General features: G+C 36.6%; 2 protein-coding genes and 1 long non-coding RNA gene across 3 annotated transcripts; 1 reads left to right on the top strand and 2 right to left on the bottom strand.

Moving 5' to 3' along the window:
- Positions 1-5,976: 5,976 nt before the first annotated feature.
- Positions 5,977-15,044, bottom strand: LOC141404977 (uncharacterized). The gene is made up of 3 exons (XM_073988855.1): positions 14,378-15,044; positions 7,830-9,953; positions 5,977-6,833 (listed from the first exon to the last, which is right to left on the bottom strand). Exons 1-2 carry the CDS (start codon positions 14,538-14,540, stop codon positions 8,521-8,523), a joined length of 1,596 nt encoding a protein of 531 aa, XP_073844956.1. The 5' UTR covers positions 14,541-15,044; the 3' UTR covers positions 5,977-6,833; positions 7,830-8,520.
- Positions 15,045-18,792: 3,748 nt separating this feature from the next.
- Positions 18,793-24,967, top strand: LOC141404931 (uncharacterized). Its single transcript, XR_012413111.1, has 3 exons — positions 18,793-19,561; positions 24,452-24,659; positions 24,725-24,967. It is a non-coding gene; the product is annotated as an uncharacterized lncRNA (long non-coding RNA).
- An 18,918-nt stretch (positions 24,968-43,885) lies between these two features.
- Positions 43,886-63,111, bottom strand: LOC141405074 (uncharacterized). Its single transcript, XM_073989061.1, has 7 exons — positions 62,756-63,111; positions 55,207-55,320; positions 53,357-53,727; positions 52,819-53,291; positions 50,712-51,383; positions 44,182-47,934; positions 43,886-44,109 (listed from the first exon to the last, which is right to left on the bottom strand). Exons 1-7 carry the CDS (start codon positions 63,005-63,007, stop codon positions 44,009-44,011), a joined length of 5,736 nt encoding a protein of 1,911 aa, XP_073845162.1. The 5' UTR covers positions 63,008-63,111; the 3' UTR covers positions 43,886-44,008.
- Positions 63,112-72,089: the final 8,978 nt, after the last annotated feature.

The following is a 72,089-nucleotide window of genomic DNA, read 5'->3' as shown; positions in this document are numbered from 1 at the left end:
AGTGATTTAACTGCTTCCGTGGATGCAAACTTTTTGCTGGGTATGACCTAAGTATCGAGCACAGAAAAGGTGGAAAACATGGTAATGCTGATGCCCTGTCTCGTCGGCCATGAAAATTGAATGTAGACATTGCTCGAAGGCTGAAGCCAAAGCAAGTATCGTCGATGTCCGGCTACTGCAGGTTGAGTCCGGCGAGGATTGGTCGGCGGAACAAAGAAAAGATCGCACCCTAGGCAAAATAATTTCTGCTATGGAAACGGACGAACGCCCTAGTCGCAAAGAAATAGCGCCCGAAAGCCCACTTTTGAAATCTTATTGGGCCCAGTGGAACAGTCTACTTCTAATAGATGGGTGCCTACATCGTAAGTGGGAGAGCGACGATGGAAAAACTCACCGCAACTTGATTGTCGTACCAGACTCCAAAATAAAAGATGTCTTGTCAGAGTTTCACGATGGGCCAAGTGGAGGACACCTTGGTGTGACAAAGACTGCTGAAAAGGTAAAGCACAGGTTCTACTGGGTCGGCTGTCAGAAATCCATCGCAGACTGGATTACCAACTGTGAGAGGTGTATAAGAGCTAAAGGTCCTACCCGGAAGAGTCGAGGCCACATGCAACAGTATAATTCAGGAGCTCCATTTGAAAGAATCGCAATGGATGTGGCTGGACCGTTTCCAATAAGCGACTCTGGAAACCGGTATGTCTTAGTGGTCATGGATTACTTCAGCAAATGGCCAGAGGTTTATGCCATCCCCAACCAGGAAGCCAAGACAATAGTGGATGTGTTCAGCAAGAATTGGATTTGTCGCTATGGTGTCCCATCCGAGGTTCATTCCGATCAAGGAAGAAATTTTGAGTCAGCGATCTTCAAAGAAATGTGTGACACCTACGGAATCAAGAAAACGAGGACAACGCCCCTGCATCCACAATCAGATGGCATGGTGGAAAGATTTAATCGCACCCTGGAAGAGCATCTACAAAGGGTGGTAGATAGCGGCCAAAGAGACTGGGATGAGCATATTCCAAAATTCCTACTAGCCTATAGGTCGGCCATTCATGACTCCACATCTCAAACCCCAGCCAAAATTTTGTTCGGGAATGAATTGAAGCTGCCTGGTGACCTGATCTTCGGTGCCACACCAAACCCCGAAATTGATAACGATGAAAACAGTCAAAACTCTTTCAGTGAAGTCCACGATGCAGTACGCCATCGGATAAAAATGGTCAGCAATCGCATGAAGGCGATGTACGATCGAGCGGCAAATACTGATGGGTTCCAAGAATGGCAACTGGTACTACTGTTCAACCCACAACGGAAAAAAGGACTATGCCCCAAATTACAAACGCACTGGGAAGGCCCCTACAAGGTAGTCACAAAAATAAATGACGTCGTGTATCGCATACAGAAGAGCGACAGCCCTAGATCAAAGATGAAGGTGGTACATCTAGAACGGTTGGCCCGCTATGGAACGAGAACTGTGCCAGGTCATGAGGAACAGGCTTAAGCGGGAGGCAGTGTGTTACCAATGCCCATACCACATAGAGGGAACTGTGCCTATTCGGGACGAACAGGCTTAAGCGGGAGGCAATGTTACGAATGTAACTGATAGCTTTAAGTTAATTTAGTTTAATTTCCGTTAATTTAAAAATTTGAATTGTAACGTAAAGTTTTATTACTTTATTTAAGCAACAACAACTACCATGTAGAAATCTCTTCATCATTCTAGTTCTTTACCTTTCATTAATGTGCTTTTATTTTGTTTTGCCATAGTCTTGTAATTATTGTTTAGTTTGTCACTTCTTAATTTCTTGCATCTGTTTGTTGTTGTAGTTACGTCATTACTTTGTCCACTGTATTGATCATCCCCCCTGTATGTGAGTCTTAGTGCGTCTGTGTGTTCGTTGTACATATTCGAGGAGTTGCCAGACATTTTCTAGAGGACTCTCGAACAGGGAGACTTTGGGATATAAATACAGGGGAACTGGCAATGACGAGTTAGTTGTGTTTTAAGCGTTGAACTGAACAGATCGGTTAAATAAGAGCTGCGTGCTAACTAGAGACTTGCTGTGTGCTTTGTAACTAAAGTCGGTTCTGAATAAGTGTAATAAAGTAAATAAAGCATTGTAGAAACGTAATCTAAAACGAACCCTGTTTTATTTGGTACAAATCGTATCGGGGAATAAAACGACGTCTACACGGAGATTAGTTAAATCTAATTCCGTAACAATACAAATAACAGTGAATTCTACAAAAACCAAAGACAAACCAAAGACAAATGTTTATGTATACATAATAGCTTCGTTCCAGTACTTTTTTAATGGTAAAATGTTCAAAAGAGAAAACTGTCAAAAATGAGTTCAACGCACACATTTTTCCAAAATGTACGGGAACGGAAAAATGGCAGAAACGTCAAAAAATCTGGAACAAATGTCAAAGTCGGCGTGTCAGCGAATCGGAAGCCGGCAAACATGTTGCACATTTTTGCTCGCTCAAATTTGTCGCGTAAAAAGTTTCTAAAGAGAAAGCCATTCAGCGCCATTTTTGTTCAAAGAGAAGTGAACGTTTTGCAACTTTCTTGGTGTACGGGAACGCATTTCGGGGAAAAATGTTTAAAATGTGTTAAATGTGTAAAAACTTTTTAGTTCTGGAACGAAGCTAATATGTATGTGTAGGTCTGTATACATTCGATCATGGTGGAATAAGGTGTTACATCAAATCATACCAAACGTCAAAATTGTTCACAATAACGAAATGTGGTCACAATAATTAATTTATTATTGTGAATTGCTTGTTTACATTTTGTATGTTTTTATTCACAATAATGAATTTTGACAACTAGTGTGATAACCAGCTGTAGCTGTATTAAGGCCTGAGTAAATAAGCTGCCTTGCTGATTCTGATAAAAGAATAAAAAAGAAAAGGGCAACCCAGTTCGAAATTTGCTCGGCCTTCTTTATTTAGTCCCAATTTATATTAGGCGAGTTTACTTGCGGCAATTGTCAGTTTGTAGGTGAGAGAGGTTGCTGAGAGGCAAAGGGTTACCATATGCCTCACCTCTCTCTCCTACAAAATGACAATTGCCGCAAGTAAACTCGCCCAATGTAAATTGGGACTTATTACTTTTATTATTGGTCTGTTCCTTTACTTTTGAAAGTGGTAAAACCGGCAAAAGTAGCAAAAGTTGTAAACTGCTCCCATATGAATTGTATGGTGTCTGAAGTAAAGGAACGCTTTTCGAGTAAAAAGTGGTAAAACTTGAAGATTCTTGCACGTAAAGGAACAGAGCTTATGTCAGAAATTAAGCAAATGAAATGAATTCAAATGAATTAGGTAGTACTTGGCCTTTAATCTTTTACATGAAACTGAGCGTGAAAAAAAGCGGCGTATTTCATTCTGTTCACACCTTTATTGTGCCATGCATTCGATCAACAACTACCATGGCACAATTACCAGGTAGATGCATCAGCCAACAACTACAACAGAAGCCAGTTCTGTAGTGCGACTCTCTAACTCATTTTTTGAGTTACCGACAAAAATCGGTAAAATTAAAACGCAAAATTATGAATGAAAAGTTCAAATAAAAGTTGACATCACTCTTGCTATCGGTACAACTTTACGACTACTTTTTATTCGTCGCTAACTTAGTCCCAATTTACATTAGGCGAGTTTACTTGCGGCAATTGTCAGTTTGTAGGTGAGAGAGGGTGCTGAGAGGCAAAGGGTTACCATATGCCTTACCTCTCTCTCCTAAAAAATGGCAATTGCCGCAAGTAAACTCGCCCAATGTAAATTGGGACTTACCCGAAATTATAAGCATTTTAAATTTACCGATATTTGTCGGTAACTCAAATAAATGAGTTAGAGAATCGCACAACAGTACTATGAAATGTCAAATATGTTTTCCAAAAATAAAGCGATTCACATAATTTTTCAACAAAATTTTATTAGGCAGATATTAAAAAAAAAAAATTATTATTAATCCACCAAAAATTCACAATTTTTCGTTTAAATTTTTGTTTTTTAATTTTGTGTTTTTAGCTGGACTGATGCGGGTACCAGTATGATTGTGCCTTGACAACTACATAAAGTCGAAGGTCACACTAGAGTGGTTTCATTGAAATTATGTGTTCTTAAATCGAGTTCCCCACTACAGCAACTTCGTCATATTACTCTAGTATGGAACTCGACCTAGGAACCCTTGGTTTCATGAAATTGTTTCAATGAAACACTCTAGTGTGACCAAGGACAAAGGTAGAAACACAATGACATACTCCGTTTTTTACCCTCAGTTTCTTGTAAAAGACTAAAGGCCAAGCACTACTAGGGATAGGTAATGGAAAGCAATAATCGATTTTTCGACTATTCGATTATGGTCTGAATCTAAAAATGCGATTTTTCGGTCTTGCGATTATTTCAGTTGTCTTAAAACTCGACTTTCGACTTTTTCATAACCGCAGAAAATCGATTATAATCGACTATTCGTCGATTTTCGAGTTTTCTTTTGAAACTGTAAAACCGCCAAAAGTGTAAAACCGCCAAGTCAACAATCTTTGGTCAAACTCGAAAATCGATCACAAGATAATCGATTATGCGATTTTCCTTCCAGACAAGAGTCGACTACGATTTTTAGATTTTTGACTGCAAAAAATCGATTAATCGATTAACCGAAAGTCGACTTACCTATCCCTAAGCACTACCTAATTCAAATGAATTAGGTAGTACTTGGCATTTAATCTTTTACATGGAACTGAGCGTGAAAAAGCGGAGTATTTCATTGTGTTTCTACCTTAAAGGTTAAAATACATTGAACTTTGTTGCTTGCTTCACGCTCAAGTACTACCTAATTCAAATGCTACCTAGTTAGTTTGAATTAGGTAGTACTTTGCCTTTAGTCTTTTACTTGAAACTGAGCGTGATAAAGCGGCGTATTTCATTGTGTTTCTACCTTAACTTCAACACGCTTTGAAGCGCATTATTTAATTACTACTATGAATCTTTCGTAATTCTCCTTAACTTAACTGTTTTAATTCACTAGTGGTTATCATACTTTCCTTTGTTAGTGTAGTTTTAATGACCAGCAAATTACGAAGCTTTGTCTTGTCCCTGTATTGTAAATTATAGCTGTGTTTCTTTACTTACCTGAGGTTACCATTTTTAACCTGCAAAGCGTTCCTTAACCCAGATAAAGCCACTCGAATATTTTTGTGTTTTTTTTTTGCATTTTGTAATAGTATTGTATGTTATCTGTCATTTCACGCTTATATCGCTTCATTTGATCTACGCATTTCCACGCAATTGGCCTAAAACCCAAGCTATTCAAAAAAATCGACTTTTTTGTAATTTTCGACTTTTGATGAAAAATTTAAATATGCGATAAAAATTTAATTATAAATGTTAGAATCATGTAAAGTCAGGGATTTGTTAGGAATATAGTAAGAGTATTTTCTTAATCAAAAACCAAGGGATTGGCATGTAAGGATACACCAATATTACCCTCCAAAGTTTTTGGCACTTTTAAAAGAAGGCACGATTGCAGGAAAACTATACGTTTTAGAGAAAAAAGTTATTTTTTAAAAAATGCTTAAAAGATCTAAAAAATACAATTTCCACAAAAAATGTTAAGTTTTCTCGCAAAAAAATTCTCGGCGCTAAGTGGGTTAACCCCAAAAAGTGGCAAAACTGGAAGCAATTTTTAAGAGAGTGAGAGAGGAGAGAGAGCGAAAATGGCTTTCTCTTCTACCAGAGGCTACCAGTCAAATTTCTGCATGTAAAAAATGGCAGTATTTCTTTTTGACATTGCTGCCAGATCTACCATTTTTCCATTCCTTTACTTTTCTGGTAAAAATGTTCAAGAGAGAGCAATTTTGACACTTTTCTCTTTTACCACCCTTACCATTAAAAAAGTAAAGGAAGAAAGCTTATATTATGGAGAAAAGAAGGGAAAATATAAAGTTAAGTTAAAAAACTCTTATCCGCTTTAGATTTTTACAGATCATTGTTTTATTTACTGAATTTTTCATTACTATTTTTTTAGATTGTAATTTTTGTGTATATATTGTATAACGTAAAACGTTAAAGCTTAGCTTACTGTAATGTAAATACACATTTAAGGAAAATTCTTGTTGACATATAATGTAAATATATATTTATGATGTATATATGCACGCGTACATAAAAATCAAAACAAAAAAATTATATAGAACATAAAAAGAGAGAAATTAAAAAATATACAAAAATACAACATTTACATACTGACTAGAAGTTAGGAAGTAGTAGTAGAGGTGGTGGCGATTGTAGAATCAATACAAACAAAATCAGTAGATTTTTTCTTGTACATATATAAAATTATAAAATATGCGTTTATATTTAAAAAATAGGTGGGATTTTTAAAATGTTGTCGTTTTAGAATTTAAAACATTCTGCTAATCGCAGTTATACTTCTTTGTGTTGTTTTTTTTTTGTTAAATTCTTGTTTGTAAGTGGAATGATTTTTTTCGAAACAAGTTTAAAGAAACAAATAAATAGTTGGGATAGTTTTTATCTATACTTTTCGAAACTTATTCACTAAAATAATCTTATTATTAATAGTTATGTGTATATGTTCTATGTTTATAAATATATATAGAGGGTTTTGTTTTAGAAGATAAATCTTGGGCGAGGATTTTGAGTAAATTATGGATATGTTAGGAGCTAGGTAGATGTATAAGTAAATAAAATTGTTATGAGTCTTTAGATATTTTGTATTTGAACCAAGTTGAAAACGATTATTTCGATAGTAATTATTTTTTTATACCTTACACCAATTGTCTAAAAATTCAGGCTAATTTGAAAATCTGAGTTAGTGAATTATGGGTAATACCATAGCTTAATTCAAGTTTAAAGTTGCCATCATTTGCCATATCTACATTTTGTGTTGCGGATTTCTATACTTGCCAAGATATGGGCCTTCAAAGTTCCGTAAGTACATACTCACTAAAACTTGTACTTTTTAAAAGGAAATGTATGGCGTAGCCGGTGTGGGACTCCGTCTCAGACTTAAAAGCCCGTCCGAAACCCGGTCACCAACGAAAATTTATACTTTTTGAAAGAAATTTGATCCCGTAGAGCCAGCCACAATCGAAAACTAATACTTGTTTACGAAATTTTTTCGCGTAGCCGGTTGGGACTCTGTATATGTAAAATCATGATTTTGTCCGTTGGCGAATGTCTTAAAATACCTGCCGAAGGCCCTCCACCCACGAAAGGTTATGATCTATGATCTGGTCTTCACAGGCTTTAACATTATACCAATACATATTGGCTTGGTTGGCTTTCAAAGCAAATCAAATTAGTGGTACTGGCGGAAATTTGAACACCATATATCTCGGTCCCTTGGTACTACTAACAAATGCTTTTAGCAAGTTTTCAATCGAATTAGAGGTGGTCGAAAAAGACGCACAAGATTTTAGGATCCTTGGTCGTCGGTTCGCAGATGTGAATGTCTAATTCTGGTACCTGTGGACTTTTTGCAGATAATAGTAGATTTCTATCTTCAACGAAGTCTTTAAAAATGGTGAGATAGCTTTTTTATTATTATAGTCATTGGCGTATGATGTTAGGAGCACCTTGTCAGGTGGATTGGGGCCTTCGATACATACAATTTTAAGAGTAGGGGTGATATTACGCCCCTGGAGGAGATATATGACCGCAGAATCCCACATAGGACTGTCTTCCGGCATGTGGTTCACAAACCATCTCTAGAGTTGGTTAGAGAGGGAGGTGTTCATAACGTCCCTCAGGAGAATGGTTTAGTTTACTGTGTCAAAGGCTTTCGACAAGTCCAGCGCCACTAATATGGTTCTTTTATGTGGTCTTTGCTGTTCAGTACTTCCGTAATCCTTCCCGTGACTTTACTGAGGGCTGTAATCGTGCCCCTTTCAGCTCTAAAGCCATGTTGATGATTAGCCAGGCGGAAGTGCTCAGTGAAGTACGGCAGAAGTATGGACTCGAGGACTTTTACGACTGGTGATAGTAGGGTAATGGGGCGATAGGAGCTACCCTGGAGGTTTTGGCACTGTGAATATTTTTCCGACCTTCCACATGTCGGGAACCTCGACGATGCTAAGACACAGGTTGAATTGGCATGCAGAGATATTTTACACCAATATTTAGAGCATTTTCGTTGCCAGACCAATTGCTGTGGTTTTTATGTTTGTAAGCACATTATTTGTCATTGCTGTATCCGATGGGTACGAGAAAAATAAAAAAATATATAAATAATATGTCCTTCAAATAACGGCAACCTTTGTATGCGAAGGATGCTTGAAGGGACGATTTCTTCCCACATATTGCCCGGCTTTCCAAACAGTTGTGGCTTCATACTCGCAAACTTTTAAACCGCAGATGAAATCTACTTATAATTTTGGGCAAATGAAAAAAAAATACAATTGGTGTAACATACATAAAAATTCGAATTTATTCAATTCGTATTTCAACTTGTTCCTTACTTTTCTCCTGCTGCTGCTGGTGGCTATGGTTTTTTTAATCATCAAAAAATAATATTTCCAAAATTCTTTTTTGTACAGTTTTACGCCTTTCCTTGGACATTTTCAACAGTTCGGTTGTGACCAATTCACCTAACAAATGCTCCGAACTTCGTTGTACCGCCGGTGTTGGAGGCGGCGTTTGTGGCACTTGGAATTTACTAAACTGCTGTTGATGCTGCTGTTGCTGTTGTTGTAGACTATTTTGATGTTGTGGCAATTGTTGATATAACTGGAAAAGAAAATCAGCATTTGTGGGAAACATTGTTTGCTGATTACTATTTGGCGTGTTGGTGTTTAAATGCGTTGCATTGGAACGTTGGAGAGCATTTGATGAGGAGGCATTGGAGGGTGCCGGTGATGCTGCTGGTATATTACTAAATGGATTTTCCGCATTGGTATCGTTAAGTATGCTTTGAGTTTGCATCATGGATTCATTGTTTTCATCTGAATCTTCATCGGATTCTTCACCGCCTCCTCCAGCACCACCACCACCATTGGTGCTGCCAAACTGTGAATTATTGGAATTATTTAAATGATGATTCTGATGATTACTGTTGCCTGCTGGCAAACCATTGTGATGTAAGCTGCCATTGAGGTGTAGTGCAGTTTCCGTGGAAGTATTGTTTAATTGTACCCTAGGTTTCTTCGTGTAGTTACTACTACTCGATGAATCCATATCCTCGTGATGTGAATCATTGAAATGTTGACCATTAAAATGATTGCCATTTCCCATGTCACTGGCGCCGCCAGCTGCCGTTGAGGAGGCTCCCGAATTATTGAGGTTATTTGAGGAGGAGGCATGATGATTAGGAGTAGATGTTGAGTGACCAGCACTATTTGAACCATTTTGTGTGGCTCCCAATGGCGAGGAAAGTGGCGATTTCATAGATGATGATGACGAGTGGAGACCACTATTACCATTCGATGTTGTATTGGCTACCACTGCCGACAGAGCATTGGTGGCAGCATCACGAAAGTGCTCATTATACGATTGTAGCATAGGGTTTAGTTGACCATGTTGTGAGGCCACAGCGGCAGCAAAGTCACGAAATACTTGATCGGCTTCGATTTTAACACGACTATCACCACCCTCTAAAGCGGCAGCAGCAGTACTTAAAGCGTTCATGGCATGTTGTTGATCCTGAAACGACGGATGATGTTGACCAAAGTGGCCAATACTTTTTAGGGAACTATTCGATTTAGAATCCATATTGTAGTCATTGAAACTCGAACCATTCGCCGAATGGGGTGACGTGAGGAAATTCGGTACATTGCGATATGATTTACGTGGCTGTATGTGCTGATCAAGAAATTTCATTTTTTCCAAGTAGGGCCTGGAGAGATGTTCATAGACTGGGGGATCGCCCTGTTTACGTTGGCTGACATAACGTTCGCGTAAATATTTCCAACGCTTTTTACAGGTTTCCACTGAAAAACAAATTAACGAGAAATTAATTAAAAAAAATAAAAAAAATTAATAAAAAATGACCTTCGCCTAATAGGCAAAATTTTCAAATAAAAGTAAATTAATTAATTTTAAGGTTTCCTTTTTTAATTTTAATAACTTTCTAATCTTACAATAAAACAATTCCAAGTAGGGTGTTTTGAATATAATATTGTCTTTAATTTGTTTATCAAGCATATTTTGCTTTTGTAACGAAAATTTACAATTCAAATTTCACTTTCATTTAGAGGTAGATTTGTTTCTTCACTTTTTTGGGAATGGGAAAAGGGTTGTAATTGGGTAACAGTTAATTCAATACTGTTGTTTTTGCCAATTTTTTCTACGTTTCCTTTTTTGCAAGTGCTGAAAGTCACCCACATTCACAGCAAATAAAAAAACTAAGTTTTTTTATTTTTTTTCTTTTCCTCCCCTGCAGATTTTTTTGGTGGTAAGAGCTAGCAAACTAAATCACAGAGTTATGGAAAACCTCTTTATTTCAAATATGTATATTTCGTTAAAGAAATATAACACAGGCTTCAGTTTACCCCCTCCCTCTTGACAATGTTACTGACTGCTGCCTGGGAGGGGAGGAAGCAGTAATTAAAGCATTTTTTATGTGAGTGGTTATTTGCAAAATCTCTGGGGTATTTATGAGGAGAAGAAATGAAATATAAAAAACGTTATAGGGTTGCATATTTTTTATGTAAAAGCAGGCAGGCGGCAGTGTGCCACACTGAGTTCTTTATTTTGGGATAACATGTGCCTGAGATTTCAAAAACCTGTGAATGGTGGTGGTTTCAGTTATGAATTCATTATATGGCACCCACATTTTTTGTTTAATTGAGTTCAATAACATTTCCTTTGTGGCGTAAAGTATGAGTGATTTTTTTAACAAAACAAACTCAAAAATATGAATGACTTTGGTTTTTTATGAATGAATTGAGTTTATTTGTTTTGTCATGAGGTAGGACTGGCGTTTTTTATGTACAAATATCCTATGGTGAAGAGGGTGTTTTTTTTGTAGACACTTTGTGGTAGAGGATATTGTCAGCGATTGCATATGTATGTTTGTAATATGCAAGGATGAACACCATATTTATGATTTCGATTTTAATTAAGCATGAAGAAGATCGAGGATGCAATTTAGAAAGTTTTTTTTTTTATATTTGATATTGATTAAAATTACTCATATGACATAAAGATTTTATATATAAAAAATTAACAATTATAGATCTTTATAAATTCGTTTATCCTTTTTGTATCAAATCAGGATATAAATCTATATGAATGCTATAAAAAACGTAAAACTATATTGCGAATTTTTTGGCAATGAAAAGAATATTCGTTGCAAGGATGAACAACATACATACATATTTATGATTTCGATTTTAATTCAGCATGAAGAAGATTGAGGATGCAATTTTGAAATGTTTCTTTTTTATATTCGATATCAAAATGACTCATATGACTAAAGAGATTTTACAAATAAAAAAATTATAAATTCGTTTAACTTTTTTGTATCAAATGAAGACATAAAGCTATATGAAAGCTATAACAAAACGTTAAACTATATATTGCGCATTTTTGGCATTGAAAAGAATATCCGTTGAAAAATCTCATATGAACCAAAGTCAAAAAGCTTTTGAATGGAACGTATGGAAAATATTAAATGTTTTTCTAAAAACTTGATGTAAGCAAAAATAATTAATACCAATCTCTTTGGATTAAAAATGTATTGATTATTTTTGATATAGGGGGTTATCATGAACGGCAATTCACCGTGAATTTTTTCACTTTCTCAATAAATGTTGCAACGGCGGAAAGACAAAACTCACGGGGAAATTTCATTCATGATAACCCCCATAAAATGAGTAGGAGTATGACAATAGCTTGGATTCGATTTTTTCTTTTGGATAATTCGAGGTTTCAAATAATAAAAAAACACGAACAAAAACCAGTCTACTTATCAAAGGAAACAAATCTCCAACTAAAGTCATTTTACAGATTTCAAAATTTTTAGTAGAGTCCGTTCTATCTAGATTTCATGACTTTGAGCTCTAAAGAAATATGTACTATGAAAAGTTTGAATAACAAGTAAAAAAGTATCAGTCTGCTTCGGACTATAGGCCAATTAGTCTTTCTTCCTTTCTCCTCGAAACATTGGAAAGGTTACTGCATCATTAAATTAGGTCTCAATTAATCTCTACAAAAATAAGTAAATCACGGCACGCCTACAACAAAGCCAAGTCAGTAGACATCGCCTTAAGTGTTGTGGTTGCGCATTTTTTGGGGATTATGGATAGCTCAGGCTTTACACTTGCAGCCTATCTCGACATAAATATTGAAGACCCAATAATGTAAAGCTTGAATCCATTCATAATGCAGTATATAACACTTGTTAGCCCCTACTGACTAAGAACCAAGGTGTTAGCTTATGCTGATGATGTGGTCATAATGATAAGGTTAATGTTAATGGACTTGGAGTTAACCTAGCGAAGAGGAACTTATACTTTACACTAAGAAGCGCAAACTTCCCGAATTTCAGCTACATGTCTTGGATGGAGTTACCTTGGAACTTTCTTTGAAGGATAGATACCTCGGTGCAATCAATCCTAGACCATTGTCTAAGTTGGAAAAGGAACATTGAGGTGCGGAAAAGCAAGGGTCTCATGGCACTCTATTCCTGCAAAAACTTCATTGGAAAAAGGAAGGGCCTTAGAACAAAGGTCATACACTGGCTGTACGTAACAGTGGTTAGTCCATCCTAATCTATGATTGTTGTTGTTGTAACAGCATATAAACCTACCTAGAAGCATAGGTGGACTTGTCTGGCGGCATGTTCACGGGAATAGTGCACTTCTGACCAAACTATCAACTGTACAAAGGATACACCCCTGCTCATATCTGGGACTGTCAGAAGCAACCCCCAGTTCGCTTTGAATGTGATCCTTGAGACAGGAAATTGCAAATTTCACTCCTTGGACATGCAAAGGTCTTAAACCCATCAGTTGGACTACCTGAGCTCGGTGAGCACAGTCACATCAGTGATTACTTACCCACTTCGCTCAACTTCAATATCATGAACTTGATTATTCCTAGTAGAGACACCGGGCTTAGTGGCAAACCTCCTCTTGACGGTGTGACCTTTTATACAGACGCGTCCAAGATAGAGGAAGGCACTTGAACCGTTGTATACTGCGATAAACCACTTATTTAAAAGTCCTATAAACTCACTAATAACTGCAGCGTTTTTAAGCGGAGATTCTTGTTATCAGGTTAGAAGCAGAGTTGGTCGAAAGACTTGAAGGTAGCCATAAGCGGCCTTTAATACTCTCAAGTCAAGGATTATAAACACCAAAGCGATCCTTGATTGCAAAAACGTTCTTATTGACATGTGTGATATCGTTGTTTTGTCGAGTTCCATGACACAGTGACATAATGGGTGACATTAGAACTTAATCTAAGATTCGCAGTTGGGGTATCTAACAACTTTCGAAGCATTTTCTCGAAAGTATGGACTTGCCCTTGAAAAAAAACTTTGTACAGTGATAATGGAGCCACGAGCACAAGATGTTGCAAAAGAATCAAAGCGATTCGAGAGCAGGTCTTAAACTGCACTTTTCCGAAATTTTGAGTGGGAGTGGTAGAAATATTATCAAAGGCCAAATTTTGGACAGAATCGGTTGATCCCTTCTAGTTTTAACGTGCGATCCAGCCAGCATACATACAGACGGACGAAACAGATTTCGAACAAACATAATTGGATCTAAATCTATTAAATTTTGCTCGTATGAAGGTATACAAAATGACAGCACTGCTGATATCGGTAGTGCTTAACGACGGCATATAATTCTTCTGAAAGGTAGGTCACATTCTGCTGAACAATACTGCTGAAGTCAATACTTCCCGAGATATAAGTCTTTGAAGTTCCAAAAAACTTCGTAGCCAGTCTTATAGGAAAATTAAGTTCGTGTAATCGACTTTTGTACCTGACTATTGGGGTAATAGTACGGTTACACTAGTTTTTTGCTGGGTTAACCCACTTCGAGAGGATTTATTTGACATTTGCGCTTTGGAATTGACATTTGAAATCCAAACCTACTGGGTTATTCCGGTTAAGTGTAACTGGGGTATAAGTCTTAAATCTCAGGCCGAAGGCAGACTATTTGGAAATATTATTATTTCTAAGAACATTTCGGGGTCAAGTAGGGTTAAGGAGCGATCCTGCTATTTCTTTGATAACGGACATTAATTTTATGCTATCGATTTATAAATCTTCCTCTTAAAAAGTACATCAATTGGAATTGTACGGTTTGGGTGAAAAATCGAAAACCTCCTTACCTGTATGTGGGGAGAAAACGTAAAAAATTATCGTACGTTTGCTTAATTTAATTAAGTATGCACTTACCATCACTTCTTAACTTCAATGCTATAGCCTGCCATGCTTCATCCTTTGTTTCGTATTTATTTCCATTGGGATTTTGACCATTGACACTGCCATTGAGGTAATATTTCTGACGATTGTAAATAACCGCATGTAAAGCTACTTCATCTATTAATTGTTCATCCATTGCTAAGGTTCATGCAAAGTTGACGAGGGAGACGAAACACACAAACGATACCAAAACAATACTAACTTTTTCTTCTGGGAGGGACTTCTTTTTAGAATGTTACTTTGGAATTATTAAAATCACTACTTTCCACATAGAATCGTGTTAAAAAAACTTCCATTAAAATCCCTTTTCTGTTTTAATTAAGGTTTAATTAATTTAATTAGCAAGTTATGTGACGACAAGAATACAAATATACGGGTTACAAAGGCGGCATTTTGATACATTACGGCTTCATATTCATTTCCACACACCACTTTATGTTGAACACTTGCAGAGATTGATTTTTTCTTTAATTGTAGTAAATGCTTTCAATTTCCACTTGTAGACTTTTCTTTTTCTAGGTGCTAATTGTTTTTTCGTCAATTCAGTTTCTACAAAAAAACCAAAACAAACCCGTTGTCCGAAGTTAGCTGCGTATTCTTGCGAGTTGCCGTGTTGCCGCGACTTGTCCAGAGTTGACTAATCGTGGTTGTTTAACATTTGTCCAGTGTTGGGAATGTTGATTTTGAGTGTATAAGTTGAGTGAAAATTGTAATTGAGTTTAAATTGTGGTATTGAGTGGTTTGCCGATGTTTGCAGTTTTTTTTTTTAAAATAAGGGATTATTTTTTAGCAATGGAGGAGTTTGTTTTTTTAGCATGATAATTTTATTTTCTCACAAAAATTGTTTGATGTTGTTTGGGAAGTTTTGCATAACCAAATGATGATGATTTCTTTTAATGAAATGCATAATACATACCCAGCGAAAAGTTTGCCTCCAAAGAGGCAGTTAAATGATATGTACAAGTGATTTGGAAGTGCATCAAATTATGCATTTTCACTCATGATTTTTACAAGGGAGTGACCCCGGAAAGAGGCACTCCATTGCACTACATTTTAACTGACCCTTTGGCATTGCATTTTAACTGAACCTTTGGCACTGCATTTTAACTGACCCTTTGGAGTAGAATAGGAGGCAGTCCAGAGCACGTGTTTTGAAAAATAAAATGCATGTATTATTTGTGTAAAACAAAAATATTAATAACTTTATTAAATTAACACAAATTATGAAAATTCCCTATTGAATTCAATCGCAAACATGTGCGTTTCCTCCGCTCTTCATTTAAACCAAGCTTAAGTGCTTTTGCTTCATCTGCTAAATGGGTTCCCATCACCAGTTAAGATTTCGACATGTACTCCAACAGCACTCCATTGGGAAATTTTCTTCTCGTGAGTTACCGGAAAAATGTTCACAAATTAAATATTATTTAGTTTGTATTAACAAATGTTTTGAAATGTTAACACGATTATCTCTTTTTGGAAATGTATTCCGCTGCCTGTAGAGATGTACAAACTGATTTATGTATGTACATGTAGGGATCTCTAATAACTGCTAATAAAATGTAGTGAACGGAGTGCCTTTTTCACGACTCCGTTTGCACTGCATCCGGATGCTGTTAAATCGTGAGGAATTGGAGTGCCTTTTTCACGACTCCGTTGAACTGCCTCCGGATGTTGTTAAAATGTGACAAATGGATGTGATTCTTTGGATTGCATCCAAATGCGGTGTAAATATGGGGAATGGAGTGCCTTTTTCACGACTCCGTTTGAACTGAATAAAAACATGCCGTGAAAGAACTAGTCAACATTGCACTACTTCCAATTTATTTTGCTGGGTATGTATCCCAGCAAAAAGTTTGCCTCCAAAGAGGCAGTTAAATGATATGTACAAGTGATCTGGAAGTGCATCAAATTATGCATTTTCACTCATGATTTTTACAAGAGCGTGACTACGGAAAGAGGCACTCCATTGCACTGCATTTTAACTGACCCTTTGGCACTGCATTTTAACTGACGCTCTGGCACTGCATTTTAACTGACCCTTTGGCATTGCATTTTAACTAACCCTTGTTACATGCGCTGTTGTAGGGGGATCAATTCCTTATTGGGCCCTGGCTAGCCTTGTCGCCTCTCTGGGTGTGGTCCCAACCCTTCACCCCTACCCCTGACATGTAGCAATTAAGACAAGGACACTATACAAACAATACTACACTAACACAACGATGCATCACCTCCTATACTCAACCCCTAACTGATGACCTATATTATGCCCACCCAACCATGATCACTACCTCCTCTTCTTCTGCTTAGTGACCCCACTAACCGCCCACATCCATCACTTACCTCGTCCTTTAGTCCTCTTTAATAAAATCTAACACAACATTATTATTTTTGTCTTACACATATCAAGAAATCATATTTATTTATAAAAAAACTAATACTAACAAAATTATTATTAAAATACTAAAAGTCGTTTATGATTTTTGAACTTAGAAACAAAAAAAAAATACAAATAAATATCAAAAATTATGAAATGTAATTAAAAAATGTTTGTTTTACTTTATCATATATCCTTGTTAGGAAAGTTTAAATTAAACGGCTATTTGCCGAATTAATTAAAAACGACAGGTCTTTTGACCACCAATTTTTAATACCCAAATGGGTTAATTTTCGTCCTTTTAAAAATGGACATTAACAAAAAACATAGACCTCAACATCCGCAAAGCGAAAACAATGAATCCTTTTAAAAAGGTATTTCTAAACAAAAATGCAAAAATCAGATCATGAAAATCACCCTACTGTCCTAAACAAAAGAGCTCTTTTATATAGTGACCTAAGGGGAAAACTAACGAAATTTTAAAAGCAATTCACGGCTTTGAGAATGCTGAAAAAAGAAATTAAAACATGTAATAAGCAAATACTTAAACACTAATAATAAAAAAAATCAATACAGATAACTAAGAATAATATTAAATTAGATAAAAAAAATAAAAATAATAAGTCAATAAAAATATTATAATAAAAAATATGATTTATGTGTAGTGACGTCTGGTTAATTTAAGAATTTTCGTCTTCTCATAACTCTGCACATCGTTTCCAAGCTCCTTTTTATATTAATCAATCGCTGTTTAGAATTTTTAATTATTATAGTTAAAAGGCTTCATTCTTCTAACTTGGAATCATCAATGTGCACTAGGTGCGTATTTCGGTCTGCCAGACACGGTAAAATTAGAACAGTTTCTTTCCTTTATGTGTGGATCGCGTTCTGTGTCTGGGATTATTATAACAGTTATTTTTGATGTGTGGGATTAGTGTTCACTGTCTTGGCTACTGGTATATTGTAGCAAAGTTTTATTTGGTGCTGAACCGAGATTACGTGGAATGCTGGTTTCAACACTGACCCGTAGATGGCGGTCGGCAAGAGATTCTTCTCTAGATACAATTGGGAAAATATCGTTTTCCTACCTTGACAAATTATAGGGTTACGGTCTTTTACCGGGTTGACTTTCCTATTCCCCAAGAGAGATCGCTGCTTGCCTTTTTGGTCGGTACATCAGTGTATACAAATTTGGCTTGCCTATGCAAAAAATATAAATTTTAATAATCTCCTTTGGAAGAGTTAGCCACTTTTATATATTACCTCTGTGTCTTTCGCCTAATGCTTATTTCTTTGTTAGAACACTGGGGTAAGAGCACAAAAAAAAAGAAAGAAACACTCCACTGCAAACCTAATTTTAAAGAATAATTTTAAATTAATTTTCTAATTTTCACTTGCTTTCAATTAATTATCACCTTTTATTTTATTTCTAGTTATTTTTTTAGTTTAATATCTTTATGGACATTCAAATTTTCCACTAAAACTTCACTGTTCTCGTCTAAAAAGGTTTTTTCCCGATCAGCACCAATTAATTAACTATTAACCTCTCTTTACAGATCACTCTCTTTTATAACCTTTTCAGTGCGCAAATGCAGCTTTCCACTGATCGACATTTTGCTAATCAGACACCATTTATCCTCTTCTAAATTAACATATATGGTCCCTTTCTAGTGAAATTTTCATATCTAGATTCACTCAAAAATAAGAGCTAGAATTTTTCTCCCAACTGCTATTTAAGAGTACACAACTCACTGTCGGTAGCACCGTGATCCTAGCCTATTTGGTTGGCAACCCATATCCACGTTATCTCATCCCCGTGAATGACATACATAGCCTATTGACATCTGACATTTGTCATTGTTTTTTCGTGAGTATACATTGTGTCGTTCTAATTTTATTTTTTTCCAAACAATAACCTATTTTACATTTATTAATCATCTTTTCCTTTTCATTTCAGGTATTCCACATATGATGGAGTGCAAGAGATTACCCAAATTCTCAGTGAAGGCGATTCCTGATAGAGTTTGGGCAGCTCATGCATTCCTTCACATGTGGTTCTTTTGCTGAAAATTAAGTCCTGGCCACCATACCCAGGCATGAAGGGTGTATTAAACCATAACCCCCGCAGACACCCCAACGATTTGCCACACCAAATATAGCAAATATGTGGCACAGAGGACAAAAAAAACTTGCCCTCCCACAAACAAGAGGCAACACAACAAAACTCGCCTCCTCCAACAACAACTAACCTTACTAATAAGGCATGGCTAACCAAAACAAACAAAAAAAACATACGGTTACCCGCAGCAAGTGCCTAAAAAAACCCATAGATACTAATTCCCTACTAACAATTAGCTCTTCCTAGCTTCCCCATCTTTATCGGCACATCGGGAGCTAGGAATACTTTTATTTGGCCGTGGATTTGAGACCGCCACGAAGGCAAAAATGGTCTCCCCTAAAAAACCCTCCACGCAAAATTTTTTTTGGGCATCCAGGCACGGACTTAGGCGTTTGAGGGCCTCGCAACAAAACTCCATCACTGGCAAAGTATGCCGGCAGTGATGGTGTGCGATGGGCCTACAGATTTGTGCTGAATAATGCGGATCAAACCCAACGTGGGGAATTCTCACGCCCTGAGATAAGCCGGGCAAATTATTAGGGAAGTATTATCATGAATTTGTATCAAATGTTCCGATACTTGGTGACTGGTTTGTTTCTTTCCAGGGCTGAACCACAGGAATAACTATGAAGGAGGTTGGGATTCATATCGGACCGTGAGTTCGGTAAGTTATTACTACGTAAAAATGAAAATAGGCTTTATAAATAAATAGGCTGTATAATAGGGATATAATTAGGCTAGATGTATAAATGAGAGAGGTGTATAATCAGGGGAAGGGGGTATAAATAGGAAAGGTGTATAAATAGGAAAGGTGTATAAATAGGAAAGGTGTATAAATAGGAGAGGTGTATAATTAGGCTAGGTGTAAAATAGGGACATTGACGAACATTAAAATCTCAGGTACTAGTTTATCACAGGTGTTATTAAATCTCTATATTGCACTATTAAATCGAACCTAAAGCTATTAGGACAACACAAACATACATGCTTAGTTCTAATAGTATCACAGGTTCGTTTCAATATTGTACATTAGGATTTAATATCCTTTACGTGATAAATGCCAATAGGCTGTCCTTGAAGATTCTCTAGCTCGTACATATTGCCTCCTACAGGTTTCACAATCCGACATTTCAGGAATTTCTTGCAAAATTTTGCATTTACATTCCTTGCAAAATCGGATTGGACAATATTCCGTCTATATACCTCCTGGCCTGGTCTAAATTTTACGACTCGGGCCCTCCTATTATATCGTTCGGAGCTTCTCTCATAGGCTTTATGAAGATTTTGTTTTACCTTTTCTCTAATCATTTCAAGTTTTTCGTGCCTCTGCAAATCTTTCAATTCGTGGTCTGACATAGACATCAATTTCCGGGCCAGGTTATAATCGTGACCACTGGAAAACATGTGGAACCCATATATCGCGAAGAATGGTGTTACTCCTGTAGCCGAATGTATCGAGTTCCGCAATGCGCATTCGATTTCATTCAGATACAGGTCCCAGTCTCTGTGATCTTCTTCTAAATAAGTCCTTATCGCAGTGATTACAGACTGGTTAACCCGCTCAGAAGCGTTCGACTGAGGGGAATAGTATGCAGTCTTTAAATGTTTAATTTTATAAGAATCTATCATTGTTTGGAAAGTTTTGGAGACAAATTGGGCCCCGTTGTCACTATGGATCAACTCGGGGACTCCAAATTTATGAAATATCTCTTCTGTCAGAAATTGCACAACATTAGCCGCAGCGGCTTCTTTCATAGCCTTTAGAAAGGTAAATTTCGAGAAGTGGTCGACAACAATAAACATGTATACATTCCCCTTTTTTGATCTGGGATACTTTCCCAGAAAATCAATGTATAATTTTTGAAAGGGTCTGTCGGTAACCACTTCTTTTCCTATATCCGGCATTAGATGCTGGTTGCTGGCCTTAGATTCTTGACATTTCTGGCAATTCTTTACATATTGTCTGACCTGAATTGACATATTTGGCCAATAGAAAAATCTTTTGATTTTTTCTAGGGTTTTGACTATCCCTCCATGACAAGCAGTGAGAGATGTATGAGCCTTCTCAATAATTTCATGGGTTATAGCTGTCGGTAGCCAAAGCTTCCATTGAAATTCATCCCCGATTACCTGGTCTGGGAGACATTTCTTATAGACCATCCCATTATCTACTTTCAGATCCGGCAATCGTTGGTTGTTTTCATTAATGGTTTTTATTAAATCAAGGTACTCCTCGCTCTCAAATTCTGTTGTTTCGAAGTCTAAGAATTCTTCCATACTTAATTCGTCGACATTATTATCTACAGGTGCTCGGGACAACATATCGGCCACGACGTTCTCCGATCCTTTTCTATGTTGGACCTCAAAATTGTATGCCTGTAGTTGGAGAGACCACCGTGCTAATCGACCACTCAAGTCCTTTAAGGACATTAGCCACTTTAAGGATGCGTGGTCGGTTATCACGGTGAAAGGCATCATTTCTACATAAGGCCTGAATTTTCGAATCGCCATCACCGCTGCCAAACACTCCTTCTCGGTCACGCTATAGTTTCTTTGACACGAGTTTAGCTTCTGTGAGTAGAAAGCTATAGGGTGTTCTTCCTTACTATCATTTAATTGGTATAAAACGGCCCCTATGCCATACTCTGAAGCGTCGCATTGTATGTAGAAGTGTTTGGTGAAGTCGGGATGGCGTAGTACGGGAGCTGAGGTGAGGGCCTTTTTTAGATTTTCAAACGCCTTAATACCTGCCTCACTAATTTCGAACTTTTTGGACTTTTTGAGACTATCGGTCAACGGGGCAGATATTGTAGCAAAGTCCTTAATGAACCTGCGGTACCAACCCGCGGTTCCGAGGAAGCTCCTAACTTCGCGTGGGTTCCTTGGTACTTTTATATTTCTAATCGCCTTAATCTTATCCGGATCTGTCTTTAATTTTCCTTGGCCAATAATGAAACCTAAATACTTCAGTTCCTGGAAACAAAATTGGGATTTTTTCATTCCTATTGTTAAATTTGCTTTTTTAAGGCACATTGCCACTTCGTTTAGCAGTCGAAGATGTTCTTCAAACTCACTCGAGATAACTAAGAGGTCGTCAAGATAGATGAAAACGTTCTCTTTTAGGCGCTGAGGAATAACTTTATCCATAAGTCGGCAAAGGCGCTGCGCTGCGTTACAGAGCCCGAAAGGCATTACCCTAAATTGGTATAATGGCCTCCCGGGGACTGTAAACGCAGTGCAGGCCTTGCTTTCCTCGTCAAGTTCGATTTGCCAAAAGGCATATTTTAAATCGACACTGCTTATGAAGTACGTTTCATCAATCCTGCTCAAAATCCCATCAATATTTTGGAGTGGGTATGCGTCTTTTACTGTCAATTTATTTAATTTTCGAGCGTCGAGACAGAACCTGTTTTTCCCCGGCTTCCGAACTACAGTGGTACGGTTACTCCATGGGCTCTCGCTCTCTTCTATCACATTGAGCCGGAGCATGTTGTCGATTTCCTCGTACACTATAGCTTGGACAGCTGGGGATAACGGGTAATGACGATCTTTAACCGGTTCTGCTCCTTCCACTAACTTTATACTATGTTTCTCTAGAGTGGTTTTACCTAAACCCTTATCTTCAAAGGTGTCAAAGTTCTTTATGACCTCATTTAGTTGTTGTTGTTGTTGGGGTGACAAATTGTGCGGATTCAGTTTGTAGGCTTCATCCTCCAAAATGTCCTTTTGAATTTTTGCAATATCTATTTCATTCGCCTCAAGAACTGTGGGTACTAAGTTATACAACTTCCAAAAATCTATTCCCAAATACAATTCTTGCTCCAGGTCGGGGCACAGATATAGCTCTAATTTTCTAATTATGTCATTATATTTTATTTCTAGTCTAACTTTTCCCATTATTCGGTGTTGTTGACCAGAGGCAGTCTTCACGTTGGTAAATATAGGGCTTATAAAGACGTCTAGAGGTTCCAAAAATTCTCGGCACCCTTTTCCAAGGATACTGACGGACGCCCCGGTGTCTAACAGACCCCTAATTTTGGCGCCTTGAACCTCTACCTCGGCAAATAATCTTGGGTCAAGTTTACCATCATATCTCTTAACAGATTCTATCACTAAGTTTATCTCCTTACGTTTATTTCTAAATTTTTTACGGACATTTCTAATTTTAGAATTATCGCCATTTTGGAAATCGCTATTACCCATAATTCTGGCTCTAACCTTCTCATAATTTTTTTCCCGAATCTCTAGCGGTGTATAATGCCTCATCTCAGGTTTAAAGGACGCTTCATTGGCTTTTGAGATATGGTCCAATATGGATTTGGCATGTGTAACTGGTCGATTTTGAAAACTTTGTAAAACTCTTAGGGGTTTGCAGTTGGACGTGGCCCCCCCGTAGTGTCCACGCCCCTGGTCCGGTTTCCCTGCTGGCAGACATCACACTGAGGTGTTTTAGTGCCAGGCTTTCCACACTTATAACAAAATAATGTCCTGATCGTGGCCTCACATTCTCTGAAGGTATGGCCCGGTTTCTGACAATTCCAACAACCGATATTTGGATTACGTTGCCTGATTGTTTGCAATGCATCAACTCCTTCAAATCCCTCTCTATTGTGATCAAAATCTTCTGGATAATATCTCCCCTCATATTCAACCTCATTGACCTGTCTTTGTGGACGAGATGGTGGTGGAACATAAGGCCTATTTTCTCTCCTGAGGAAGTTCTTTTCAGCCTCATTGCATTCTATGCGAAGTTGTTCCACTGAAGAGACTGGAATAGGATATACTATCCGGCCAACGTTTTCCCTAATATTCTTCTTTATAATTTTGATCATATCAAATTCTCTAATTGATTGAGGCAACTTCACCCTCATCTGACCCATGGCTTGGAAATACGCATCTATTGACTCATTGGGCTGTTGTCTTCTTTGGGCTAATTCGGCTATCAACTCTACATTGGTTTTCGTGGATTGGTATTGGCTCATTAGACTGTATTTGAGCTCATCCCAATCATGAAATTTGTTTGTCTTCTCAAACAACCAATACCACGACTCAGCCCTTCCTGTGAGTATAAGGGGAAAGTCGCGTATGATTTCAGCCCAAGGGATTTGGTATTGACGCTGGAAGTATTCTAGTCTATACACAAATTCTTCAACAGAGAGTCCAGATGAACTTCCATCGAAATGAAGACCTAATTTATTAATCCGAAATCCATATCGGAGGTCAAATGGTGTCGGATGGCGGTTCTGAGCTGAAGTTTGATTATTCTGCTGGTTCTGAGCGGAATCTACCGGTGGTATGGCATTATTCCTAGCAGACGGTATTTCTGTTGGGCCATTGGCGGCATCTAAAGGTACTATTTTATTGCTCGGGACGTTATCCTTTCTCGTAAAATTATCTAATGCTGTATTTTTTTGAGTGGAAGCTACATTTGCGGCACTATTTGTAGGAACTTCTGACCTTTCAGGCACCTGATTGCGATTTTCGCCTATTTTATTACCTTCTTGTATAACCTTGGTCAAATTTATTAACGTCTTTTTTATTTCATCCATTTCAGATTTAAGTGTATGGAGTTTATTCTCCAGAATCCTATTGGCTATCAAATTTCCCTGAGCAGCTGCTGCACTGGTCTGAGGGTCACCCCCTACACCTCCTTGCAGATAAACTGGACCTAAGGAATTTGTTATTGGAGAGCTGACGTTAATGGTTTGGGACATATCCCTAATTTGACCCTGGTCGCTCGGATTACTTTCTGCCATTTCAAGGTTATTATTTTCTCTCTTTTTCTTGTTCTCAATCGCTAAAGATCTATTTAAATCAAATATTTCAGGTCTATCTCTCTTTCGGTTCTTTTCTTTAGATCGAGTATTCATTCCCAACGAGACGGTTATACTTTAAAAATCTTGCAATTGTACTCCAGGAAACGGATATAACTTCTTAATATACACGGTATTTACTAACGTCACTTTTTTTCTTAACATATGAGGACTTCCGGACGAGATGTGATGTGTGCGGTTACTATTGGCCTTTCAAAAAGGTCTATCTAGGTGGTGATGCATAAGACAACATTAAACTAATATCTAACAAAAATATCAAATTTGTACTGTGACATGATGTCCCGTGTATACGGGTACATACCTACTGTTCAATATGGACAGATACAACAGATCCTAGCCATTTACTAGGACGGATACCTTACATTTAAACAGGCTCACAAAACAAATTAAACCTAACAATATAAACTAACATTTATCCCAGGAAATTATTTGCAAACTACCCTGTGCAAACTTATACACTGTAGGCCAAATCCTTCCCTGTTTTGTGTATGCCATTTCACCTCTCTTGCCACAGTATTCCACGATGTATCACTACATACAACACTCTGGCTCACGTCCAGACTGGCTATGCAGTGAAACACCTTGGAATACCGAAACTTGAGTGGGAAATGTTGGGCTATTTCAAACAAATTCTATTGGGCTATTGCCAAGTGTTTTGCTGTCATACACTTCACTAAGACATCCGGATTTATATCCGGATTACATTATTTTTGGGCGCCATACTGTTACATGCGCTGTTGTAGGGGGATCAATTCCTTATTGGGCCCTGGCTAGCCTTGTCGCCTCTCTGGGTGTGGTCCCAACCCTTCACCCCTACCCCTGACATGTAGCAATTAAGACAAGGACACTATACAAACAATACTACACTAACACAACGATGCATCACCTCCTATACTCAACCCCTAACTGATGACCTATATTATGCCCACCCAACCATGATCACTACCTCCTCTTCTTCTGCTTAGTGACCCCACTAACCGCCCACATCCATCACTTACCTCGTCCTTTAGTCCTCTTTAATAAAATCTAACACAACATTATTATTTTTGTCTTACACATATCAAGAAATCATATTTATTTATAAAAAAACTAATACTAACAAAATTATTATTAAAATACTAAAAGTCGTTTATGATTTTTGAACTTAGAAACAAAAAAAAAATACAAATAAATATCAAAAATTATGAAATGTAATTAAAAAATGTTTGTTTTACTTTATCATATATCCTTGTTAGGAAAGTTTAAATTAAACGGCTATTTGCCGAATTAATTAAAAACGACAGGTCTTTTGACCACCAATTTTTAATACCCAAATGGGTTAATTTTCGTCCTTTTAAAAATGGACATTAACAAAAAACATAGACCTCAACATCCGCAAAGCGAAAACAATGAATCCTTTTAAAAAGGTATTTCTAAACAAAAATGCAAAAATCAGATCATGAAAATCACCCTACTGTCCTAAACAAAAGAGCTCTTTTATATAGTGACCTAAGGGGAAAACTAACGAAATTTTAAAAGCAATTCACGGCTTTGAGAATGCTGAAAAAAGAAATTAAAACATGTAATAAGCAAATACTTAAACACTAATAATAAAAAAAATCAATACAGATAACTAAGAATAATATTAAATTAGATAAAAAAAATAAAAATAATAAGTCAATAAAAATATTATAATAAAAAATATGATTTATGTGTAGTGACGTCTGGTTAATTTAAGAATTTTCGTCTTCTCATAACTCTGCACATCGTTTCCAAGCTCCTTTTTATATTAATCAATCGCTGTTTAGAATTTTTAATTATTATAGTTAAAAGGCTTCATTCTTCTAACTTGGAATCATCAATGTGCACTAGGTGCGTATTTCGGTCTGCCAGACACGGTAAAATTAGAACAGTTTCTTTCCTTTATGTGTGGATCGCGTTCTGTGTCTGGGATTATTATAACAGTTATTTTTGATGTGTGGGATTAGTGTTCACTGTCTTGGCTACTGGTATATTGTAGCAAAGTTTTATTTGGTGCTGAACCGAGATTACGTGGAATGCTGGTTTCAACACTGACCCGTAGATGGCGGTCGGCAAGAGATTCTTCTCTAGATACAATTGGGAAAATATCGTTTTCCTACCTTGACAAATTATAGGGTTACGGTCTTTTACCGGGTTGACTTTCCTATTCCCCAAGAGAGATCGCTGCTTGCCTTTTTGGTCGGTACATCAGTGTATACAAATTTGGCTTGCCTATGCAAAAAATATAAATTTTAATAATCTCCTTTGGAAGAGTTAGCCACTTTTATATATTACCTCTGTGTCTTTCGCCTAATGCTTATTTCTTTGTTAGAACACTGGGGTAAGAGCACAAAAAAAAAAGAAAGAAACACTCCACTGCAAACCTAATTTTAAAGAATAATTTTAAATTAATTTTCTAATTTTCACTTGCTTTCAATTAATTATCACCTTTTATTTTATTTCTAGTTATTTTTTTAGTTTAATATCTTTATGGACATTCAAATTTTCCACTAAAACTTCACTGTTCTCGTCTAAAAAGGTTTTTTCCCGATCAGCACCAATTAATTAACTATTAACCTCTCTTTACAGATCACTCTCTTTTATAACCTTTTCAGTGCGCAAATGCAGCTTTCCACTGATCGACATTTTGCTAATCAGACACCATTTATCCTCTTCTAAATTAACATATATGGTCCCTTTCTAGTGAAATTTTCATATCTAGATTCACTCAAAAATAAGAGCTAGAATTTTTCTCCCAACTGCTATTTAAGAGTACACAACTCACTGTCGGTAGCACCGTGATCCTAGCCTATTTGGTTGGCAACCCATATCCACGTTATCTCATCCCCGTGAATGACATACATAGCCTATTGACATCTGACATTTGTCATTGTTTTTTCGTGAGTATACATTGTGTCGTTCTAATTTTATTTTTTTCCAAACAATAACCTATTTTACATTTATTAATCATCTTTTCCTTTTCATTTCAGGTATTCCACATATGATGGAGTGCAAGAGATTACCCAAATTCTCAGTGAAGGCGATTCCTGATAGAGTTTGGGCAGCTCATGCATTCCTTCACATGTGGTTCTTTTGCTGAAAATTAAGTCCTGGCCACCATACCCAGGCATGAAGGGTGTATTAAACCATAACCCCCGCAGACACCCCAACGATTTGCCACACCAAATATAGCAAATATGTGGCACAGAGGACAAAAAAAACTTGCCCTCCCACAAACAAGAGGCAACACAACAAAACTCGCCTCCTCCAACAACAACTAACCTTACTAATAAGGCATGGCTAACCAAAACAAACAAAAAAACATACGGTTACCCGCAGCAAGTGCCTAAAAAAAACCCATAGATACTAATTCCCTACTAACAATTAGCTCTTCCTAGCTTCCCCATCTTTATCGGCACATCGGGAGCTAGGAATACTTTTATTTGGCCGTGGATTTGAGACCGCCACGAAGGCAAAAATGGTCTCCCCTAAAAAACCCTCCACGCAAAATTTTTTTTGGGCATCCAGGCACGGACTTAGGCGTTTGAGGGCCTCGCAACACCCTTTGGGGTAGAATAGGAGGCAGTCCAAAGCACGTGTTTTGATATAGGCATTCTGCGGAAATTGTACAAGCCATTACAAAATATGCCAGAACAAATAAAATGCATTTATTATTTGTGTAAAACAAAAATATTAACAACTTTATTACATTAACACAAATTATGAAAATTTTCCATTGAATTCAATCGCAAGCATGCGTGTTTCCTCCGCTTGCATTTGTTCGAAGCTGAACTGTTTTTGCTTCATTTGCTAAATGGGTTGTCTTCCCATCACCAGTTAAGATTTCGACACGTACTCCAACAAAACTCCATTCGGAAATTTTCTTCTCGTGAGTTGCCGGAAAAATGTTCACAAATTAAATATTATTTAAATATTAAATATTATTTAGTTTGTATTAACAAATGTTTGGACATGTTAACACGCTTATCTCTTTTTGGAAAATGTAAACCGCTGCCTGTAGAGATGTACAATCTGATTTATGTACATGTAGGGATCTCTAACAACTGCTAATAAAATGTAGCGAACGGAGTGCCTTTTTCACGACTCCGTTTGGACTGCATCCGGATGCTGTTAAATTGTGAGGAGTTGGAGTGCCTTTTTCACGACTCCGTTGAACTGCATCCGGATGTTGTTAAAATGTGACAAGTGGATGTGATTCTTTGGATTGCATCCAAATGCGGTTAAAATGTGAGGACTGGAGTGCCTTTTTCACGACTCCAGTTGAACTGCATCAAAACATGCCGTGACAGAACTAGTCCACATTGCACTACTTCCAATTTATTTTGCTGGGTATGTCATGCAAATGTTTTGTTAATGGGTGTTTTACACGATATGTTATTTTACATATGTGTTGTCACTTTGCGTATACACTTTGTATATAAAAAGTGACAACTCATATGTAAAAAACATATCGTGTAAAGTACCCATAACATATTTTTGGACAGGAATCCACATTCCTGTTACTTTTTAACAACTTTAGGCCATGTTTATATTATAGCCTTATAGGGTTAACCTTCTTTATGAGGATTTGTTTGACGTATGTGTAATGGAATTGACATTTAAAACCCAGTGGGTTTGTTAAATCCGGTTATATATAAACGTACTATTACTCCTTGTTTAGTTTACAACAATAGGTGTGTTACTTTACTCAATAATTTGTATAAGTCCAGTAACTTCTTGTAAACGACGAAGTTCTTTTGTATTGTACTGTAGCGTAAACGAACAACATCCAGAAACAATTTGTACAAATTTTGAGTAAACGAACATACATAACGTGTATATATATATATATATATATATATATATATATATATATATACTAGCAAAATGCCCGCTACTTCGTTAGCAAAAAGTTGCCATTTATAGAAAAGAGAATGCAAACAGACACCCGTTTTATTTATTCCAGAATTAATAAAATAAAAATTGAAAAATTTATTCAAATTACAAAATTCCTAACCTTCCCAATGCCAATGGTTCAACATTACTACTTTCAGCACCCCTTTGGCCGGTTTCTGTAAGACGATTCGAATTCAAATTCGTTCGAATTCTCCAGATCTATTCCATTACCCAATACTAAATTTAGTGCCTTTATTCTTTTATTTTTGTTATGTCAGAAATGAAGAAGGAAAGCAAGGCAATCAGGCAGAGCAGCTTATGTACGCAGGCCTTTAGGGCCTGTTTATGTATGTCGATAAGAAAACGATTGCGGAAGAAAAACTACCAAATTTGAGTGTGTATTTCAAATTTGTTTTTTGTTTTGAAGCAAAAGCAACTGAAATAATATTTCAAAAACTAAAGTTTGGGTGTCTTTCATGCGCACACATTTTCGTTTCGAAATACATAAACTAGGGGTTATACTACGCATTTCCAAAACCACCTCCACATTTCAACCGTACACACCAACACTGCTCCTAATACCAAAATTCAGAATTCAAGCTCTATCATTTCTACTGGGAGTACCATTTACCAAGTTGTTGTATCATTCGTTTGCCTACGGAACATATGTCCAAAGCTCTTCCTACACAGCAACACTGAACTCAGTTCCAAACTTCTGAATTCGAAGTCTATGTCTAGACCCATGTCAATATTTAGTACATTTGTACGTACTAAAGTATTTAAAAAACCAACCTCACACAAAAGTTCCCATAATAACAAATTTCGCGATACCCCTACGCCGAATACTAAATTAAGTAGCATTCCAAAAACACATCCCCATCTTGTTTAATAATTTTAGTATACTTATGGTACGTATTTCTAAAATTCAATATCAAAAAACCCTGATACAAAAACTCAGAATTTTAACTCTATTTGGTACCTTACGTACACTTATAGAATGTATTACCAAAACCGACTCCATATCACAAACCTACACACAAACAGTGACCCTAATGCCAAAATTCAGAAAATCTCTTATATACCTAAACCCAATAACCAATTTAGTACCGTTTAGTACTTTTCGTAGAAACATATCTACATATCAACCCTACGCAAGCAATCTTCATTCCAAATATCAGAATTACAACTCTGTCCTAGTACTTTTCATGTATTTTCTGTACGTATCTCAAAAACCACCTCAATTTCTCTATCCTACGCAAAATGTAGTTCCTTGCCACCAATACCAAATTTAGTACCCTTTATTACTTTCCGTACACATAAGTACGAATTTCCAAAATTACCTCCGTATTTCAACCCCAAACTCCAACATTAATCTTAATTTCAAATTTCAGGATTTTGTTCTATTCAAATTTTACAAAATTTAGTACACATAAGAACTTCCAAAACTACCTCCATATCTTATACCTTCACTCCAGCAGTAATCTAAAACCCTAATTTCAGGATTTTAGCTCCATCTATTCATTCAAATTGTACTAAATTTGGTACCATTAAGTACGAATTTCCAAAACTACCTCCATCCCAAATTCTAACAGTAACCTTAATTCCAATTTTCAAAATTCCAGCTCCATTCAACCATCCAACTTCCTAAACCTACAATGCAACAGTAATCTTAATTCCAAATCTCAAGATTCCAGCTCCAGCCGCTCGCCCAAACCCAAACCCTTTTCGTATCCATAAGTACGAATTTACCAAAAATACCTCAAACTTACTATCCAATAGTACTCTTAACTCCAAAATTCAGAATTCCAGCTCTATCCGACGAGCTTAATCCATTTGGTACATTTTAGTACTTTTCGTACACATATGTACGAATTTTCAAAAATACCTCCATATCTCAACCTACACTCTAACAGTAATCTTAATTCCAAATCTCAGGATTCCAGCTCTTTCCATTCACCCAAAACCAAATAGTTCAAAATTTAGTACTGTTTAGTATCCATCAAAATGTTCGATGCCATTCAATCATGGGTGCAAGTGATCTGGCATGTCATCTTTTCAGCATCTTCATCGATGAATTTTATATGAGCGTGGACCCCAAAAGATACAGCTATACACCAATGCTTTGACATATCATTTTTACCAAAGCTTTGGCATGTCATTTCCACCAATGCTTTGGCATGTCATTTTCACCAAGCCTTTGCAATGACATTATCATTACGACGAGAGTTTTAAACGTTGGCTGTGATTTCGAGTCTCCGACAACATTAACAGCCTGTTCATGTATGTCGATAAGAAAATGAATGCGCAAGAAAGACTACCAAATTTGAGTGTGTTTTTCAAATTTGTTTTTTGTTTTGAAGTAAAAGCAAAGGCAATAATATTTCAAAAACTAAAGTTTGGGTGTGTTTCATGCGCACACATTTTCGTTTCGAAATACATAAACTGGGGGTAAACCTATTGTAAGTAATTAATTTTATATATTTAAAAAAAATGTGTATAAATAAAAACACAAAATTCATCTCTATTGGATCGATGGAATGGGTTGAAATGCTGATAAGGATCTTTCACGACTTCGTTTGAACCAATGCAAAAGATGACATGAAATCACGTCATCGCATGGAACCCCTTCCTTCAAATTTTGCTGGGCACTTTTCGAACCCATATGTACGAATTTTCAAAACTACCTCCATATCTCAACCTACACTCCAGCAGTAATCCAAATCTCAGGATTCCAGCCCTATCCGTTTACCCAATCCAAATTGTACCAAATTTAGTACTTTTCGTACCCAGTAGTATGTACTTTTCGTACCCATAAATAGGAATTTCCAAAACTATCTCAAACCTACAACCCAACTGTAATACTTATTCCAAATTTCAGGATTCAAGCTCAACAGTTCACCCAAATCCAATAGCAATCTTAATTCCAAATCTCAGGATTCCAACTCTACCCATTCACCCAAATCTAAATTGTACCAAATTTAGTACCATTTGGTACTTTTCGTACCTATAAGTTCGAATTTCCAAAACCACCACTCCAACTGTAATCTCAATTTCAGAATTCCAGCTCTATTCGTTCATCCAAATTCAAGTCGTACAAAATTTAGTACCATTTAGTACTTTTACACAATTACAAAATACAGAAAATCAAAGCGGTTTAACGATAAGACCCATTACAGAGGAAGAATTAAAAGCAACAATAAAAACCATGAAAGATAAAAAGGATCGGGCCCTAATGAAATACCCACCGAAGTACTGAAACTAATAGAAGGAAGAAATATACAACTAATATTGAGATTATTCAATCGAATTTACGCCACAGGGCATTATCCTCAAGACTGGCTGGAATCGACATTTGTAACAATACCTAAAAAACAATGCGAATTCGTGCGGTGATTTTAGACTAATTAGCCTTATGAACCATGCTCTACAAATCTTTTTAAAAATAATACACGGAAGAATATACCCATTATGCGTGATACATATGGGTAACACACAATTTGGATTCAGAGAAGGCATGGGTACCCGAGAAGCATTGCTTGGAGTTCACGTTCTAGTACAAAAATGTCGCGAAGTTCAAAAGGGCGTCTTTCTTTGCTTTGTGGACTACGAGAAGGCCTTTGATACCGTAAAACACGATAAGTTGATGGATGTTATAACCGATATTGGACTAGAAGAATGCGATAAAAGATGTATTCAAAATCTATACTGGAAAAAAGTATCAAAAATTAAAGTGGATGGTGAATTATCTGACAATATCCCAATTTCAAAGGGTGTAAGGCAAGGATGTATTTTGTCACCACTTCTGTTTAATCTATATTCGGAAAAAATATTTCAAGAATCAATAGCTTCCAAGAACATTGGTATTAGTATAAACAATACCCTCATCAATAACATTCGCTACGCTGCACAGAGGACGAAATCATTGATCTAGCGGCGCGAAAAAAAAATCAAAGTATAAAATTGCGAAATGTTTTCCATTATATTATATTGTTAAATAAATTCATAATAAAACTAAACAAAGTTTATATTTTATTGATAGGGGAGGGTTTAAGTTAAATTAAAATAAAATGTTTGGGGCCTGAAGTTACATAGTTATAAAGCAATAAATTTTCAAAAATTATTATTTTTTGTATGTTTTTAGTGCAATATACTTTTGTTGGATGGAGCGTAACTACAAAGGTCCACCGAAGTTCGGTCCAGTTATTTTTTTAATAATTAAATTGGACTCCCTAGATTCCGAATAACCAAAATTTAGCTGCAAATAGCTGCAAATCTTGCTGATAAATCTTCTTGAAAAATAGCTTAAATCCTCAAAATACCCAAAATCTGTCGGTACGGTTATATGGGGGCTATATCAAAATGTAGACCTATGTTCGCAATTTTTGGTGGAGAATTTTTGTGTCCACTGGGAACCCCAAATACCAAATTACACCTAATTTGGTCGGAAAATGTAGCTTTAAATCCCCAAACTACTGAAAGTCGGGAGGTACCTTAAAAGGAGCCTATACCCAAACATGGACCTATGTCCACAATTTTTGGTGGAAAGGTTTAGTGATCACTAGGAACCCTAGGTACCAAATTACAGCTAATTTGGAAGGAAAAGGTGGCTTAAATCCTCAAAATATCGATTATCAGGAGGTACCGTTATATGGGGGCTATACCAAAATATTTGCCTATGTTGTTCATATTTAGTCCATAATTACCCACAGACACAGATTGAGTTTGTGCAAAATTTCAGAAAGATATATTCATTCGTTTCCAAGTTATTAATATCGCGCCGCTAGATCAGTGGTTTCGACCACTGTGCGCTGATGACACCACATTACTGGCAAGCAGCTTAGCAGGATTACAACGACTAGTAGATGCACTTATGAAGACTAGTGAAAAATATAGTGTTACGGAATTAGGTTTAACTAATCTCCGTGTAGACGTTGTTTTATTCCCCGATACGATTTGTAACAAATAAAACAGGGTTCGTTTTAGATTACGTTTCTACAATGCTTTATTTACTTTATTACACTTATTCGGAACCGACTTTAATTACTAAGCACACAGCAAGTTTCTAGTTAGCACGCAGCTATTCTTTAACCGATCTGTTCAGTTCAAAGCTTAAAACACAACTCAACTCGTCATTGCCAGTTCCCCTGTATTTATACCCCAAAGTCTCCTTGGTCTAGAATTATCCAGAAAGTCTGGCAACACCTCGAATCTGTGCAACGAACACACAGACGCACAGTCGCACTAAGCGAACAACCATACTCACATACATACATGGGGGAATACAGGCGGACGACAAGCACAGTAATGACGTAATTACAACAACAAACAAATGCAAGAAAGAAGTAGCAACTAAACGATAATTACATGATTATGGCAAAACAGACAAAAGCACATTAATAAAAGGTAAAGTAACATCTAGAATAATGAAGAGAGTTCTACATGGTAGTTGTTGTTGCTTAAATAAAGTAACTGCGTAATAAAAACTTTACGTTACAATTCAAATTTTTAAATTAACGGAAATTAAACTAAATTAACCTAAACCTATCAGTTACATTCGTAACATTGCCTCCCGCTTAAGCCTGTTCGTCCCGAATAGGCACAGTTCCCTCTCGGTGGTATGGGCATTGGTAACACTGCCTCCCGCTTAGCCTGTTCCTCTGGACTAGACACAGTTCTTTTTCCGTAGTGGTAGCAACTGATTTAGATGTACCCTCTACGCCATTAGCTTTGGACTTTCGCTCTTTTCTCTCCAGGTATCGTGACGTTATATCTTCTTTCTCGGTCACCCTCCTAAGTGCCACCTGGTCGTCATCGGACTTGTCCTTCCTTGTTGTACGGCCGCTTTTCGATGGACCTTCCTCGACGTACATCTTCGCTTTCTCGTCCTCGTTGCTGGATTTTTCCGCTTTCCTACTGGCCAATTGTCGGCGGCTTCCACCTTCAGCGTACGGACATCGACAGCGATCTCGCCGGATTCTGGCTTTGGGCGATGTTTGCTTTTCTCGTTGTAGCCCACACTTATCGGTATTTCCACATTGGACCATGTCATCACACGGTGCTTTATGTCCAGATTGATATCGAGTTGTGGTTCTTCTGCTGGACTATGGCTATAGAAATTGTGGGACCATCGTTTTCATCCTCTGCCAGCGGCGCCTCGTGATTAGCAGAACTTGCTGTATTGATGTCTCTCTTTGCAGATTCTTGGCCACCGGTTGGTCGTTGCTTTTTGAAGGCGGTGAGGTGGATCTGGGCCTTGCTTGTCTCACTCTGCATTCTCGGGCCAAGTGTCCAGTTTTCCGACAGTTATAGCACGTCTTTTTCGTTCTGCCAGCACCTCGTTTCACACGCATTAGTGCATCTTTCAGCAGGTCGACAACGGTCTGGGAATTGTTGTCCTGGATTTCCAGCCTCCGCACGTTGTAAGCTTTAGGTTTCACCATCATCCTCGCGGTTTCTTGGGCCAGGGCAAATGACACGGTTTCTGCAAATGTTCCTATCGGTGCCGCATACGCCGCAAATTTTACCTCTGGATCACGAATACCACTAGCAAATGTCTCAATCTTTATGCGGTCCACCAATGGATGTGTCTCTCCTGGATATGCCAACTGCGCCAACCGCTCTATATCAGCCGCAAAGTCTTGTAAGGTCTCATTTGGCTTCTGAACTCTTCCCCTAAGTTCCATTCGGTAGATCTCTTGCTTGTGTTCACTACCGTACTTACGTTCGAGAGCAGCCATTATATCCCCATAGTTATTCCTAGAAGCGGCGGGAATACTCTGTAATACGTCAGCAGCATCACCCTTCAATGCCATAAGGAGTGATACCGCCTTGTCGTTGTCGTTCCAAGAATCTCTAGCAGCCAATGTCTCGAACTGTAATTTGAACACATTTAAAGAGGTAGAGCCATCGAACACTGGAGGCTTAATTTTTAACGCGTTATGGATAGCTCTCACTGGACCGCCTTTAATTTCCAGTTCCGACATTTTCTTTTCTATGCCCAGAATCTTCTCATCTTGAGCCAGAAATTTCTCGTCAACAGACAAAATCTTTTTATCCAACTCTTTCATTTGTACCTCCACGTTTTCTACTCTCTTTTCAATCACCATCGTGATGTTCTCGAGTTTCTCGTTAATTGTTCTAGAATTTACCTCTAGTTTCTCTTCCATGCCCTTAGAGATTTTTCTAGAGTTCTCTTCTAATTTTTCCTCTAATTTTCTGGAATTTTCTTCCATCATTCTACAATTTTCTGCCTTCATTTCCATCATAAGTCTGGAAGTTTCTTCGCTTTTCTTATTCATTTCCATGGAGCTTCCTTCTATTTTCCTAATTTCCACCATCATCATAGCCAGCATTGATTTCAAATCGTCTCCCCTGGCAGCTACCGACGAAACTTCCTCAACGCTGGATTCGTCTTTTGCCGATAACTCGACTTCCTCCTTACCGTCGAACTCATATTCATCGATGTTCATTCCACGGCGCTCGAACTCTTCCAACAAGCGTTTTTGTAGTTCGGCCTTGTTGCCAGTAGAACACAACTCCAACTTACTTAGCTCCTTCTTCAAGTCTTCCACTCGTAGATCCTTAAACTTCATTGTAGGATGATCGTAATCTCACTGCTGACACCAATTGTTACGGAATTAGGTTTAACTAATCTCCGTATAGACGTTGTTTTATTCCCCGATACGATTTGTAACAAATAAAACAGGGTTCGTTTTAGATTACGTTTCTACAATGCTTTATTTACATTATTACACTTATTCGGAACCGACTTTAATTACTAAGCACACAGCAAGTTTCTAGTTAGCACGCAGCTATTCTTTAACCGATCTGTTCAGTTCAACGCTTAAAACACAACTCAACTCGTCATTGCCAGTTCCCCTGTATTTATACCCCAAAGTCTCCTTGGTCTAGAATTATCCAGAAAGTCTGGCAATACCTCGAATCTGTGCAACGAACACACAGACGCACATTCGCACTAAGCGAACAACCATACTCACATACATACATGGGGGAATACAGGCGGACGACAAGCACAGTAATGACGTAATTACAACAACAAACAAATGCAAGAAAGAAGTAGCAACTAAACGATAATTACATGATTATGGCAAAACAGACAAAAGCACATTAATAAAAGGTAAAGTAACATCTAGAATAATGAAGAGAGTTCTACATGGTAGTTGTTGTTGCTTAAATAAAGTAACTGCGTAATAAAAACTTTACGTTACAATTCAAATTTTTAAATTAACGGAAATTAAACTAAATTAACCTAAACCTATCAGTTACATTCGTAACAATAGATTAACAATCAACATAAGAAAAAAATAGATGGATAGTAATGTACCAATGATAATAAATAACACACAAATAGAAAGAGTAAGGACATATGTATAAATATCTAGGAGTACAGACAAACGAACAGTGGGATATGTCAAGCGAAATCAAATGTCGAATTGAAACAGCGAGAAGAGTCTATCAACAAATATACGTTTTGTCAGATGCTACATATTTTCAGTATTATTATAGTCTGCCGAAACCTGGACGCTAAAACTAGCAGACGAAAAACGAATTAATTCTTTTGAAATGTGAATTTATCGCCATATCCTAAAAATTCGGTGGACAGGCCGCGTTTCAAATGAAGAAGTGCTACGACGGATGAATGTCGAACGAGAATTTATACGCAATATAAAAAACCGAAAAACATCCTACTTAGGACATGTAATGCTCCAGGCCATTATGCAAACAACTATAGAGGGAAGAAGACCGAGAGGCAGAAAAGAAACATCGTGGATAAGAAACATCCAAGAATGGACGGGTCTACAAGACGAAAGAAGCCACCTGAATGCCGCAATGAATAGAAACCTCTATAATATATATATAATAGGGCTATAACTTTTTAAACTTTTTTGCAAATATCAAAAATACCACCACATAGCCGTGTAGAGCATGGAAAACTATTATGAAATACCGCGTCAATTTTTCTCTATCGCGAAAAAAGTTTCCGCACCAAATGCATTGAAGTTCAGTAATGCATTTTTTAATTTTAGCTGTTATGACAACATATTTGCTTTTAATTAAAATTTTTATTTTTTTGTAATCTAATTTAAAACCATTACCAAAGCGTTCTGGACCAATTTGTTCTCAAATCGCGCCATTTCGGAGCATTTTAGGAATTTTTGACACTATTGCAATTTTTGTTTTTTCTTTATAAACTCGTGAATTTTATGTTCATATTTATTGTACCTATTGGACAAGACAATATGGTGTCATTTGCAACAACTTCGCGAAAGTTACAGACAGTTTTAATGACTTTGCCTCTGAGAATTGTATTTTTTTCTATGAATATTTATTCAAACAAAGCAAATTTAAAATTATAAGTAGAAAAAATATCAAAAGGGTTTTAGTAATTACAGTCGGCGCGGAAACTTTTTTCACCGAATCGATCTTAGAAACACGTTTTCATTATTAGGACAAAATTCCCCACGTGGTACTGGTGTTGTATTTTTGTAAAAAACATATACGATTTTCACAGGCAAAGTCAACAAAAACAGCCTGTAACTTTCGCGACTTCTTTGCAAATGACCCCATATTCTTTTGTCCGGTAGGTACAAAAAATATAAACATAAAATTCACGAGTTTATAAAGAAAAAGCAAAAATTGCAATAGTATCAAAAGTTCCTAATATGCTACGAAATGGCGCGATTTGCGAACAAATTGGTCCAGAACGCTTTGATAATGATTTTAAATTGGATTACAAAAAAATAAAAATTTTAATTAAAAGCAAATATGTTGTCATAACAGCTAAAATTAAAAAATGCATTACTGAACTTCAATGCATTTGGTGCGGAAACTTTTTTCGCGATAGAGAAAAATTTACGCCGTATTTCATAATAGTTTCCCATGCTGTACACGGCTATGCGGTGGTATTTTTTTGGTTATAGCCCTAATATATATATATATATATATATATATATATATATATATATATATATATATATCAGGAAAAATGTATAAAATTGTCTTTTCCATTTCAAAAAAATCAAAAAAAATTTGTGATACTACATCAATGATTTTTGGTACATAGATTAAGAAAAAAATCAGCATTCCAAATCTGTTTTCGTTACTAACATTGATCGTTGCGCGCAAAAGATATGACCGTTTTAATTATGATAATTAGAAAAAATTCTAAAAAAGTCACGGCTTAATATAGTTAGCTGTTATATGCTATTATCGTTAACTGAATTCATAATCTTTGCGATGATGCAAAAAATAATCGGAAAGTCTCAATGGATTCGCGAAAAATCAAATTTGTTAAATAATTTCACGTATTTACAAACATATTTTTGAAACAATAGCGCTCATACTTACAAAAAATATATAAAAAAATTATAACAGCATCCAGACATTTTGAGGAATAAAATGAAACCTAAGTTGTGAAGGTTGGAGCTATAGTATTCATGTTATTTGCAAAAATGCGAAGAAAATATTAGGAAAAAATTAAAATCATATTATTCTAATTTTATTTTTTTATGGTTTTATCGGAAAAGTTGGAGAAAAAATGTTTGAGTTCTTCGGCATTTTCGTCAAAATTTCGCGCAATAATGATGATATTCCGTTGTAACAAATTTTTCGCTAATATTTTTCCTATTGGATAATATTATTAGAACCTTATATTAAATCACAAGGAATTCCAATTGTTGCATAACGTTAAAATAATGTTATATTGAATATTATAACATTTGAGATGCATATAAACCGCGTAATTATGAAAATGACATGATGCGCATCCGATTTTCCAACACAGCGAATCAATCCCTCTTATTTGATGTACAGTTTGTCAAATTTTATTTGGCGGCCACGATGTAGCATCTGCTGCATACTAGGGTACAAAATACTGTAAAATGGTCATAATTTCCGCGAAGTTCATTTACATTTTATGCGCATCCGATTTCAATAATCACCATTAAAAAATACATCATTCTATGCCGTTTCAATGCGATCCATCAAGAACCGTGGATGTAGCATCGCACTCAATTTTTAGAAAAAATCTATTATATCTCTGGATTTACGAGAGTTTTTAAATATCTGTTTTCGCACAGTTTAAACACGCGTATCGATCTATTTATTTAAGTAGAACTGACACATCCAAAACGCGTTTTAATATGCGATATTTTCAAAATAATTTTTTGCAAATTTTCGAAATTTGAGGGGTATCATATCCGCCGATCTAGTGGGTATATTTTTACGCGTCGTGGCTTGTTAGATTCAGAACGTAAAAAAACTAAATTTACGCTGGTTTCCACGGATATCGAATGACGTTTGTAAATTTTAAACCAAAAAAATAGGTTTTTGAGAAAAATTTACGCACAAAAATTTCGTGTTTGTGCGCAGGTTACTGTGATCCTGTGCGGGCTACACCCTCATGTTATACATTAAAAAATGCAAAATCGTGTGTACTACAATAAAATCATAAGCTTTTAGGGAAATTTAGCTGCGCGTCCCGATTAGAGCAAAAATTCAAAAAACCCAATTTTTTAGGTTTCAAAATGTCAGCATCCGTTTGAGGTAGATACAGTGGATATATTAAAAAATCATACATTAGAAACTTCAACTCTGAAGTGTACTCTTTAACTTCTCCTTTGAGCATTAAGCTCTACATTGTGTTGTAAAACCACTAATTGGAAAATTACCTAATGAAACTCGTTTAATTCAACGATTTTTTTCCGATTTTTTACATTAGTACGACCACAGCTTCCGCTCAAATTATTATTTTAAGAAACCCCTCGGTGAATCGGGCTAAAACAGTTTATTTTACCGAAATGCGGTCAAAAGTTATGGTATAGTAAAACTGATCGCGAGTTACAATACCCCATACCTCAGTTTCAACATAAGTTAATTTTCTACAAAAAGCTTGATATATATGTATATATATTTATGTATATATATATATATATATATATATATATATATAATAAAAAATAAGGACATTAAATTCATTCTTCTGCCGATATATTATGTTAATATAGGATATGGCTTTATTTAAAATAGCCTGTTATTTTAGTTTTGGCTGTTTTGGAATTCATAAGTTTAAATTTAAAGCAGATCTGAGTTTTGAAAGGGTTTCCAAAACAACTTCTTTGTTGTAACATCTTCTGAGTAAATAAATTTTTAAAGAGTTTCTACTGCTAAGCATGCGTCTGACACTGGCGGTAATTGAAATTCTGGTTCTGTAGTATCCTCAATTTCTTCGTTAGAATTGCCTTAATTAAAAACGTCCAATATTATGTTGTCGTTATTTTACATGGCATCTATAACAACTAATTCATCAATTCTTCTACGTGTTGGGAGAAATGAGAATAGACACAAATGTCTTCAGAATCGTTCAAAGGACCAATAATCCCGCATAATGAAAACAATTAGCAATGACGGAAGACGCTAAATTTTCCAGGCTTCATCTAAAAATAACACTGCATCCAACGAATTTAATTTCGGACTTTCATCCTTTTCTATTCTTGCCAGGATAGTGGATATTTGTCGATCCCGGTAATGCGATTTTAATGATTTTATTACTCCTTGGTCTATTGCTTGTTAAACAGATGAGACATTGGGTGGCAAAATGTCAAGCTTAATTGACTTGAGACCGCCTACATGGCAGCCGTAATTCATTTGTTTAACCCCATCTTCGAACATGTTGTGCATATGTTTGGTGGTTTGTTGTTGTTTGATTTAAAAAAATACATACAACAAAATATTGAGAAAAATTGTTCTTCCTCGAATGGTTCGACGTTATAACCGATAGCAAAATTCAAATATTTCAAAAAATCCGACGTTACAACAGATTTTACGCTATAAGCGATGACATTATAAGCGATATTTTTTACTTGTGTGGAATATAAATGGGAGAAATTCGGGACATTTGGATTTCGTCGTTATAAGCGATATGACGTTATAAACGACGACGTTATAAGCGATTTCGACTGTACGTTTTTTAATTATGAATAAACAATATGACAGAACATTTTTATACCCTCCACCATATGGAGGGTATAATTAAATTTGTCATTCCGTTTGTAACACATCGAAATATTCGTCGGAGACCCTATAAAGTATATATATTATTGATCAGCATAAAATTCTATGTCGATTTAACCATGTCCGTCTGTCTGTTGAAATCAAGATACAGCTCGCAACTTTAAAGATAGAGAGTCAATATTTGGTACAGAAGCTTTTATTACTTGCAGGATGTTTGGTATTGAAAATGGGATATATCGGTCCACGCCTTTATATAGCCCCCATTGAACGGTACCTCCCGATATTCGGTATTTTGAAGGTTTTAGTTTCATTATCCCACCAAAATTGCTGAAATTTGTTGGTATAGGTTCACGCCTTCATATAGCCCCCATAGAACGGTACCTCCCGATATTCGGTATTTTGAAGGTTTTAGTTCAATTATACCACCAAAATGGTTGAAATTTGTTAATTAGTGTTGGTTGAGGATATAAAACGTTCCACCTGAAATTTGTTGGTATACGTCCACGCCTTTATTTAGCCCCATTTCCGACTGAAATTCGTCGGTATAGGTGCGCGTTTCGATATTGCCTCTTAGAACAATACCTTCTGGTATTCTGTCTTCTTCATAAACGAAAGGAAACTAATTGATCCATTTTAATTCAATACAACTCGTGGTGGAGGGTATAACAAGGTCGGCCAGGCCGAACTTAACGCCGTTCTTACTTGTTTACCTTGTAATTATTTTAATAACCAAATGTTTGTTTATGTTTTTGCCAAGAATTGCAAAGTCCGCCACAAAACATTCGAATTTATATCAGGCGATCAAACTTGCAAATTCTTACAAGGAAAATTTTGCTTGCAACAACTAGTAATTCTCATTCCCAATATTCTCACCAAATTCGCTCTCTTTTACTTTACAAGTTTGTTATCGAACAGCATTTTCTAAAATTTTTTACAAATTTGTACAAACTTTTGGGTTCTCGTACAGACCTAATTTTTAACTGACTAAAACCTTTTAGATGTAAATTGGATCTCTTTTCTTAATCCTAAAATAAATAAATATTCTATAGAATTGACAACTTAAATGACGCATTTTTTATAAAATCTGACAAATCTGTTTAAAATTGGAGGTTAACACGACAAAAAGCTTCGATGTAAATAAGTTTAAAAGCCGAAATACTCTCAAAAAAATCAACAAGATACCAAATGAAGAATAGCGCAAAAATTATTGCAGTAACGATATTTAGTTGTTTATTAGTTAAATTTCATTTTGTTTTTTTTTTTTTGCTTGTATAATTTCTTAAACTAAAAGGGGATTTTTTTATTTAATAACTAACATCACTATTAGAACATAAAACTAATTAAACAACTTAACCATCGATTTTTAATCGATTCGAAGTCTCAAGGGCCATGGTCTGGTTCGATCTATTGGGATACCATTTTAAGTGGACAGCACGATTGTTTTTATCACCTAAAAAAAGAAGGAAAAATAAGAATTAACAACACAAGACATTTTTTTGTATACACAGAGACTTCTACTTACCATAGTTATGCTTGTGGTCCTTTTTACAAGTCTTTGGGCATATGACAAAACGAACATCCATGGGCCGCTCAACGAAAATCTCCAAACGTGGCATGTTGGCTTTTTTCAGTTCACCTGGTGTTAGTTTGGCTGTATTTTGGTTAATATTAGTATTATTAGTACAATTATTCACTGGTTTGTTTGTATCATCTAAATTTAAAAGGCTTATATAAATATTTTTTTGTTCCGAAGGTTTCATTGCGGAATTTCCCAATTCCGAGGAACAACCATCCGGCCTAAAGTGCAGTGTAATTTCACTATGATTGTTATTTGATTGTGTTGTTTCTAAATATTTCGGAGTAGGTGTTGGTGTTGTTTGTACTTCAGTCGATCTGGAATGTGTTATTGGTGGTATAATTTCTGTCATAGGTGTTGTTTGGGCTTCAGTGGATCTGGAATCTGTTATTGGTGGTATAATTTCTGTCGTAGGTGTTGTTTGGACTTCAGTCGTAGGTGTTGTTTGAACTTCAGTGAATTTGGAAGGTGTAATTGGTGATATCATTTCCGTCATAGTTGTCGGTGGCATTGTAGATGGTAAAGGTGAATTTGTGTTGGAAGTATGTTCGGGTATTACAATTTCAAATGACAAAACCTTTGTTTCATCATCGTCTTCGGGATCGTGTGGTTTCGAGTCAGGCTTTTCACTAATACCAAGAACAGAAATTGGAACCTCTGTACCATTAGCTGGTTTATTTATATCGTCGGGTAGTATGGAAGAATAATTGTAATCCCAATTGTCATTCAAAAACTTTAAAGAAGGATCTTCTTCGTGGGCATCGGATACAGCGTCACTCTTAGTTGGTTCCTCTGGGATTGACAGAACAGAGGGACCATCGTCGTCTAAGCAATCATCATGGTCTGGATCAATTAATTTTACAGAATGAGGCTTTTTGTTAGCGGTTTGATCATGGAGCGTTTTCTCAGTGCCATCGTCAAGGTCGTGATAATCTGAAGGATATTCTGTTGTAGAACCTATTTCCGGTTCTTCTGTAACACAATCTGTAATAGTTATTTTGTCTGAAAGTCCAGAAGATTCGTCGTCATGGTCGGGATCTAACAATTTTACAGACGGAAGTTTTCGTTTGTTGGACGCTGTCGTAGTAGGCCTTACAGTTGCAGGAAGAGTTGCTGTCTCTGAACTGGGATATTCAGTGAAAGTCTCTGGTATTGTTATATCGCCTGAAAGAACAGACGGTTCATCGTCGTCATCATTAAGGAGGTCATAATGATCGAAATCAACCAATTTTGCAGAAGGTAGTTTTTCTTTAGCCGCCGTTGGAGAGGTTGTATAAGGAATATTTAAATCAATAAAGTCCGTGTGTTCTTCCAAACCAGATGGTTGAGGTCTTAAAGTTGTAACTTCTTCCGTAACACAATCTGTAATACTTATTTTGTCTGGAAATCCAGAAGATTCAACGTCATGGTCTGGATCAAATAACTGTACAGGCGGAATTTTTTGTACGTGAGATGCTGTCGTGGTAGAAATATCTGAATCATTGACAGGTGTAGGAGAAGTTTCTGTCTTTGAACTGGGATATTCAGTGAAAGCATGTGGGATTATTATTTCATCAGAAAGAACAGACGGTTCATCGTCGTCATCATCAAGGAGATCATAATGTTCGAAATCAACCAATTTAGCAGAAGGAAGCTTTTCTTTAGCCGCTGTTGGAGGGGTGGTAAAAGGAATATTCCAATCAATGAAGTCCGTGCTAGAATGTTCTTCCAAACCAGTCGGTTCGGGTCTTAAAGTTGTGAATTCACTATCATCGGACCAGGGCTTTTCTGTGGCATCAGAAAGTAAAGATGGTTCATCGTTATCACAGATATCATCATGATCTGGGTCTATCAACCTTATGTGATGATGTTTTACAGGAGTCACTGTTGTAGCGGGGGGTTGTTCATTTGTATCAGGCGATGTTTCGTCTGTACATGGCTCTTCTGTGCCAATATTCAGTATAGATGGTTCATGGTCATCATAAAGATCGTCATGTTCTGGATCAAGCAACTTTGCAGAGGGGAGTTTCTCTTCAACAATTTGTCCCGGTGCAATTGTCGTAACAGAACCATCATTAAAGTCGCCGGAAACAGAAATATTATCATTATGATCACTTGGGAGAATTGCATTGGGTGTCGTGCCATTAACTGGCATTACTATTTCATCTGACAGGACCGAAGGACCATCATCGTCATCATCATGATCTAGGTCTATCAATTTTACATGAGGATCTTTTACTGGAGCAACCGTTGTTGAAGAGACGTGTTGGTCTTCTGGAACTGACGAAGTTTCGTCTGTACATGGCTCTTCTGTGCCACTATTCTGTATAATAATTTCGTCGGATAGTTCAGATGATTCATCGTCATCATAAAGATCATCATGTTCTGGATCAAGAAACTTTGCAGAGGGGAGTTTCTCTTCAACAATTTGTCCTGGTGCAATTGTCGTAACAAAACCATCATTAAAATCGCCGGAGAGAACAGAAATATTATCATTGTGATCATGATCATTTGGGAGAATTGCCTTGGGTGTCGAATTTGTGGGAGGATTATCATTTATACCATTAACTGGTATTACTATTTCATCTGACAGAACAGAAGGACCATCATCGTCGTCGTCATCATCATCAGTTGTAGCTTCAGTTTCATAATAATCATTGAAATTGGTGGTTGCGTAAGATGGCGTTGAAGTTCCAAGTTCACTTTGGTCTTTTGGTAGCTTTGTGTGATCTTTTCCCAAAGGCAGAAATTCATCTTCAATAGATTTGGTGGTCTGTTCATTATTTTTAGAATCGAATTCAGATTCAAAATCTTCTAACCAATCCTTTGTGCTTTTGTGACCAAGAGGAGTGGATAATGTACTAGATTCATGACAGAAGAAAACATCATTGGTGGTTGGGTCACGCGTTGTTGTTGTTACGTTATTACTATGGGTAGAACTATCAATTGAATGAACTATTGGTTCATTTAACTTTGGATAGCAGTCAGTTTTGGTAGTCGTTGTGCTGGGGTTTTCTGTGGAACTATCGTTTGTATTCACTATTACATTATTTGTGGGAGGATTATCATTTATGCCATTAACTGGTATTACTATTTCATCTGACAGAACAGAAGCATCATCATCGTCGTCGTCATCATCATCAGTTGTAGCTTCAGTTTCATAATAATCATTGAAATCGGTGGTTGCGTAAGATGGCGTTGAAGTTCCAAATTCACCTTGGTCTTTTGGTAGCTTTGTGTGATCTTTTCCCAAAGGCAGAAATTCATCTTCAATAGATTTGGTGGTCTGTTCATTACTTTTAGAATCGAATTCCGATCCAAAATCTTCTAACCAGTCTTTTGTGCTTTTCGAATCAATAGGAGTGGATAATGTACTAGATTCATGACAGAAGAAAACATCATTGGTGGTTGGGTCACGCGTTGTTGTTGTTATGTTATTACTATGGGTAGAACTATCAATTGAATGAACTATTGGTTCATTTAACTTTGGATGGCAGTCTGTTTTGGTAGTCGTGCTGGGTTTTTCTGTGGAACTATTGCTTGTATTCACTGTTACATTGATTGTGGTTGTGTCAGAAGATACCACTGCTGTTGGGGTTGTGTTGGAAATATTTGTGGTGACATTACTGCTTAATGTTGTTTGTATTGTTCGTTGTGTTGTTACTTCAGAATGGTTTGCAGAAGAGCAGTGTGTTTGACAGTGTAATGTGGATTGTGTATCTGTGGATCATCAAATAAAATATATTAAATTTAATTTCATAATACTTTTGTAGAAGAAATGCAATATGGTCCCATAGTTTAAATCTGTATGCCTATTTGAAATTCAGGGCGAAAGAAATGCTATTAAAATTAAATTGAACACAAAGCGAAGGAAATATTATCGGCACAGATTGACAAACATGAAACTCACACTATGAGGCAAGCGATATTTTAGCAAAACTGTCGGAGTCAAAACTGATCTTGTCCCCATTATCGGGAATGCGTGCTCAATTTTCTTATATCTATAATACGTGATTCATGGTCATTCATATATTAGGCTATATAAGGTGCGTGATACGTAAACAAAATTCACAGACGTGAGAATATCTGTGGATCATCAAAGAATTTAAAATAAATAAATTTCAAATAGAGTTTTTTAACCAATGAAAATGTAGGTTAGTCCATATTTATATTAGGCAATTTTCCTTGCGGCAATTGTCAGTTTGAAGGAGAGAGAGGTGAGGCATATGGTAACCCTCTGCCTCCCAACATTCTCTCTCAACGACAAACTGACAATTGCCGCAAGGAAAATTGCCTAATGTAAATATGTATTTATCGATATTTGTCATTGAAAAAATCATTTGCAGGAGAAATGGAAGAACTCGAGTGTGAATGCAGTCCAAAAATTCCACCAAGAGAGTGAAACATTCAACTGATAGCTTTGATGCAGACACATCTTCTTGTAAAGAAAAACAAGGCAATCTATGGTACTCCGCAAAAAAAAAATAGAAAAATGTCTAAACGGTAGTGTGAAAAAGGCAAAATATACAGGAAAAATAATGAAGTCCTAAAATTCGACCAAAAGAGTGAAACATCCAACTGATAGCTTTGTTGCAGATACATCCTCTTGTAGAGAAGAGCACGGTAATCTGGTAAGAGACGCAGATAACCTTCAAGTGATATGAAAAGAGCGTTTTCCCAAGTATTTGTATCCTGTAATGATGTTGAAGATGTCCTGCTTGCGATCAACACAGAAGCACGCCGACTGAAGATTAAAAAGGCAGTATTGGTTGATGATGGTTTGCCAAACGAATTGTTTAAAACCGGAGGCGAGAACCTGATAAGGTGTGTTGTAGTTAAGGCAATGTGGGAAGAAGAACGCACACCTGATGACTGCAATTTTAGTATCCTATGTTTCCTCAAGAAAAGGAAATAAGATTGTATGTTCAAATTACGAAAGCATAAGTCAGGGCTTCATCCCATATAAAAAGCTTAAGATTAACGAAATAATTTGACCATTAACGTGTCATGAGAAAAAGTTAGGTGTCCCTGCTATATGGAGGAGCAGCAACAAATGCTATACAACAACAACAAATAATAAAACAAACGTGTGACTGTAGCAATCACGTAGTCAGGGAAGACATGAACATTCAAAGCCCAAACAGGAACGAAATTGTAGAAACTATCAAGTCAAAAGCAAGGGACTAGGTCCTAACAATATACCACCAGAATTACTAATATTCAGAACTAATTAAGAACTTCTGGACAAGTATAATCAATGAAGGCATCATAATTAAAGTATCTAAAAAAGTAAACTAACAGAATGCGGGAACTGGAAAGGTATATCGCTATTGAATGTAGTAACAAAAGTAATATCGCATATAATGGCCAACCGCTGAAACTATTATTAAGATAACGGACGGGTTTCTGAACACTTTGCGGGTAATTGTGCAGCAGTCGGTTGAATGAATATCTGTAATTCATCGAATTTAAATGAACATTTGGCACAAATTCCCGGAGGCAATCTGGGGCGCAATGGTTTGCAAAGGAATGCCGTAAAAGTTGATCAACCTCGTCAAAGACCTGTACATGTACATACAGGAATAAGCCAAGGCTGTATTCTCTCCTCACTGCTCTTTAATAATGTACTGGACGTGATAAGAACCGTGCAATGGGAAACTCCCACGGAATACAATGAAGTCTGTAAGGAAGTCTGCAAGACCTTGACTATGTCGATGATATATATGATATATGACCGAAAACTTACATAATATTCAGTATCATGCAGCTAGAGCCGGGCTGAAGATAAATATAGAAGTGGTGTGCATTAACACTACAATCTCATCAAACATTACGGTAAGGAAGTTGAAGTGAAGCTTCACATATCTTGGCAGCTTAAAAATGACAATGGTGGAAACAAATAAGATATACTATGTCGAATCAATTAAGGTATACTATGCTGACATAGAGCATTTGGTGTATTGCAAAACATGTGTTGCTCCCAAAGTATTTTCAGAAAGACAAAATTGAGGATATTCATCTCGAATGTTAAATCTGTAGTTCTGTATGGATGGATGTGAGACCCCGGAACGCAGCATTAAATTAGGCTAAATCGCTGCAAGTGTTCAAAACCAGACGTTTACGAAGAATCGTGGGCATATTTTGACGCAATACTACTACATCCAACATTACACTAGGTTTGGAAACTAAACATAAACTAGTTGGCCTAGAAATAAGAAGGCAAAAATGGAAATGGATAAGTCATACTCTATGGAAGACTAGAGACAATACTGCCTGAATGGCAATTGAGTAGAATCCGCAAGGGGGAAGAGGTAGACCTGCAGACTCATGGCGAAGTATTGGATGAAGTTGGAGTGAAATAAAACATTTATCATATAAATAGATTAGAATGGAATAACTTTGTTGTCAGCTCTTCTTTGGAATAAAAAGGAAAACATAAATATAATATAGAGCGGCAAGGCCAAGACTTTCAATCCCAAATAAAAAATTCAACTTACCTTTTCCTCCTTTACCAGCACATTTTCTTCCTTTACCAGCACATGGTTTCTTATGTCCAACTTGTTTATCATCCGATTCATCGTTCAATTTGCCAACATCTGTAGTGGATTCTACATCACCACTTGACTTGCCTTCATTATCGTTTTCTTCACTTGAATCGCTTGATTCTTTACTAGAGTCACCAGTTCCACTGCTTGATTCGCCTTCTTCATTGCTAGATTCTTCGTTTCCATTGTTCTCTTCACTATTTTCGGTATTCGAGTCATCAGTTTCCTTGTTGGCGGCGGCGTCCTCTTCGCCTGAACCTTCTTCATTTGGACTTGACGTTGCGCTTTCTTCGCCTGAATCTTCTTCATTTGGACTTGATGTTTCTTCCTCTTCTTCTACGTCTTGTTCATCAGCAGTTGTCGTTTCGTCATTTGAATGTTCATCATCATCTTCTGTATCTTCATTTGGAATTGGCGTTGACGACTCTTCTCCGGAACCAGGTGCTGGTGTTGTCAAGTCTTCATTTGGTTTTCCATCATCACCTTGATTTTTGTTAGGGAAGAAAGGATGTTTTTTATGTGCATCTGGTGGTGGCGGTGGTGGGAAACCAATGAATTTTTTATCTCCTTTATGTTCTTCAGCACCTGGCGGTGGTGGTGGTACAAAAGCGAATTTTTTATCTCCTAGACCATTTGAAAAAACAAAAATATTTTTAGAGAATCAATAAGGTACGTATGTATGCATATGTAATAATAAGAGAACATCGTGGTGAGCAATTTACAAAGGAGAGTATTCAACTTAAAAAGTGATCGAATACTAAGCATCAACCTGGCAAAGGTGAATGGGTAGTCTGAGGAATCATTAATTCCTGTTAGGAATGAATTAACACAAGTAAAGGCCTCGCCTGGTTGCCTTGCGAAGCTGCTTATGTACCCTGGCCTTAAAGGCAGTGAGGCGTGAATATTACTCATCCAAGATGATAATTTGACGAATGATAACCAAACACAGACGATTTTACGACCAAGCACTTAACAACTTGAGAAAAGAATTATAATTTGAAGTGAATAGAAGTTGAAGTAAAATTTGATGTTGTGAATTTTGCAGGAATATTTCTTTTGGAGCCGAGAAGAAGAAGCTTAAGAAATTAAAGAAAAGGCCCCAACTTTATGGCGGAACCGGAATGTGAAGCACTACGAAGAGCAAAATGTCCCATTGACTACAAAAAAGAGGCAAAGTTGTAGGAAAGTAATCCAGAGATTCTCAAAACCGTTAGAAGGTACTGGCTTTTCAAAAAAATGATGGTGGGCATCCCTGATCTAAACGTTTCCGTCAAACGAGTGGATTTCCGTCTCCATGTCAGGTACGTCTATCACATCGAAGGCCAGTCGTGCATGCAGCTGGGCCGCACAAATTGACTTTATCGTCCTCATTGAATTCTTGAAAACATATGGTACCAGTACCAGGTACCAGTCGCATTCACTGGATGAGAGGGCTCGATCGGCAAATCAATGTGGACCACAGTCTCGGAATAAGTCCAGTTCTTTGGAGAAATTTGAGGCTGTACAAACAAATGGGTACATATTATATTTCTGGGCTATTAAATCCACATATTTACAATTCGGATATATTGTGGGACGAATTAGGCCATGTATGGGTATCAAAGGTAGCTTTTAAGTGCTCAACTAAAATATACATGTGCGTCAATGGAGCTGAGGGCAGCAATAAGTTCCACATACCAATTTGTTCAATAAGTAAAGGAACGGAAAATGAAGCCAACAAACATGTTACAATTTCTGTTTGAAGTGAAGTGAAGACGTCGGTATATAAGAAATATGGCATTCTTCTTTAAAGACCTCGGTACATAAGATGCATGGCACACATAAGTGGTTAGCTTTCTTGCTTAAGACATTTAAGGTACAAAAGTAAAAAAGGGCAATCTAGTTCGAACTTTTACGGAGGCCTCAACTCATTTCTTACAAAAGAAATGACAAACGACCGAGCTAATTTCGAAATAGTGAGCCATTTGCTTTTATTATTTTAAGCAAGAAAGCCCGCGGCTTATGTACCTTTATAGCTTAATTTTTTATCATAATTATTTAAGTCAGAAAAAAAGCTTACCATTGTTCCATTGCTTATCATCCGGCAAAACGAAGCGATCGCCAAAATCTACCTCGCTACCCAAAACTTGGGTTTCTTCATCATCCGTTTTTGTAGGGGGTTCGGTAACTGCTTCAGCGCTTTGTGTTTCTATAACACCTTCTGCAGACGGTTCTGAAGAAGCTTCGTCATCATTTCCACTTCCACTATCTTCCTCACTTGAACTGCTACCCACATATTGTGAATCTTGTTTTGATTCTACTGTATCGTCTTCTTCTGAAGATGACTCAATTTTATGCTTAATATCTTCTAGAGAATCCAAATCAAATTCACTAGGATGAATTAAGGGATATGATGGCGATATATGGGGAGTATATGGTCGAATATGACTTGCGGGATAAACCAATTCTGCAAGTGAGATACAATCACAGGGTACCTGTTCCTTTGGCAAGCAAGCATTACTTTGCAAATCATAGAAGGTTTCACCGGGACATCTGTAAAGAAGTTCAAATTGAAATATATTACATTCGAAAATTCTCTCTCTCTCCAGGATACTCACTTAAATCTTGTTTGATAGAATACACGATTCTCCTGCAGCTCACAGGTATAGTAAAGCGAACAATCTGATGGTGATCGGAATACACCATTTTGCTGACAGGCGGGATATTGATTTTCACAATATTCCGGTACATTCTCATTTTCGCGAATGATTTGTGTCGGTATACATGCATTGCCGGCAATACATTTGCTCGTTTGCTGTGAGAATATCATATTGTGTGGGCAAGAATAGATTTGCGGACGCAATGATTTGTCACATTTATAATAGAGATGACAATCGGTGTGAATGGGGAAACGTCCTTCGGCAGTACATTTTGGTTCGTATTCAGTGCGTCTTGCCTGTACACATTGGCCACAGGTGGTATTGAATTGCTGAAAAATGAGAAGAAAAGTGTTAAACAAATTGTACGTAGATTATGGTGAAGACTTTTCCGACTTGTTCAAGAAAAAAATCCTGTAGAAGAAATATGTAAATGAACTTTGGCTTATTTTGAAGATGACAGTGCTGCATCAATGAGCAAAAAAAGTTTGACCCAATAGGCATTGCAAGACACTTTGTTATAAGATCAAACGTCCCACAAAGCACAAACGGTGTGGTGGTGGTTGCGTGTGTAGAGAGGAGAGACATTAAGTTGAACTGGGATCTATTTTTAACACAGTCCTCTTGAAAATGATAAACTTGTGGTAGGCAGACCTTCTTCTTCGAATAAAATGAGATACGACTTTCCCTAGCTATATGTGGTATGTTTGAGTTAGATTACGGAATGTAGACTGATAATCATATGTAGCGAGTTGGCTTGCCACATGTGAGATAACGAAGTGTGTTTGTGACCTCTCCATAAGATTGTATGGCAGATGCGTTCGTACACATAATTACACGCTTCCTCTATCTTTTACACACTGTTTATTAAGGTGATCTAAAAGGCGAATTCAGCCCTTGGTCTTCATTTGCTGTCAACATGTTTTGCGCGAAATATCCACAAAAGGCAGAAGAAAGCGGTAAAATATTCTTCGCGATGCTAAAATATAGATGTTGTACACAGATATTCCTAATAAAAAGAAATATTCGTTATTTATTTTTGATTAAAAATATGTTTTGACAGCAAATGAAGACATCAGTTGGTATTATTGTATCACTTTCTTTCTTGCACCAGGTTACACACTAGTTTAAGTTAGGTTAAGTCATATTGTACTATTTAGTTCTTAAGATTATTTTTACTTTAATAAAAATAGTGCGTAACATGTATTCAAAAAGAAGAGACGTGGTATATTTTCTGACAAATAGAAATATTCCAGTTCACTAATGGTAGTAAATTGTTCCGCGCTGAAGATTTTAAAGAACTGTCTGTAGCTATGAATGACTACCCAAAAGCCAGGGATGCCAACTGTTCCGAGGTAAAAATCGCTACAGCCACATACGCACCATAGGTCTGTAGCCATTTTTACCTTAAAACAGTTGACATTCCTTCTTAAACAGTGGTTTTTGTACGTCAAAAATCACCACAAGTAGCGGGAAAACCACCAACTTGGCACCCCTGCCAAAAGCTCTCATATGATTGAAGATTCAGTGGAAAAATATGAATATCCAATCAGCATTGCCGAAAGCAACCAGTCTTTGAGCATGCGAACAAACTTTCTTTCTGGTTTTATTAACTTTCTTGTGGGTTTCATTATCCTCTGTAATGTTACATATATGTGGTTTCAAACCTAGGAATCAATTATATATCTGCTTGCGCCTATTAAAACTATGATCGTAGAAACCAAATAGGCTATTAATAACTCTTAAAAGGCAAATCAAGTTTCTTTGTAATATTGAAGGTCTCTTTTAAAATAGGAATAACTTTTACTTACCTGGAATCTTTGACATCTTCCAAATATCACAGCATCTGGTTTGCAAACGTAATAGTATTGATTTTCCTCTGGATGGGGTTTTAGACCGACATAATTCCCCGAACAACGTTTGTGCTGAAATTAAAAAAAAAATAAAAATAATTAAATAATAAATGAAAATAATTAAATAAATTTCAATATTCAGATTTTTAGTTAAAACGTATGTGTATAAATGTACGTCTGACACGGTCAGTGAGGACGCTCCCACCAGAATTAGTGGAGAGTGTCACAGTTCGCCAGACATTACCATCGTGTCATAAGGTCTGACAAATCACGACACCTTACAACCCGTCGTTTCCCTTGGGTCAAATCATCTCCCCGTAATTCTCTCCAGCGGGCTGCCCAATTTCATCACCTCTGCACGCCGCACTTTCACAGTCATGGGAAAACTCATTGGCATAGTTTCAGAGAGTTCACTAATCACCGCTTTAGAGATCCCAACGTTTCCCAGCAAAATTTAAAGGAAGGGGTTCCATGCGATGACGTGTTTTCATGGCAACTTTTTCATTGGTTCAAACGAAGTCGTGAAAGATCCGATCTTTTCGTTAGCATTTGAACCATTGCAAAGGAAGTCGTGAAAGATCCGATCTTTTCATCAGCATTTGAACCCATTCCATCGATCCAATAGAGATGAATTTTGTGTTTCTATTTATTCACATTTTTTAAATATATAAGATTAATTATTTACAATAGACTTGATGTTGTCGGAGAGTAAAAATCACAACCAACGTTGTTAAAACTCTCGCCGTAATGATCATGTCATTGCAAAGGGTTTGTGAAAATGACATGCCAAAGCATTGGTGGTAATGACATGCCAAATCATTGTGAAAATGACATGTCAAAGCATTGGTGTAAATGACATGTTTTGGATCCGAAAATTAATAGCATCTTTTGGGGTCCACGCTCATATAAAATTCATCGATGCTTTGGCATCGAACATTTTGCTGGGTTGTGATGTTCGGGTAGCAGAAATGACGTTCCGAACTATCATCTCTGCTGCATCAGCCGCTCGCCATATACCTGCTGGTCGAATAGTCGAAGGGTGACAAAATTTCCCAGCAGATGTGATGGGATTACCAAATAAGTATGATGAGCTTCGTCGTTCCAATCCCAATGATCTCAGAGTCAGTAAGTTGATACTGGAAGTTAACAGGTTGGTCGGTGAGCGTAAGCTCAAAAAGTGGTTAAATCATCTATGTCGCATCAGATCTCTTCCTGTCGAAGATGAACCACCACAATTTACAATGGATGATGTTGCGAATGCCATCAAGAATGCGAAATCGTCCAAAGCGTTGGGCCCTGATAAATTATCCATGGTATTGCTGAAACAGCTGGATGTGCAGGGAGTCGAGTACCTCACTAAAGTTCTCAACCTGTCACTAGCTACCCACATCGTTCCCGTAGTCTAGAAAATGGGCAGGGTGGTCCCAACAAAGGCAAGTTTGCCAACAAAGTTGAATCGTGTAGACCGATTTCGCTTTTGTTGCCCGTAGCAAAGACCCTTGAGCCTCTCTTCAGCGTCAGAAGTAGCTATCCAGTTGCCGATTCTCACAATGGGTTCCGTAAGAAGCACAGCACGACAACAGCGCTGCTTATCATAATCCTTTCATACTGCCAAGCACTCCAAGCTGCTTGGGGATATCGATATCAATTATATGTGTGGACACCAGTCATACATGGAATTCAGGAACAAGTAGTTCGATCCCCGTAGAGTGAAACACGGAGTCCCCTAAGGTGGGGTGATATCTCCGGATCTGTTTAACCTCTACCTCTCCTGTATTACACCCCCTGCAGACGTCATTGAGGTCCTTACGTATGCGGATGGTTGTACGATCTTGGCGTCAGGATGTTATATTTGTGAAAGACTGAACTCCTATTTGATTGATCCTATTAACTTTTTCCACTCGAGGAATATGCAAATATCCGCCACTAAATCTATGGAAACTCAAGTTCCTAGTTGGCTGCACTGGGGGTGCATATAAAGAAACCACATATGTATGTATAACGCGATAGGTCGGTCTGTGGTAAGCAGCGTACGTAAAAATATTTTAAATAACATTTCCAATCGTTTCGTATTTTCCATAGGAACAATACAAAACATAACTCATGTTGGCCGAGCTCACTGGTCATTGACCATAACGCACAGCAAACGTTTGCCAAAAATTCTTTTTGTTTGGGTGGTGAATGAAACAACTCGGCAAAGCATAGCCGAAGTACATTTCAGCAATCGTACAGTTCTCATCTTTTTACATTGAAAAGTTTGTGGTTTTGTTTTGGTTGTGAGAATGAAACGATTCAGAGAAGCTTAAAAGTTTGTGGCTTTGTGTGATTGGTACGGGAATCGTTTTGTTTGTTTCCGTTCATTGGTGGTAAGCAATGCGGTCCTTGATAATAAGTGAAACGCCACGGAAAAATTTTCAAACCTGTTGAAATGCCGCCCTGAGAACTGCAGCAGGATGCCTCCTTATGTCTTCAGTGGATCATCTACATGATGAGGCAATGATTTTCTCGTTGCAGTCACAATATGGTCAGCTGGCACTGCAAACCAGAGTAATTTTGGCTCAACTACGCAGCGTATGGTGCTGTAGGGCAAGGATCGATGACACCGTGCAAAACATTTGCCCAGAAAGCGGCGCAGGTCCTCACGAGAGACTGCACATTTTCAACTGCCCTGCCAAACCTACTCAATTAACCCCAGTAGATCGATCTGTGGTTCATTTCGTCGAAAAAAGTTCAATATTTTCACTAAACGCAATTTAAGGATTGTTCTCGGCTGGGTTTGGAATTTTTATCACTGAAAATACGTGTGATCCTGATTACAACGGTATTTTTTTGTTTCGTGCAATGAAATCCATACTTCCTGGGATTATGAATCGAAAGCTTTAAAACTCCAACGACCACTGGCTAAAATGGCTGGTGCGCACTTTCAATTGCACTCCACTATATGTCCACTTCTCGAATGGTTTCTTAAGTGCTCCGAATTGCAAGGATTCATTTTAATACCCGAATATTGGCAACCAAAATTCCGTTTTTGTAACTTATTAGGGAAATTAGCATTATATTTTCGTAATAACCCGATTACACTTAACCGGATTAACCCAGTGTGTTTGGGTTTCAAATGTCAATTCCATATCGCAAACGTCAAATAAATCCTCATGAAGTGGATTAACCCGGTAAAAACTCTAATGTAACCGTACTAAACATGTTCTTGAAATAATTATGTCCAATCCTTGTGTCCCTTTTGTTTCAAATTAAGGAATTAGGACTATATGTAGCCTGTATGTGGAATAATTTGGTCCGATCCTGGGGATATTTGTGTGGTAGGTTTTTCTGGTTAATGTTATAGGCAAAGGGTTTGGTAGGGTTCTTAAAAGGCTTAAAATATCGAGAATTTATATCAATTTTACTTTATACCAAAGAACTATTATCGGAATCAGACCAATATAATGCATATGTCCTGATATTTTTTACTAACAGCCCTACACAGTGACTTGTTATACCCTTGGATGGTAGGAAAATATCTTTAGATCTCTGACAAAGTTTTTCTCATTTTGTGGAAATAAGAATGCAACCAAATTTTTGCCAGATTATATAGTGTAGGCACAAACAATAAAGTATGTTATTCTGTTGGCCACCAGATGGCGAGTAGATTAGACATGGAATAATTTGGTCCGATCCCTGGGATATCTGTGTGGTACGTTTTTTCTGGTTAATGTTATAGGCAACGGGTTTTGTAAAGTTCTTAAAAGGCATATAATTTGCGAGAATTTATATCAGTTTTACTTTATACCTAAGAACTATTATCGGAATCAGACCAATATTCTGTAAATGTCCTGATATTTTTTACTAAGAGCCCTACACAGTGACTTGTTATACCCTTGGATGGTAGGAAAATATTAGATCTCTGACAAAGTTTTTCTCATTTTGTGGAAATAAGAATGCAACCAAATTGTTGCCAGATTATATAGTGTAGGCACAAACCAAAAAGTACGTTATTCTATTGGCCACCAGATGGCGAGTAGCTTAGGCATAACTCAATTTCATACTTTTGGTTTGCGTCTAAGCTCATGGCTTATGACAGCAACAATGCTTAATTATTAGATTTAATAACGCTTTAACGATGTCCATGGAATTTTATGTAATAGGTAGTCCTTGTATTCCTGTTCCTTGTTCGAGTGACTGTCCTGGATGTGACATTGAAATAATTATATACATTCGGGTGCAAGTTACAATTGTTGCTCTTACATCCATTTGGACCACTTCTCGAATGAGTTCTTTTAAGTTATCTTTTAGGCTTAATTTTAATATCCGGAAATAAGCAACCAAAATTCGGCGTTTTTTGTAACTATTTTGGGAAACTAGGGTTATATTTACATAACATGTTAGCGAAATAATGATGTCAAATCCTTGGGCCGTTTTTGTAACAAATTAGGACTACATTTGCGCAGCCTGTTGAATAGTTTGGTACAATCCTAGGAGAATAGACAACTGGTTTTAAACAGGCCAATATTTTCGGGAATTTTATTCTATTATCGGCATCAGGCCAATATCTTTCATATGAAAAGGATAATTCGTTATTTTCTAACTCATATTTCTACTTTAGATTCCCACTACATGGGATCACAACAGGCCTATCCTGCTTGTCCGTCCGTGTGTCTGTCTGGCTGGAGCGCATGATAACTTATGTGTGCAAGGCGGGTGTGCATACCATTGCACCACGGTGGCACCCATACTTTTCACATCGTGAAATTTCTACCAGACTTAGATGAGGTTCCAATATGGACTCAATCGGTACACTCCTTCGGGTACCTCCCACACAAAATTTCGGAAAAGTTTAGTTTAGGACCTGTTCTCGAATCGATTTGATTTTTGTTGTATGAACTTGTATTCACTGCCCCCATACGACGATATAAGTTTTATCAGGGGCAAGTCCATACTTCCTGGGAAAATAGCCTGAAAGGTACAAAAAACCTCTATGACACCGTGTGTAGTGGTTGGAGCGCAAGATAACCCTCGAACGGATCTGCCGATTCGTTCCAAAATGTGGCCTTTGTAATATTTTGTGCAAATTTAGTTTAAGTTCGAAGATAAGCCATATCGGCCCACTCCTTCAGGTACCTGCCCCCACAAAATCTCAAAAATGTTCGAAAAATTGTGCGCACGATAGCTCTTGATGGGAGTGACCGATTTGGTCCATACTTTACACATCCAAATATATCTACCAGATATAGATCGGGTTCGAATATGGGCTTTATTTGTCCACTACTTCGGGTACCTCACACACAGAATTTTGGATAAATTCACGTTAAGACCTGCTCTCGAATTACTTTGATTATTGTTGAAGCGATTTGCATTCGCTACCTCCATTACGACGGTAAAAGTTTTTTCGGGGGTAAGTCCATACTGCTTGAGAAAACAGCCCAAAAGTTGTAAAAACCCCTATTTCTGGGAATATTGGTGCTTTAAGGTCCACTCCTTCCGATACCTCCCCCACAAAAGTTTCGAAAATATTCGCTAAAATGTTACGCGCGATTTCTCATAGACGTAGCAACCGATTTGGTCCAAACTTTGGATCTCTAAATATTGTCGAAACTTAGTTTAGTTTCAAATTTGGGCCCTAGTGTGATAAAAAAGCCCTATCTATCGTTATCCCCGCAAATTTTTGAGCTTTAATCCTATCTATACTTTTGTCGGTTCATACGCCCAAAATTTTGAAAACCCCCCTGAATGCATAAGTTTTTTTTTGAAAAAAAAAGTATTTCAATCCACACAGGCTGAGGGTATATCTCTGTCGGCAAAGCCGACTGATACTTTTTTACTTGTATGTAACTATTTTGGGAAACTAGGACTATATTTGCGTAACATGTTAGCGAAATAATGATGTCCAGTCCTTGTGCCGTTTTTGTAACAAATTAGGACTACATTTGCGCAGCCTGTTCGTGAAATAATTTACTAGGGGAATAGACAGTTGGTTTTAAGCAGGCCTATATTTTCGGGGATTTTATTCTATTATCGACATCACACCAATATCCTTCATATGAAAAGCATAATTCGTTAGTTGCTAACTCATATTTCCCATTACGTGGGATCATAATGTCTAGACTGAGCCTAGAGACTGTAATGTGGATGTAACCTAAGCGTGCCAATTAATATCCTGATATTTTTTAACCCTACATAACGATTTACTCACAGTTTATACAGTTGGCCATTCAGCCCAAACTAGTTAGCCCTGACTATTTAGTTTGCTGTCAAATACATAAAACACAAAGGAAATCAAATCACAATAATGAACAATCTATTATGTTTGTTGTCAAATGTTGTTAACAGAACTCTGAATGGCCAACTGTATAAACTGTGGATTTACTATAACCTTTGATGGTAGGAAAATATCTTTAGATCTCTGAAAAAGTTTTCATCTACTTTTGCTTACAGTATATTGTAATGTCTTGCACAATGGGCTAGGCTCTTAATGCTGCCGTGTTCTGCTATTTTTTGTAAAAGCTCTTCCGTACTTCTCCTAAGCGAGTAGAGTGGAAATAAGAATGCAAGCAGTTGCCAGATCAAATTGTTGCCACTCTGTTAACAGTGTTACCATATTATATAGTGTAGATACAAACCAACAAAGTATGTTATTCTATTGACCACTAGATGGCGAAAAGCATACACGTAGATATAACTCAATTCCATACCTTTGACTTGATAATGATAATTATCAGATTTAATACGGCGTTTATATTATAGTTTTTTGCAGGGTTAACCTTCTTTATGAGGATTTATTTGAAGTATACACAATGGAAATGGCATTTGAAACCCAGACCCACTGGGTTAACCCGGTTATATGTAAACGGCCTATAATAACGCTTAAACGAGCGCCAAGAAATTTTGTTTAATAGGTAGTCCTTGTGTTGTTTAAAATAGTTAGGAACATTCGCCGTGGTACGAGTGGCTTTCGGAATATTGTACGTTCTTTAACAATACTCTGTTAACAGTGTTACCATATTTTATAGTGTAGACACAAACCAACAAAGTATGTTATTCTATTGACCACTAGATGGCGATACGCATATACATTGATATAACTCAATTCAATGCCTTTGACTTGATAATGATAATCATCAGATTTAATAACGCTTAAACGAGGGCCATGAAATTTTGTGTTGTTTAAAATAATTAGGGACATTCGACGTGGTACGAGTTGCTTTCGGAATATTGTACGTTCTTGAACAATGCTCTAATTTCTCAATATTGTCATGTTCTGATTTTTTGTCCACATTTAGTAGTGTCATTTAATTTTTTTTGGATAGGGTTTTCCATTATCTTTGATAAACTGTTATCCTTTTTAATGTAAAATCATTTTTGTACTCTGGCACACTAAACCAATTCTTCTTACTTTTGACAATTCTTCTCACTAAGTTATGATTGTTTTTCACTTTAGCATCATAAAACGCTAATTTTCCAAACTTTTCACTCAACAGTCTGTAGAAATTTTTGGAAAATTAATTTCACTTACATAATCCACAATGATAGGCACTCCACCACCTGGAAATGGCCTTAATATTCCACGCCTTTGATCGAAGTACGTTCCAGGTGGATAATAGCTTGTTGGGATTTGATAAGGATAACCAATTGAGGGAGAATAACCATAATCTCCATATGGATTATATGGCTGGGGGCTGAATGGTGATTGGCCTAAATAACGACCAAAGCTGGGAATACAACAGCTGATGATGAAAACAGCCGACACAAGTAGATGTTTAGACATGTTGATGACAGCGGTTTTTTGCTTTATGTTTAAGTTCTAATTTTGTTTTTAATTTTCTTTTACTTTCTTATTTCATATAATTTTTCCTTTATTTTATAGTATTTGTTTATTATTATTTCGATTTTTTTAAATATATGTTTTTGTTTCTTTCTTTACATTCTTCACTGTTTTTGTTCACTTGCACAGGATATATTTTCTTAAAATAATGTTTTATACTTTTTATATTTTTCTTTATTCACAATTTACTTTGTTTTTTTTTTCTGTAGGTTTCGTTAGTGTTTCCTTAAATCACTTAATATTTTCTTATTAAAAAAGTTCTATAATTTTGTGATTTTATTATTTTAATTTCGTTTGAATTTCATAGTCGTTCTTAACCCATAAAGCTTTAGTTCACGATTGCACTGTTACCGCTATGTGGCGGGTGTTTAAATGCATTTCGAGCACAGCTTAAAAACGAAGCTTCTCTCCCAACTCAAATATTTTTCAGTTTTGTTTTGAACTTTGTTTCTTGCATAACTGTTAGCTGCTCGTTTTTCTTTGTGCATTTTGAGCCAACGTTCTTATGTTTTGAGTTAAATTTCTTTGGGGTAAAAGTCACGATCATCTACGGCTCCACACAAAGCGCATCTAGTTTCGGAATAGAAATATCCGATTTACTGCTTATTAACGGAGATTCATATTTGAAAAGTCAATTCTTTGAATATTTTAGTAAATAATGTAATGTCTCTAACAGTCAGTCGTTGAACCCCCGAGCAGATAATTTGCTTTGTTTAGTTAGCACAATGCAATTCAAGTTCAAGTTCAGTCGGTCAGTTATATCAGAGCTGTAAATTGCCGAAATGCTTTGAAAGCATTTTTACGCATTTTTGGTGTAATGATGTCATATTTGTGTTCAAAGAATTGTTGTGACACTGGTACAATTTTTTATCTGATTGCTTTGATTTGAGAGATAACTATATTTTGGCTCTGTGAAGTTGTATTCTGTCTTTCTGCATTGAGTGATGATTTTCCATGTGAAAACAATACTTAACTTTTTGGAAATATAACATTGAAGAAAAGTGGACTTATTGGGAGATATGTTATACAAAACTTTATGCATACACTTAATAATATTTATAGAAGGATGGAAGGCAGAGTCTGACATTAGATCAAGGATACACAAAAGAGCGCCCATGAACTCTTCGTCAAAGTTTCTCTTTCTTCACACACACATTTGAAAATATTGAAAAACTATGAACTCACACAATAACAGGTCCCTAAAGTATGCAAAAAAAATATATCTTGCCTATTCCTGCATTACAGTCACAAACGATAGTGACAAACAGGGTTTCGGAGTCGGAGTCGGAGTCTAGCAAATTTTGCTGGAGTCGGAGTCATGGAAAAAAACTCGACTCCGACTCCGAAAGCATTTCCTATTTTTGAGATAATTAAATTAAATTTTGTTAATACAATCGCGATGATATATGTTGAGACAGAAGAAAATGTTGGGCAAAATTGATCTTTTTATACCCTCAGCCTTTAGGCTAAAGAGGGTAGATCACAAATGTTGTTAAATATGTCATATTCCATTTCAAAAAAAAAAATGTTTTTTTTTCGCGCTACATCAAAGATTTTTGGTACATAGGTTAAGAAACAAATTCCCAGCACGAATCCGCTCGCGAGCCTGTTTTTTGTCGATGCGGACAAAAGTTATGGCGGTTTTATTTTCGTTTTAAAGAAAAAATTATTATAAAAACGCTAATTATTTTACCGCGAGCAATTGCTACTAAAAAGTTATCTGTAAGTGGCTTGAGTTAGTAGATTGCAAAATATTTGTTAAATGTTACTCAGTACTCGCGAAATGTATAATAAATTTATAAATTATTGAATGTAAGGCAACTTTTTTCAAAATTAAGTTCCATTTACCCGCAGTAAAATTACGAAAAAATTCGTATGGAAGCAAAACTTCACGGCGAATTAAATGAGACTAAAATCATACAGATTGGTATTATAGTTTCGACGTCACAGCCAAAATAAACACATATTTTGGTTAATTTTTTTTTTTTTTGTTTGAAGCAATATTTTTTCACATTCATTATGTAGTATAAAATTTTGGAAAAATCTATAGGAATACTTCCTTCATTTTGCTTAAATCTCCCACTAAAATATACGGATTTTGCTTTATAGACATTCACATAAAAGCTTTCCTATTGAGGAAGATAATTGGGTTGCTGAGGATATATCTCAAGGCTTCTGAAATGGAAATAGAGGTCACATAACCCATTTTAATTTATATACATTTTAAAATACGTGTAAATCGCGCAATTTTCAAAATAATTTTGTCCGCACGTGATTTTCATGTACAGCAAGACCATATCTTTTAATTTGTGTATATTTTTCGAAATTTAATTTGGAGGCTAAGATGTAGCATCGGCTGCATCTTAGCACTAAAAAACCTATAAAATATCGCTAACTTGCGCAAATTGAATACAATTTTTGTCCGCATCCGATTTCAATATCCACCATGAAAATCTACATCGATATATATCTATTTCATGGCGATCAATCAAGAACCGTGGATGTAGCATCCCACACTATTTTTGGGATAAAATGAATGTAGCTCCCTTATCATTAAAGTTTTCAAATGATGTACTAGTTGTTTCATTGCAGTGGAAACGAACCGCAGAAAACGCGATAAAATACGCGGTATTTTCAAAAACATTTTTAGGTGATTTTTCTACCTTGGAATTTCTCATAACTCGCGTTTTAGTAGATGGATGTTCACGGGGAATGATTTATTGGAACGTAAAAAAACTAAAATGTGCAATCAAGTACGAGGAATTCGAATGACAATTGTAAAAATTAGGCCCGAAAAAAATGATTTTTAGAATAATGTTCGCACAAAATTTCCGTATTTGGATGAAGATTTCTATGAAGCTGTGTAGACTACATTCACGACACATATATCAAATAACTCAGAATCGCGAGTTCTACAATCCTATATACGATTTTTTGAAAAACCTGTTTGCGGAATGAAATTAGAAGAAAATGTCAAAAAACACTGTAAATGTGGCTTCAAAATGTCAGCATCATTTAATGGAAGAAGCAGATCAAATTTTGAAAAGTAATACATTAGTGAGATGATCCTTATTTAGTTTGCTTCTACTTTTACTTTGACATGAAAATCGGGAAAAGTTTGGTTTATTAACAAATCAAGAGAAAACAAAAAAAGATACGTTGGCTTCAACCCATTTTTGTCTATTGTTTAACATAAATATAGCCACAGCTTCCAGGCAAATTAACTTTTGATGCCAATATTTTTTGCCACGTCCAAAACATCTCATGTTAGCCTAAAACATTTAAAACATTTAATTTGTATAATATACAATTACAAGTCGCGTGTTCTAAAAGGGTAAACCTTGCTTCAACTATGTTAAATTTTCAAAAATATTGGTGATATACACTTTGATAAGTAAAGTAAAAAAAAATCGATTTAAATGAAGTAAAGTCATTACATACTAATATATAAAAGTATTAATAATATATAAAATTAAAATAAAATAATAGATAGAATAGAATAATTGATCTGTTCCTTTACGTGCAAGAATCTTCAAGTTTTACCACTTTTTACTCGAAAAGGATTCCTTTACTTCAGACACCATACAATTCATATGGGTACAGTTTATAACTTCTACTACTTTTGCCGTTTTCAAAAGTACCGGAACAGACCAAATATTTTTGTTATGTATTCTTAGCTGGTATTATTATATAAAATTAATTTCTTTATGTTTATTTTCCTGACCATGTTCCTTAATATAAAAACGTACATAGAATAAAATTTTTAACAATAAATACATCAACAATAAAAAAGCTAACTTCGTTTCTGTTTCCAATCCATTTAAAGGTTTAAGGCAGGGATGTAGTCAGAAATACATCTCGGCACCAAAATGGGGGTTAAAACTTGATGTTTTGTAAGTAAAATATACAAAAAATTTCAGAGAAATTACCATAGTAAAAACATTTACATATAAATAGTCTTTAACAGATCGATAGGGATCCCATATTCAGCAATCTTTTTACTTCAATTTTTTGTCATTCTCGGAGTCGACTCCGGAGTCGGAGTCGTGAAAAAAAGTGGCCTGGAGTCGGAGTCGGAGTCGGCCAATTTTTACCTCGACTCCGAAGCCCTGGTGACAAACGAGATATTCAGTGACTTTGATCTGATTTGCACTAAATCGTTGCCTATTCTCAGGATCTGGTTATCTATATCAGCAAATTTCCATCTATTTTTTCAGATCTAATGCAAACTGTGCTTATCGAAATAGTATAGACGTGGGCGTGTCAAAATAGAGCTTTTGCTCTTCAATTGAAGAAAAAAATGTTAATTACTTTCTTCTTCCTGCTAGATGAATTAGGGACCAAGGGTCTTTTAATCCTAGGATGTAATACGAAAGCTCCACTGGGAAAGCAGCGTATTAAATTTTATTTAAATATATAGCATAGTGCATACCATTTTAGTGACATTTCTTAAATGTTGGGGGTAGTACCGGAAGCTGTGGACTGGTGTTGCCTATCTTCGAACTGAAACTGAAGTTTGGACAAAATATGGCGAGGGCCAAATTTTGGACCAAATCGGTTGATCAGTTCGAGAGTTATCGTGCTCTCCAGCCACTACATATGGTGCCATAGGGGTTTTTACTAGAGCTGGTAAACTATCGATATTCCCAACATTAGATATTTTCGATATAATATTTTGAAATATCGATTGCTTTCGATATTATCGTTAAGTTGTCAACACCATTAATTTGGAGATGAAAATTGCGGAAATGTCAATGCTTTTCTTGACATTTTGCACAAGTAGTTCACAGAAATGTAAAGGAGAATAAACAATTGCTTTTATTTTATAAAAATATTAAAAACTTGCATTTTACTTTCCGAAAAATGTGTACGTGTAATTACGGACTTACTTTCTCACACACACAAAACCGAAAAGCAGCGAAATTTCTATTTATTTCAATGAATTTTAGGTTGCGGATTTTTGTTCCAATAATATCGATAGGCAAAACTATCTATCGATATCTAATTAAAAAGAAAATAATCGATTTTATCGGTAGTGCCATCGATTTTTTGCCAGCTCTAGTTTTTACACCTTTTGTGCTGTTTTCTCAAGAAGTATGGACTCGCCCTTAAAAAAACTTTAACCGTCGTAATTGAGGCAGCGAATGCAAGTTGCTTCAACAAAAATCAAAGCGATTCGGAAGCATGTCTTAAAGTGAACTTATCCGAAATTTGTGTGATAGGTACCCGAAGGTAGATATATTTGGATGTGTAAAGTATGGCCCAAATCGGCCACTCCCTTCAAGAGTTATTGTGCGCACAATTTTTCCGAACATTTTTGAACATTTGTGGGGGAGGTACCTGAAGGAGTGGACTGATATGGCTTATCTTCGAACTTTAACTATGTTTGGACAAAATATTACGAAGACCAAATTTTGGACTGAATCGGCAGATCCGTTCGAGATTTATCTTGCGCTCCAACCATTACACACGGTGCAATGGTTTTTTTTGCAACTTTCAGGCTATTGTCTGAAGAAGTATGGAGTTGCCCCTGACGAAACTTGTACCGTCGTATGGGGGGCATTGAATACATGTTGTTGCAATAAAAATCAAAGCGATTCGAGAGCAGGTCCTAATCTGAACTTATCCGAAATTTTGTGTGGGAGGTAACCGATGGAGTGGACCGATTGAGTCCATATTGGAACCACATCTAAGTCTGCTAGAAATTTCACGATGTGCAAAGTTTGGATCAAATCGGTTCCTCCCTTCAAGAGTTATGGTGCGCAAAAATGTTCCGAACATTTTCCAACTTTTGTGGTGGAGGTACCTGAAGGAGTGGACCGTTATAGCCCATCTTCGAACTTAACCTAAGACAAAATATTACGAAAGCCAAATTTTGAACCGAATCGGTTGATCCATTCGAGAATTATCGTGTACTACAGCCAGCCAGACAGACGGACGGACATGGCTAAATCAACTCCAAATTGTCTGAAACGAATTTCGTCCAAACATACTTGGGGTCTAAAACCATTATTTCGATGAGGCACATTTTGCTCGTTTGCATAAATGCTGAGGGTATAAAAAGTGGACGTGTTCGGGTATTTAGGCTCCAAATATGAATCTAGGGTGCTATGATTCCCCGGTCAGTCAACGTCAAATTTTCAACGGTGGCAAAATACCCTCAGTAATGTTGGCGACATTTCCTGAGTATTTAAGCCATGTAAAACTTCTGTACAAGTGGTGTCTTCAGACACGCCGCACAGTGGTTCAGAATCGTTTTTTCATGGTCAAAATTCTGTAACTTTTGAACGGATAGAGATATATTCAAAATTTTTTGTTAGACAGATAAGACAATCTGCTTTCAGACGAATTATAAGCGGTCAAGTTCGGTCTGGTAGTTGCAGAGAAATTCAAGGTCAAAGTTAAACTTTTGAGTTTTTTTAAACTATTTTTCATCAAAATATGAGTGTTTTTGTGGTTTTTATATCTTCCTATGTATTAAAGATGGTCAAACACCAACAAATAAACAAAATAATTACCAAAAAAAACTAAAAAAAAAAATCGAAAATTTTTTTTTCAAAAATTTGTAAAAAAAAAAAATTTACAAAAAAAATTTAAATTTTGTCAAAAATTAAAAAAAATCTTCTTGGGTTTTAATAAAACTTATATAACTCGTATAAAAACGCATAAACTCAAAAAAGTTGTAATTTGTGTCAAAAAACTGTAATTCATAAGGAAACAGTATAGAAAAACACATATTTTTACACATGTAATATTAATAAATTGAAAAAAGTGTTAAACGGACGGAACGGGACGGGTACAAAAGTATATATGGGCTGGAAGAGGAGACTTTCGGGCATCTTTCTGTGAAAACAGCACTTTGTTCCATGTTGTTCCACAAAAGTTCTAGTCCACTAAATTTGGAATTTCATAAAATTTAGTACCCGAGGAAAAATAAAATAGATCATGTTGTGTAAACGCTACGGTAATATATTAAAACGATTTTAAAGTCCACAATCCTACCTACCTTACAAAAAAACAATGAACACAATAACTGTTACAGTTTCAGAGAAATAGCTTCGTCTTTCTCCAGAAATTTGCAAAAATGACGTATTTCCCAAAAATGGGGAAAATGCTCGTCTTTAGGGGCTCGCCACGCCCACACCTTCCAATATTTGGGCCTAATTTTTTGGTTTCCTTAGTTTCAATATGTTTACTATCGAATCCCATATAGAAATTAAATATCTTTGACAAAACAAAATTTTGATTTTTGGCCAGGAAAATCGATTCCTGAACCATTGTGCGCCGTTCGGACTCGGCTATAAACAGTAAGTCCCATATCATTGAGCTAATATGAATCGGGGTGCACTCATTGATATGAGAGAAGTCTCCCTTGTGCTGGGATGTATGTGGAATAATAATATTATTATTTGTATCCAGGGTCGGAGGCACAACCCCTTTGTCTTCCAAAACAAATGCACGTATTCATATGTTTTGCATATATAGTTATAGTAGTATTGTTATAGTAGTTTTGGAGATGTAACATATTTAAAAAAGTATGCGTGGTCGGGTCTTTAGGCCGAGCAAGTCTGAAATATGCTTCGCGAGTGACGAGAATATACTCGATTTATTATACCCTCCACCATATGGAGGGTATAGTTAAATTTGTCATTCCGTTTGTAACACATCGAAATATTCGTCGGAGACCCTATAAAGTATATATATTATTGATCAGCATAAAATTTCATGTCGATTTGACCATGTCCGTCCGTCCGTCCGTCCGTCTGTCTGTCTGTTGAAAATTTGGTACAGAAGTTTTTATTACTTGCAGGATGGTTGGTATTGAAAATGGGATATATCGGTCCACGTTTTGATATAGCCCCCATAGAACGGTACCTCCCGATTTTCGGTATTTTTAAGGTTTTAGCTTTATTATCCTACCAAAATGGCTGAAATTTGGTATGTAGTCTTCTTTAGGGGTATAAAACTTTCCCCCAGAATTTTGTCGGTATCGGTCCACACCTTCATATAGCCCCCATAGAACGTTACCTCCCGATTTTCGGTATTTTTAAGGTTTTAGCTTCATTATCCTACCAAAATGGCTGAAATTTGGTACGTAGTCTTCTTTAGGGGTACAAAACTTTACCCCAGAATTTTGTCGATATCGGTCCACACCTTCATATAGCCCCCATAGAACGGTACCTCACGATTTTCGGTATTTTGAAGGTTTTAGCTTCATTATCACACCGAAATGGCTGAAATTTGGTATTTAGACTTCGTTGGGGGTTCTAAAACTTCCCCTTTAAATTTGTCGGTATAGGTCCATGCCTTCATATAGCCCCCATAGAACGGTACCTCCCGATTTTTCGTATTTTGAAGGTTGTGTCTTCAATATTCCGCCAAAATGGCTGAAATTTGATATTTAGTCTTCAATGTGATATAAAACTGTTCGCCAGAAATATGTCAGTACAGGTCCACGCTTCCATATTGCCCCATTTCTAACTAAAATTCGTCGGTATAGGTCCACGTTTCGATTTAGCCCTCATAGAACGGTACCTCCGGATTTTCGTAATACTGAAGATTGTGACGTCAATATCCAACCGAAATGGCTGAAATTCGTTATTTCGTCTTCCAAGAGTTATAAAATATTCCAGAAGAGTACTATCAGTATAGGTCCACGCCATCCTATACCCCCATAGAAGCTTACTTCTTGATTTTCGGTATTTTTTTAGTTTTAGCCACATTCTCTTACCGAAATATAGGAAATTTGGTATTTTGTCTTCTTTGAGCCTAAAAACTTTCCGTCAGAAATTTGTCGGTATAGATCGACGTGCCTCACATTGTTTTACCGAAATTGCTGAAATTTAGTATTAAGTCTTCTTCATACACGAAAGGAAACTAATTATTCCATTTTAGTCCGGTCAAAATAGACATTGATATAGCAAAAATTCCCACAAAGCTGAACTTTGGTGGAGAGCTAGGGTTTGCAAAAAAAATTATTCGGGGTCAAAGGTCAAAATTTAAGGGTTTTTAGGTTTTCGGATTT

This window comes from Musca autumnalis, unplaced genomic scaffold (genome assembly GCF_047663935.1).
Source record: "Musca autumnalis isolate F117 unplaced genomic scaffold, ASM4766393v1 scaffold_5, whole genome shotgun sequence".
Taxonomy (NCBI): domain Eukaryota; kingdom Metazoa; phylum Arthropoda; class Insecta; order Diptera; family Muscidae; genus Musca; species Musca autumnalis.
The sequence above is the reverse complement of the archived record's forward strand: the minus strand, read 5'-3'. Positions and strand labels throughout refer to the sequence as shown.

What these genes read in the sequence shown, in the direction of transcription:
- LOC141404977 (XM_073988855.1), bottom strand. Translation starts at nt 14,540, where the DNA reads ATGGATGAACAATTAATAGATGAAGTAGCTTTACATGCGGTTATTTAC. An exon ending in ATTGAAGTTAAGAAGTGATG is followed by an intron (nt 9,954 to 14,377) that starts GTAAGTGCATAC and finishes TTTGTTTTTCAG; the next exon opens with TGGAAACCTGTAAAAAGCGT.
- LOC141405074 (XM_073989061.1), bottom strand. Translation starts at nt 63,007, where the DNA reads ATGTCTAAACATCTACTTGTGTCGGCTGTTTTCATCATCAGCTGTTGT. An exon ending in TTCTATCAAACAAGATTTAA is followed by an intron (nt 53,292 to 53,356) that starts GTGAGTATCCTG and finishes ACTTCTTTACAG; the next exon opens with ATGTCCCGGTGAAACCTTCT. An exon ending in TGATAAGCAATGGAACAATG is followed by an intron (nt 51,384 to 52,818) that starts GTAAGCTTTTTT and finishes CAAATGGTCTAG; the next exon opens with GAGATAAAAAATTCGCTTTT.